The sequence below is a fragment of the Notolabrus celidotus genome, chromosome 16 (assembly GCF_009762535.1).
Source record: "Notolabrus celidotus isolate fNotCel1 chromosome 16, fNotCel1.pri, whole genome shotgun sequence".
Taxonomy (NCBI): Eukaryota; Metazoa; Chordata; class Actinopteri; order Labriformes; family Labridae; genus Notolabrus; species Notolabrus celidotus.
In genome coordinates, this window is record NC_048287.1 from 8482941 (window position 1) to 8555029 (window position 72089).

Genomic DNA, 72089 nt, shown 5'->3' on the forward strand with positions numbered 1-72089 from the left:
CACCAGCGTCATGTTGTGCTGGAAATCTATTGTGCCCTCACAGGTGGTAAAATATGTGTAAAAAGACATTTCATCTTAAATTAGTATTATTTAAACACCTGAAGACAAATGTATCCTCTCTGTGTTAAAACAGCTTAGCTGCTTTATAATAGAGGTATCTGACTCATATAGAGGACCGGATTTATTGCATCCTTATTGCATCATTTACATATTTTGCATAAACCTGTATGTAAATAAATCCTCAGAACAACTTGCACCGACAAAACCAGACTATAGACAGACCTGCAGATGTGCTTTGATATACAGTTATCACATGCCAAACACATGCACATTTACCCGACTTATTTGTGAACAGTGACACCTGTACCGTGCGCTTCACTGCAGGATGAAGTGTTATTTATGAGGACATTGTGACTGACGGGGCACACAGAGCTCACAGCAAACAGACATGACGTTCACTATCATCCATCTCCATCCGCACTGCTGTCACTGTTTGCCCTGTCTCAGGTCTTTGTCATGCACATGCGTGTTTATATAGCCGTAAGAAACCCCGTGTGACATGAATCAAGGCTACAAATGTGTCAACAGGGTTTCTTTTAACTACTGACAGCTCAGTGAAGGAAACCGGCTTTTTTCGGTTAAATAATTAACATGTAAATGTGTAAAAAGCCCGGTTATTTAACTGAATGTAAACGAACACATTGTTTCTTTAGCCCCACTGGAGTTAACATGGCTCTCCGTCCAGACACAGACAACAACATACTACCAGCCAATAAGACCGCTCTCTGCCTCCGCCGCGGAAATGACCGACCAATCAGCTGCCAGGGTGCTTTCCGAGTTAACAAACCAGCGGTGTGTCTGGGTCTTTTGGGGAAACCAAGAGCCAATCAGCTGCTAGTCTGGGCTTCACGGAGTCACAGCCTGACCAATCAGCGCTCTGTCTGGCTGCACCGAGGGGGCGACCGTCTGCCGAGGCCCAATCAGCGGCTCAGTGCTGCCTGCCGGTGCCGGGGACTGGTGGTGAGGAGCCCGCTGCAGCGCGTCAGGACCGGACCGTGAACCCGGAGACGGTACACACCGAGCCGAAAGGAGACACAGGTGAGCCCGGGGATGTGTGCGGGGCCTGGCTCCGGCGGGGTAACCGTAAAAGCCGGACGGATAGCGGGCTGTTGTGTCGTGTTTCTGCCGGTGGATCCGCTGACAGACAATAGAGCGGCTCTGTTCGCTGTTTATTGATGCGGGCTGACATGTTGGCGACCAGCAGACAACTGTTTAATATATTAAAACACCAGCAGAAGCGTCCACGTCTTTGTGAAGCCTCGGAGGGTGGATTTGATGATAACCGAGCTGTTAGAAGAGATGTTGTGATTTCATTGTGATGGAAAGGTTGAGAGCGGAAAGCCTCCAATCCGTTTCATTGTTTGATCCGGAGTCTCAGGGGGTTCAGTCAGACCGGAGAAAGAACCAGGCTCCTCTAAATACTCGGTCACGTTGATTTAAAGAGTACCGGGGCGCAGATTACACCTTAAAATGGTTTTATCGAGTTATATTGAGGCGAATCTGTGTGAAGAGGCGGATTAAAAGGCGCTAAGAGGAGGCCGGGGGGGCTGATGCCTCGCAGCAATTAGGAAGAAAAATTCGAAATGCATCAGCCATTTAGACTCAACTGGCTCCATATGCACCTAAATGGCTGCCTGGCGCCTGACAGCAGAAGCAGCATTTCACTGTAAGGGCTCGTGCAGGGGCGTGTCCAGACTTTTTGACTGGGGTGGCCCAACTGGGACACTGACTTTTACAATGATGGAATCAAGTATGTGTGCATACACATGAATGAATACCATTTATTTACCCTTCTTTCTGGCTCCACTCATCATACCTGTTTTGACAATCAGCATTCAAGCATCACACTGTTGTTTTAATCCTGTGTATGTTCATTTTTTAACATTACTTCCAGGCCTTTTCATGCCTTTAGTGGGAGGACAGAACAGTGGATAGAGTCAGAGACGGGTGAGAAAGAAGAAATGGCCAAGGGTGAGGATCGGACCGAGGGCTACTGCTCCAAGAACTTAGGCTAAGCCCTTCCTCAAGTGTACAATTTTAAACTTCCAAAAGTAGCACACATCAGAAAGGTAGCACACATCAGAAAGGCAGCACATACATGTCATAAACTTAAATTCTTAGAGACAAAAAGAGGATGTTTGTCCAAAGTCACAAATTAAGATACTCCTAAAATGTCTAGTACTACATATCTGTGCAGTGGAGTTTCCACGTCACTCTGTAATACGACGCCTGAACACTAGTTGGCAGTGCGATATCTATGCTAGCCGTATTGCCAGTTTCAGGTTCTGCTACATGCATACGTGCAAACATTCGTGCGATGGAAAATAAGCTGACTGAGTCCAATCACATTCAGTTAGAGTTAGAGCTGATACATGTTGAGCAGCAGCTGATTTTACTGTCATTATTGCAAAGAAGAAGAGAGGAAACGTCAGAGGAGAGAGAATGCACGCCAATAAAGAAATGTTGTAAATGCAGGAATTGCAATGCTTCACAGTGGACCAATACCAAAGCTTGTGGTCTGCATTGTTTCGATTTGTAGTTACATTTTTAAGAATGTGCACGACAGACTAGCATATGCAACGAAATAGATTTGAAGCAGAAGATAAATCAGGCTTAAGTGTCAAAAATACTTTAATGGGCAACATTTTGAAAGCTTGCAGTTTCTGATTGACTGATGTTTTTGATGCTATATGTAAGTAGCCTGAGCATGAGTCCTACCTCTCAAAATGCAAACAGCTGATCATATTTTAGGTGTTTTGGGTGACATGGGGGGTCTATGCTACCCCTGCACCCCCCCGACAAGCCTCTGTCAGTGTGATCCAGGCCGAGCGTCTGATTGTGTCCAGAGCGGAGGATTAACAGAGGAACATGTCCAGATGACGTTAGAGACCAACCAGGGATCAATATTTAATGTGTGCTGCCCATTATTCTGCAGTGTGCACGCGCTCATGTCGTGCCTGTTGGCCTGAGCTGGTGTCTGCTCTGCTGCTGCAAGATTTACATGAGTCACATGCAGATGCATGACTGCTACCACTGCCTGAGTGTGCAGTGTAGTCCCCATAGCCCCCGTATTTATGTGACAGTCCTGCTTTACAATAAAATAAAACACATTCACAGCCAAAGTTCCCATGAAGAGAAGCTGCAGTTTGTCGTTTGTGTGCACGGTCCTGTTTGGTGCTCTGACAGCAGGGAGAGGTGTTGTAATCTCTGACTTTGCAGCAGCTGTTTGTGTCTCCTTGTGCCGCTTGCTCCACGATCCTTCCACCTGAGCGTGTGCAGGTAAAGTGTCTGCACAGCCTTTTGGTTTGTGAGATAAAAGTTGGCAGACCTTGATACACTCAGCCCTCCACTCTCCCAGTGATAGTGGGTCTGTCTGTATGAATGAACGGTCCCTGCTGTTGAAGAGTGTGAATGAACCGTAGTATTCTCAATGATGGAGTCCTTCCTCTTCCTATTTCAGGCTCAGGGTCCCCCGGCAGCCCTGCTAGCATACAGATGAAGACACTGTACAGTTAGGACAGAGCTTTACAGTACCTTTACACTGCTGTCGTGTAGTATGGGATTAAAATATAACAATGTCATTATGGTTTTGGCCTCAATTAGTGGGACTTTATTGAAATACGATAGAAACCAACTTCTAATGCATGAATCTGTCAGGAATGATAATTTTGAGCACGTCTAAATACCTGCTATTAGATAATTCAGCTTTATTCAATCATTGCTTCCCAGTTTGGATGGATCAGAAGCTTCTGTTCTTTAAAATGTGACCCATACTGATACAGCATCTTTGATTTGATATCACCTTATTTAAAAACACACTGATCTCTTTTTAAAGGAACTCCTTAAATACAGTTATTAGTTATTTCCTGGAAAACATACAAAATGTTGATGACTCATGCTGCACTCGGCTTTGAACAATAGGGGTGGGACAAAATATCCATACAGTAATATATTGTTGTCCTGACTCATGCAAAACAATTAGTGTATCACTGCTGCCAAATATTGATATTTTAATTTAAAATAATAACACAGCTCCTTCCAGTTTCACTCACAGTGTCACTGCTACATGACTCCTCATGGTGGCGCTCATGGCACCTATCCTGCACTTGACCTTTCACAGGCTTTTTGTGTTAGTCATTGAACCATGATGTACTCTACTGGAGTTTTGCTGATATGCCAATATTTTCAACTCGTTTTGGCTCTTTTGTTCTCGAAGTCATCTCTTTAACAAACACTTAAAATAAGTCAGATTGGGGCGCTGGTGGCCAATTGGCCTAAGTGCCCCACATACAGAGGCTACAGTCCTCGTTGCAGGGGTCGCCTGTTCGATTCCCGGCCGTGACCATTTCCTGCATGTCTTCCCCTGATCTCTCCCCACATCTCACATTTCCTGTCTCTCTTCAGCTGTCCTGTGGAATAAAGGCAAAAAGGCCAAAAAATAAACTTTAAAAATAAAAAAATAAGTAAAATAAAATATAAAATAAAACAGGGCTGTGAGACTCAATAATTTGATATTTATCTTGATATGAAACGTTTTTCGTGATAACATCTTTTTTAATATTGCCCAGCTATACTAGCATTAGCACCTAGCTTCTCTATGTGACTTGAGACAAAGCTTTGCAGTTAAGGTGAGCTACATCCGAGAAGTAACACCAGCTAGACGTAACGTATTGAGGCTCCGTGTTCATCGTTAACCTGCAGAGGCACCCTCCACCATGCTGAGAGGCTGGTGACTGAGTGTCTTGTTCAGCTCCTTCACCTTTGGGTGGTCGCTACTTCGCGTCTTTGTGGAATGACTGAAGAAGCTGCTGACGGGTTTTTGCTGGCACTGACTGTTCAGAAACTCTTGGCACTGCTCAGGATGATGGATCTTTAGATGATTGGTCCCGTTGAGAGTTTTGCTCCTCTGGCTGGTTCTTGATGTGAATCAGTGGCATACACACAAATGCAAAGGTTACATCAAAAGCGATAGACACAAAGATGCGAAGACAAAACATTTGCAAACAGCCAATGGTAGAGCTTTTTTCAGATTGCTTTTTGCTTAAATTGACATGTAGCAGGTTGTTTATCTTTGGACTCGCGGTTTTACCGTTCCCCAAAAGACCAGCTGGGTTGAAGATTGTCTGCTCATGAACATCCCTGAAATGCGTTAAGAGATCTGAGAGTCTAAAGAGAGCCACAAGAGGGAGGGTTTTAATGAGGGTCTGTATGTAAAGCGATATTAGGCGACAAAGACCCCAAAGATGAAGACGTCAGTTGGAGATTTAGCCCCGTGGTGTGGTGGATGCAGCTCTGAAGAGACCGACGGCAGTCTCCATCTTTTTTTTTTAAATCACAGAAAAGATTTAAGGCGTGTACGATCAAACGGAGTTGTGAAACCGAGTACGAGTATGAAATGAATCTTAAATAAAGACGATGTTGAAGCTTGGATCGTAAAAGACTGGAAAAACAAAAATGTCAGAGTTTGGTTTTATGAAAGTTTGCTGTTTGGAAGTCAAACGATTATTAACGACTGAATACCATTTTTATCATTTTTAAATCTGTTTTTAAAGAAGAGGTGTTATGATGGGTGATTTATACCCAGACCCCTTCATGTTGATCGTGGATACTGCAAACCTCTGTTCCCCATCATGTCTAAAATATTGGGTCTTTGTTTAAAACTTTTTCATCTCTACGTATGTCTTTAATAATCCATTCATTGTTTATATAAAATATATAAGTTTATTTCAATAATTGCGATGTGTTAATTGCTGATACTGATATTGTGATAATGGTGAAAATTTGATTAATTCTGCAGCCCTAAAAATAACTGAATGTCATATCTAATATACACACTTAGATATTTGTTTATTTATAAGGCACATAATCATACTAGGAACTTTTTCTTATATTATTTACAACACTGACACTGTGTGCATCCCACATTGTTGTTTTAGAAGCTTTAATTTGGATGTTTACTCCCTTTTTTCTCAAATGATAGCAACGATGACTGCTCTAGCTCTTAAACTCCTGCAGCAGTGATAGAGTATGAACAGGAGTAGCAGACCTCTTCATACTGTAGCCATTTACTAAAGTCTTTTATTATTTTCTCCTAAGCCTAACTTTGGCCTCCTGATTCAGAATCTGGATTTATTTTACACTGTGGGGTGTAAATCCCCACTTTCATCCTGACACAATGTTTCATCGATGCTTTGGTCAACGATACAATATTTGCCGATATCGCAAACTCTGCCATGGTATGATTGTAGTGCAGTTCAGTCCACGGGCCAACAATCAATTTCAGACAATATAATGAACGCGTTTAACACTTTTCACCTGAAGAAAATAAAAAATATTTTGATATGTTTTAACATTTTATTTGTTAAACGTTTAAATGAAAACATCATCTCAAAAAGCACAAACACAGTTTCAGTGTAAAAAGAAACATTTTCATCATTTAACATTGAGGGCCCCTTTGTCGACTAAGCGATTAAACATCCTTGCTGGTTGGTTACTGAGTGTTTTATGTTTTTTATTATTGTAGGCTGGACCTGTCAGTCATATGTTGTCTAAGCTGTAGTTCAACCACCCACCTGTAGATGGGGCTGTGAGTGGTGAATGCCATAATGCTATGATGCTCTACTACCTGGATGTAAACAAGCACAGGTGACAGATGTCATCTGGTAGCATGGCGTGTTTTGTTGATCTGGTAAATGGAGATAAAGTTGTATGTAGGCCATGTGTGGTTAAACTGACTCAACCAGAGTAATGAGGAACCAACACAGGCATGTGGACGTTAACCTCCAAGGAGGACTGAAGGGTGGTGGTGCTAGCTCTGCTAGCTTTAGCCGCACTCAGCAAACCAGTTGGTCATTATTTACCTACAGTTTCTGTGATCCAGGTGCCCAGCCAGGTTTGCTGTGTTTCTTGCATCTGAAAGATGACGATGTAGCTCCATGTTTAGACTTTCAATGGATTTGATCAGATCATTGTTCAGCCGATACACAGATTGATCTGGATCATTACACTGGTACACCCCGGTGCATTACAGTACAAAGAGAAACAGAATAAATGTGAGGGGTGATTTTTTTTCTCTACTCATGTTTGTGTAAGGCTGAGAGTTTCTGGACTCTCACTGTCCTCAGAGTCTGTGTGAATGTTTGTGGGATTAAAACGTTGGCTGTAGACCTCGACCTGGCTTAGGCCTGGATTAATCCGGCTGATCGCACCTTAAAGAGGGTGTTCCTGACCTTGGTTGCCTGTTTGAAGTTTGACGTCGTTGTAGACTGTCGAAACGTCTCGTGAGCATCCAGTCATGTGAGCAGTTTGTTGTAGCTGCTGCTTCATCCCTGCAGCCTGCCCGACACTACACCGTGTTTAATAAGACTCTGTGCTCCTCCATAGTCCCCTCTCACAGCAGCCATTTTACCTTATCACAGCAGGAGAGTCACAGGTGTTACTAATAACATTAATGATGGCGTCACTCTGCTCCCTTTAGCTGCTCCATATGTTCCCCACATACATGCTGACTGTGGCTCTCCGTAGTTTAGTGCTGAGCTGGTCGACTGCAGTGAGTTTACAGCTCGAAGCGTCTTGAGCAAACTTTACTCAACTTTAAAGTTCACCCTCACATGTGATACAAGCTTCATTGTTATTAGCTGAAATCATTGCCTCTGTCAAATCACTGTTATTGTCCTCCGTGTGTGTTTCCCAGTTTGTCCAGATGAGTAAGCGTTTGGGTTCAAATGACAGACATCTCAGGCTGCAGGTCCAATCAGCTGACACCAATTAAGGTTAATTAGAGGGAGACTTAATGACAGAACAAGGCGAAGCTGCTGTCTCTGCAGCTGCTGTTTGTGCTGACGTGTCATTATAAGCAGAAGTTAATATGGGCACTGAGAGACTTGACCCCTGAAACATCGTCAGCAAGGAAGCACAAGCACCAAAAAACTCAAAATACAAATCCACATCAGGATGAGAACAGAGTTCACCGTCACCATACAAAGGTGTAATTAAAATTCCTAAGTATAGTTTAAAAAAAACAAACATTTATAGTCAGCTAAACAGCACAACAGGAACCGTCTGGTTGTTGCCTGAGCTGCTAGAGGACAATTGGTGGATGGTGTAAAGGTTGAGGTGCTCTGAAGCCCCACAGATCACTACAGTGTCAGATCAGTGCTTCAAAGGCTGTTTCTGAACCAGCCTGTAAAGATTTCATGTAAATAAAAGTTATGCTTGTCAGCTTGCACCTGCATCCCTAATGGGGTACTCTTACAAAAGTCTTCATGTTGAAATTGAAGAGGCAACATATGTTCTGGAAACATCACCTGATGAGAATTTAAGAGGCTGTTTACAGTTTTCTATAAAGTCCGTTTATTTTGCTGCGTTTTGACGTTCTTTTAACAGAGACAGTGTTTATGGTGCCTGAAAACACAAACATGTTGCAATGAAATCTTTTAAAAACTGGTTTTACGTGGATCCTGTGAAAACCATAGACTGTATAAATAATGGGCGTAGTATCCGTTACGTCACCCATCTGTTTCTGAAGCACTGTTTTGAAGCCAATCATCGGCAGGAGCCATATTGGAAATGCTGAACTCAACCTGACTGCTGTCGAGCTAGTGTGAGGTAAAGAGGCGGGGTTTGAGCCTCCTCGCCAACAGCTAGTGTGTTCCCGCCTGTCAGTCAAGTCAGTCATGTCCTTAAATGGGCAAAACTCGTAATCTTAATATATTCTGAAGTGTTACATTAGAAACCCCCCCCCCCCCCCCCCCCCGTACAGTATGTGCCGATAGAGAAATTTGATATTCAGGCGTAAACTGTTTTTTGAGCCAGGCTGTAAACATGTTTATTAATGTTGTAAAGATCGTCTTCTTTGAATAGGTATGTATGTGGTTTCCGGTGTTTCTGCAGCCAGCCTCAAGTGGACGCTCCATGAACTGCAGATTATAACACTTCCTTATGGTCTTCATATTTTGAGACCAGAGGTTGCCGCTTGGTGAAAACGTTGAACTCACAGCCCCGTTCACACGTGCTTGTTATGGTCCCAGTCGAATAGTTTGCACTTTCAGCTCTGTTGAAGAACTCCTTCATGTGCATGTTCTCCAGTGGTGTTTCATTACGAAGTTATACCGCCAACTGCTGGCCTGACATGCATACTCCAGTGTTTTCATCTGTTTTTGAGGAACAGTGTGCACGCTGACCGCTTTCATAACAGTGTCAAGACTTTTCTTTCTTATGGGGCCGTCCTCGTCCGAGATACAAGGCCTAAGTATCATGATCTGGTGTGTATCTCACCTGGCTGAGGGAGGTCAGATTCTTCACACTGTGTTTGAGAAATCTGCATGATCAGCTCCTCATTTAAACCAGATCCCTTTGCTGTGGACGAAGGTAAAACCTGTGAGGAGCCACCTATTGATCAGTCAGTGTGTACTCTGACGGAGCAGGTAGAGGTGGTGTAGTGGAGTGAGAGAGGAGGAGGTGGGTAACCAGCTGTATCTCTATTCTCAGAGTGCGATCCAGCAGTCAGAGGCTATGCAGCTGTGACTAATCCAGCCGGTGAATAAGCAGCAGTGTGCAGATCGCTGCTGCATTGCTGTGCTGCATTTAGCCAGGTGCTACACAAGGTCACAGCAGTCAACCTGTGTGGATGCAAACGTCCTCATGCTCACCGTCAGCTGAAGGGTGCAGCCAAGGCCGGGACTCTACTACAGAGATACAGATGCGACCCTGAAGAGACATGGAGGAGCTGTTCATGAGAGGTGTCTGTGCAGGTTTCAATCTGAGCAATATCAGAAGAAAGCTGCTAGCATACAGAGGATGTGCAGTAGTTTATCTGGACACCAGTGGATGGATGGATGGAAGGACTTCATTGATCCTAAACTGGAGGAATGTGCCACTGCAGCAGCATCAGAGAAATAAACACAGTAAAAAACAAAATTTACAAAGAAAAAAAAAAGGAGACCACTATTTTATTCATCATCGCTGTACTGTAACGCCAGTCTCATCCTATTGCACCACTTTTACTCTGTTTACATGCCTTAATGTGCTGTTTACACACCTGCACGGTGAATTCAGTCTGGCTTTAAAGGTATGATAAAATGAGCAGGTGTCATCAAATAGAAGCAGACACACTTCGCAGACAGATTAATAGTTTCTGCTCCTGAATTAATTACCTTGCTCACTAATGAATTGGTTCATGCTGTCAGTTTAATGAATTCATGCTCACAGGGTAGTGAATGCACCTTCGAGTCAGCAGGGACCGAAGCTGGACATTTTACTCTGCTGCGGTGTGTGAAACAAAAAGTACTTCTCTCATGCAGCCACTCCACTCTGAACCAGGTGGGTTCACTTCTACCTGAGGGCAGCTACCTGAGTTGTGTCTGCAAAAGATATTAAACATATCGTGTGTCTTCAAGAGACTTTAAAAAACATTAGTATTAGGGATGGGACATGCTTGTAATGCGAATATTTTCTTATTTTAAAAGTACATTTTTCATCGTTTTTACCGGTGCCTGGTTGTAATACGGTATTCCCGCCAGACGATGGCTACAGAGTGTCTTAAGATGTTTGCTAACTGCATTAAATAGCAAAAGAAGGAGTAAACATTAGGGACAGTCGCTGCAATTTCCTGTTTCTGAATCTCACGCCACTACGGACGTCTTTCCAGAGACTGAGCATGGCTGTAAAATGTAAACGCACACGCCACACTGCGTCACAGAAACACAGATATAAAGATCGAGACAGACGCTCAGTGCCCGCTACTAGCAGCACCTCGTCCTGCTGCCGGTTAATGCGTCTGCAACAAAAACGAATCCTGTGAATGAGGAGAGTTAACTGTGCAGAGGCTGTGACGGAGAGCAGAGCAGAAACACACAGCAGACAGGAAGAAGAGCGACTGCAGCAGTGATGAAACAACATCTGGCACCTTTCTGCCTGTTTGTGTGGAGGTGTTTAAAGGGTAACGCTGAGAAACATTCACAAAATAACTCTTCTACTCTCTTTCTGTGCTTAAGCTCTGTGTTGATCTGAAGTCGAACGTGACTACAAACATGGCAGACGACAAAAAGCTAAATGTTGCTAGCTGCTCAGTAACCTAATACATCCATTGAGGAAGTAACTTCTGCCCAGCTCCTCTCTTCATCAGTGTGATGTGGTTTACTGTAAGCACCATGGCTGTGTTTGTTGTGCTTCCTTCTTCAGTCAGCTGGCTTCCTCATTGGCTGTCATTTCGTACTACATGTGAGTGGATCCTGGCTGTCCTCGGGGTTCCCCATACACAAGATATTTTATTGTAAATATTCCACATGTGTAATGTTTAGGATGAGCTGATCGGGGGGGGGGGTAAAATCACTTTTAACATCCTTTTGTTCTGAGTGTCTGACAGCATCAGAGAAAGGATCCCGACAGAGACAGAGCTTTATGTTTAAAGAGGAAGAGTCTTTTTTAACCAGAGACAGAGGTCACATCGCTGTCTCACAGATCTTTGTGGTATTACGTGTTACAAAAGTAGTTGTAGTATCATAATAACCAAACATTTTTACACAAAGTTACAGAACTGCACAAACAAACGTATCAACCGAGGTGGCTGCAGATCAGCAACTCCTGTGTTCTGCATGTTCAATGTTTCTGTCAGAGAGGATCTTAATATTTTTGTTCTCTCTCTCTGTAATTTGGTGAATTTGCAACCAAAGGTTTCCATTGTAACCTGTTTTGCTGACATCAGCTGAACAAGGGACAACAAAGGACTTAAAAATAATAACAAAATGAAAACAAGAAGTTGATTCTACACTAAATCTGCTCAAAGAAAGAAGATACTTTTTTATAACGGTGTGAGCAGCACACTGAAAATGTCTGAGAGTAACTTATTCTCAGAGATTAGGATCCAGTTCAGCGTTCTCATAGTGACGTTTTGAGTCTAAAGTCTCAGGTCTGCTGTGTTTTTGGTGTAATGTGTCTAAAAATAGCTTCTGCAACATTTCCTCCAGATGTAAACAAACGGCAGCATCCAGCGTTGATGCATTAGCTCTTAAAATACCCAGAATGCAGTGTGCAGATGTAAGGTGGTGTTCAGTGTGAAGGATTAGTGTAGCTAATATCTCTCTGCTGATGATGAGTGTGTGATTGTGTGTGTGTGTGTGTGTGTGTGTGTGTGTGTGTGTGTGTGTGTGTGTGTGTGTGTGTGTGTGTGTGTGTGTGTGTGTGTGTGTGTGTGTGTGTGTGTGTGTGTGTGTGTGTGTGTGTGTGTGTGTGTGTGTGTGTGTGTGTGTGTGTGTGTGTATTGATACTCCTCCTGGCTGCCACGTTCGGCCCCATTTTAAGATGTCTACCTCGCCGTGCCTCGCTCTGACTAAACGTCTCGTGTTCCCGCTGCTTTTTTTCTTTCTTTCTTTTCCTCTGGTTGGGCTGGTGAAACAGCGTCTGCCCCACCCTGTGGTCTGAAGTTCTGCTCTCACTCTTTTCTTGTCAAAGTGCCAGCTCTTAAAGGAAGAGATTTTCCTCTTTCTGCTCTGAAAACACCGGGCCTCCTCCTCCTCCTCCTCTTCCTCCTCCTCCTCCTCCTCCTCCTCACCTCCTTCTCTCTCTCTGTGTCTCTCTCTCTCTGACTGTCTCACTGTTCGACGTCCTGACCGCTAACGGCTACACATTAAGAGATAATTCCATACCCTGAGGTTACAAACCGGCTCAGACTGGCTCAGTGCGTTTTTCACTGTCCTCTGTTCCCTGGGTGAAAATAAATAAATTAAAAAAAAAGAAAAAACAGAGAGAGAGAAAATTACGTCTTTGCCTTTTTTAAAGGAACACGACGTTCATTTGTAGCAGGAGCAGAACTGCAAGCAGGAACACTCACCTCTGTTGTCCACAAGAGGAAAAAATCGGTGACATTTCTCTGTAGATAGTTTTACCCCGAGCAGCAAAGTCAAAGCATTCATTCTTTTATGAGCAAGTTTTTCTAGGAAGGATCCTTCAACAGATGTCTGACTTTAGAGAGTAGGTCAGGGATCTTCAAACCTGGGACATATTTTGACATAGTTTGAACTCTAAATGACGAAGTAGAGCAACTCAAATCTTACTTCAAGCAGATAAAGGGTTATCACAATACCTGTAAGCAGTTTGTATTGAATCAGTATTGGTACCAGTTTGGAGACAACAGAAAAGGATGAACTACGTGGCACACAAATCTATAGTTTTCTGTTTTTTAATTACCAACCCATGTGTGGGCATGTTTGTTTCTCTGTTGTTAAGCTCTGAAAAACAAACAATCAGAAAATATCGTCTTCTTTTACAAATTCTCTGCTTTGTTTTCATTAGCAGCGCTCGCTCGCGTCACTTCCTCTCTACGTCCACTGCTGCTCTCGCTCGTTTTGTCACGTTAAAGTCTGCCTGAAGCAGTTTGGAGCTTGGATATGTTTAGATTGTGTTGTTGAACATGCGGGTTATTGATAAACTGGTTTACTTGGCGACTGGTCATCCAGCAGCAGTGAGACAGGCAGTAATGACTACAAGGTATCACTGGGGGGCTGAGGTGTGTTCTGCTGTTGGACCCATAGACTGTATAAAATATGGACGTAGTATCCGTGACGTCACCCATCTTGTTCCTGAGAGCTGTTTTGAAGACAATCGACAGCGGCAGCCATATTGGAAATGCTGAACTCAACCAGGCAGAGTGTGACGTAGTGTAAGCCTCCTAGCCATGTGTTCCCGACCGGGAGTCACGTCAGTCATGTCCTTATTTGGGTCAAACTCGTAATCTTAATATGTTCTGAACCGTCACGTTAGAAAAAAATTCACCCCCCGTACAGTGTGTGCCGATAGAGAGATTAGCTTCGTAGGGCTAAGCCGTTTTTTGAACCAGGCTGTAAACATGTTTATTAATGCTGCAAAGATTGTCTTTTTCCCATTCATGTCTATGTGATTACCGGTGTTTCTGCAGCCAGCCTCAAGTGGATTTTCGATGTATTGCAGTTTATAGCACTTCCGCATGGGCTTCATCGTTTGAGACCGAAGGTTGCCGCTTGGCTGGACCATAGACTGTCCAAAACATGGGCGTAGTCTCAGTGACGTCACACATTAGTTCCTGGAGACAGGTTTGAAGCCAAATGAAGGCGGAGCTGCTGACTCAACCTAACTTTGGATCATCTACAAACAGAAAGGCAAAGCTGAGACTGTGAGCATTTTTGCTGAAAACATCTGCCCTTTACCATGGGTGTTACCAGTGTTGATGGGATTACTTTGCTTTTACCGCCAGCCTCAAGTGGACATTTAAAGAACTGCAGTTTTATGCAATACTGCATCAGATTCATCTTTCAGCTCCTGAGGTTGAAGCGTTGTACACAGAGCATAGCATCATCACAGGCTGCAAACTTTACACAAAGGAGTCTCAATAAGGCTAAAAGCTAACTGATGTGAACTGAGGTCAGCTGGAGTCCACTCTGAGGAGTGCTTGGACACTCTGTGCTTTGGTGGTTACTGTTTGCTTAACCACTTTTAAACCATACACTGAAACAGCAACATTACAGCCTGCTGATCTGTTGATTGAAAAGCTTTATTTTATCCACCATTTACACCCGTTCAAAGAAAATCAGAAATGTACTTACATGTTCTATATCCCTTCTCCACCCTTATGCAAAAATCTCAATGTGACGACCTGATTAACCCTGTGTCACACCACCCAGAGGCAGCAAAGGTGACCCTTCTCTCGCCCTGCAAACCATCAGGTCCTTAAACATCATCGTCTGTCAGGATGAAGAAAGTGTCATTGAAAGCTTTGAAAGTTTTGAGTCCACTGATCAATAAAATTTGACTCTGGTGATCCCGACAGATGGTTTGAATCACTGCCACTGTGGGGGCAGCATAACAGCCTGGAGGACTCATCATTTTTTACATCCAATGTGCCCATAAATAAAGAGAGGAAATGACCATCACTTTCCATGTCTATAAATAGACCACAGTAGTTGGCAGGGTTTTTTTTTAGATTAATACTATTATAACAATAATTCAAGGAATGTCTCCGTTTAATCTCATGGATAGCCAGTGGTGCAATCCAAGGATTACACTGATCACTGCAAGTGGTATGATTTAGGGCCTGTGTCCACTGGGGTTGAAACAATACTGTCAGCCAATAGTTCAATAGGGACGGTTTCTGGTTTGGTTCTGTTCTGGCAGCCCGAGCCTTCAGGATTTTGTGGTAATCCATTTTCAGGCATGTTAGGTTGGGGTTAGTAGCATGGAAAGAGGCGCTACCAGCACAAAACCTCCTCAGTGGACACAGGCCCTAACACAGACTGACCAGATCTCTCATTTTATCACCAGCTGTCACTCAAAAGCAACAAAACTTAATATGAGTGTTTATTTATTTATGCCATTGGTTTATTTGTGTTTACTTGTTTTCCCCTCCTACCTCCCTCCTCTTTTACTGCGTCCTACATTTTGCTGTCAACGATGGAGCAATAAGTTTCACTGAAGAACATGTCTCAGAGCAGAAACAGCCAACAGGCTGACTATAACACCATCAGCTCGCTCCTGCAAGTGCAAAAAGACCAAGACTCATTTTGTATACCTGTAATCCCCACCAAGGATAGATACAAAAGTTCTAGACTGGGTCTCAGCATATACTCATAAATAAGGAGTCAGGGGATCCCTGATGGATTCTGTTAGTTTGACAAACATTAAACTCTTGTTGTCTGGTAAATGTTCCTTCTGCAGTAGGGTGTGTTTACTATTTAAAGTGTGATGTAAAGAAGCCTCTTTATCTGCATTAGCAATCTAGATTAATGTATCCTGAATTAGGAAATCAACAACCCTATCCACAGAGGCGGACAAACATCATCCACAGAGCACTCTGCTAATGTACCTCTCCTTGACTCTCAGTTTGACCCGTCACACAAGGTTTTTAAACTCTGGACTCACTAATATTCAAAGTATTATATATGTAGAGCTGGACGATATTGAAATGATGTTATCACAATAAAATATTTCATATCGGTCAAAATCGATAATTATCACGATCAATACCAAATCATTATTTCATTTAAATTTAAAGGCAGGTTTTTGCTCCTGAGTGAAAGTTAAAGAAACCAGACAGTTTGTTAGTTTGTATCTGGATTTAGTTTTCTGATCAGCTTCTTCATCCATAATTTTTGACGGTGTTAACAGGAAGCAGGTCTTTTGTGTAAGAGGAGATTTGTGTGAATTGTAGTTTGTAGATTCTTATTTTCCTCAGGTTGAGAACATTTGAATGATTTGATTTAAATGTACAACAAAGATCTATCAAATTGTGTACAGTGCATCAGTTTATAAAGCATTGTTTTGAGTTGTGCACTCCCCTTTAAGGTTACTAAGGGTTACGGGCCGAGTGATGACAGCCAGTGTGTGAAAATCTGAATCACTGAATTCACTTTTGGATGACATGATAAATCAGCACATAATCAAATAGAAATCACCTTAAATTGGATTGAGGACCACGTACTGAGATTCATTTCAAATGATGTTAGAGGCATCAACACCCCTGATAGTTTCACCTGTGATGATACCTGACCATCAGCTGGTGGTGTTGAAAGGTGCTAAGCTGGACGGAGAAATCTGTCAGTGCATTACTCCGTGTGGTCACCTGTGTGGTAAAGAATGAGGTCCAGAACTGTGAGTGTGTTTTCCTCCACATGTGAAGCAGGTGAATTGAATCTGCATATCAATACAATCAGTCATCTCACCTGACACGCGTGTGCAGGTCCACTTTGTATCTCATCACAGTTTGTTTTTAATTACATCTTAATTATCCTTTGTTAGTGTATCAGACTCCATTGTGACCAGATTCTTGTCCTTAACTGACCCAAAGACATCACACACAGAAGACTGTGACGTGGAAAAAACACAAAGTAAAGCCAACGTTCCCCACCTTCAACAGGCGCTGACATACTACTGAGTAAACACACGTTAACTTCACAATAAAGCGCCCCTTCAGGTTGGTCCAGCCCAACAGCAGAACAGATAGGCAGGTACCTCGTTCACTTTGTGGTCCCCATAGATTGTGTAAATAATGGACGTAGTATCTGTGAAATCGCACATCTACTTATGAAGCGCTATTTTGAAGCCAATTGTTGGCGGGAGCCATAATGGAAATGCTGAACTCAACATAACTGCTGTCGAGCTAGTGTGAGCCTCCTTGCGTAAACCCTTTATTGAACCAGGCTGTAAACATGTTTATTTCTGCTGTAAAGATCGTCCTCTTTGAATGGGTGTGTATGTGGTTTCCTGTGTTTCTGCAGCCAGCCTCAAGCGGACGCTCGATGAACTGCAGTTTATAGCACTTCCACATGGGCTTCATATTTTGAGACCAGAGGTTGCCGCTTGGTGGTCCCTAACGGTGATATGGAGAAGCCTCTAGGCCGGTCTAAAGCTGGTAATGAGCTGACACCTTGTTGGTGTGGTCATTGTCTGGTTTTGTGCTTTAAAAGCTGCAGTCACCTGCAGAGGCCTCGCTGCAGCTTGAAATACAGTCTAGCTGTACTGTTGCTTTCTTCCCCCTGGATTCATGAGTTACATTATGGATCACTGTTTACACTTTGATTATTTATTCATTTTTGTCTATGAAGTATCTGAAATAATTAGTCAGTGTTACCTGTGATGTTTTATTTTGTTAGAAGATACTCCAGAATTAAAGAAACAGTGTTCGGTAAATAAACGGTGTTTGCACGACGTGAACGGTTCACAAAGATTGATCGATAATCTGAGTGATCAGCTGATAATGTCTTGTGTCTGATTTATAATGGAGTGATGACAGGAGCAAGGATGAGAGTGATTTTTTCAGTTTTGAGGTATTGTGATGAGGACCTCAGTGTGTGTGTGTGTGTGTGTGTCGGAATGAGTCGAGTCTTTCTTTTTTCTTTCTCTCACTTCTTTAGCGATGCTCTTTGTCTCCTTGCTAACCCCCTCCTCCTCCTCCTCCTCCTCCTCCTCCTCTTCCTCTTCTTCCTCCCCCTCCTCCCCTTTGCCCCCTATCACTGCCCCCCCAAAACCCCTCCCATCAGTACCCTCCACCCTCACACACACATACACACGCACACACACACACACCCCCTCCCCTCAGGCGACAGCAGAACAGGAATTGATTAGTGGCACGGCTTAAAAATAGACGACTAGTTGTCATAGCAACGCCCACAATGAGCTGTTGTCTAGTTTAATAAAGAGCAGCGTTGTGTCTGAGGTTGAAGGTGTGTGTGTGAGCGTGTGTGTGTGTGTTGCTGTGCAGTCAGCAGGTGAATCTGTGTGTGTGTGATTACACTGCGGTCCTGCTGGATGTGACTTCTGTACCGATCAATTGAACCGACAACAAAAACACCACCCGCATCTTTCGCCGCGCTCCCATTGGCTCTGAGGCTGCATCCCGACGCCATCGACTCCTGAGCCGCTCCACGCAAACCAATTACATCCCTGTTGCTATGGGCGCTGTCCTGATTGGCCTCATTAGTGTCAAAAACTGGCCATATGCAAATCCTGGTCATATTCCCAGCAGCCCCGTCATCAGCATCCTTTACAGCCAGGCAGTGTGTGCATCTGTGTGTGTGTGTGTATGTGTGCGTGTGTGTCAGCTGGACCAGCAAGCTGAGCCCCGTTGGCACAGGGAGGGGTTTGTTGTTCCCGGACATCTCCCCATCTTTACTCGCTCTGGCTGAAGGAGGCTGTAGTATCTGCCTCGGGTTGTAGTTTCCTGCAGGACTGTTGGTATGAGGAGCCACACACACACACACACACACACACACACACACACACACACACACACACACACACACACACACACACACACACACACACACACACACACACACACACACACAAAGACACCCACCATTGCAGACCGGACCCTAGCCTTCACCCAGGTGTAGAAGCATCAATGAAATACGCATACAGGAGGAGTCTGTCATTGGACTTTGGGGATTCTGTCAGACATATTCAACTCTATAGAAGGACCAGACTTTGGTATGAAAAGTGTCCGTTTCCATCTGTGGTACTTTTGTAGTGTGACTAGTATTGACCAATCAGGTGTCAGCAGGCTTTGGCGACTGCAGGAGAAACAGTCTGTATGGAGAGCAAAAGCAGGAGGAACACAATCCAGCGTAATGACATCTTGTCTCGCATCGTTAATCGTAATCTGAGGAGGATTTATTACTCTCTCTGAACAGATATCTGAATGAACGGCAGCTAACAATCTGTTCTAGATCAGACAAGCTTACACACCTGGACCACCGGATGACTTGGAACCTCTTCTGCTCTCAAGTCTAGGCAAGAAGTTTCTCTGCTTTGTCCTTTGGTGCATTGAATCCAAGCGGCAACCTCCGGGTCTAAAAACATCCAATGCGGGAGTGTTAAAGCTGCAGTTCATCAAGCAGCCGCTTGAGGCTGGCTCTGGAAGTATCGGAAACCACATACACAACAATTCAAAGAAGACAATCTTTACAGCAGAAATAAACATGTTTACAGCCTGGTACAATACACGAGTGTAGTCTGGATTGCTCATTTCTTGATCGGCACACACTGTACAGGGGGTGAATTTTTTCATAACACTGCAATTTCAAAGATATTGAAATTACGAGTCTTCCAATAAGAGGCACAGCTGACTTGATTGACAGGTAGTAACACTGTAGCTGTTGGCGAGGAGGCTCAAAGCCCGCCTCTTTACGCCACCATCGCTCGACAGCAGCAATATGGCTGCCGCTGCTGCCTGGCCTCAAAACAGCGGTTCAGAAACAGATGGGTGACATCACAGATACTACGTCCATATTTTATACAGTCTATGATTGAATCGCCTTTATCTCTGTGAACTCCAGCTCACAGAGATGTCCGCTGTAAACGGCATGACATCGGCGCGGTTCGAATCAGTTGTATTGTAGTTAAGCTATATTTTTGTCTCTTTGAAGCCTGCAGACCTGAACAACTGAACAGTGCGCTGCAGGCAGAAGAACACGTCTTTGTTGTGTCTGCAAATAGTGCAAAAATAAATAGACTTTCTAAGTTAGGGATATATAAGTTATATTTGGGGTGTTTTTGTCTTAATTGACAGGACAGCTGAAGAGAGACGGGAAACGTAGGGAGCAGAGAGAGGGGGAAGACAAATGGTCAAACCAGGGACCTCTGCAACGAGAACTATAGCCTCTGTACATGGGGTGCACATAGACCGCCAGGCCACTGCTGCCTGATAAATAAGCTTTCTGATGGCAGCATTAAGTTAAAACAAAATTCTCAATAGTGCGCACACAGAAACGGAGATGAGTGTTTGGGTTGGAGTCACTTAAAATTCATTAAATACTGAAATATCCCTTTAAGATGTAGACATAGTTTAAACATGTTTTCAAGTTGTTTAAATGAAGTTTGGACCTTTAGGTCATTTCAATATTCAAGTTCATTCATAAGTTTTATAAAGTAAGTTGAGTTTTAATCATTAAGACACCTGGACTTGACTAAGGGGCCTTTTGGATTCAACATTGATTTACCTGGATGACTGTAAGGACAGTAAAACAAAAATAGGGTCTAAAATGAAAAAGTCTTCCTTCTCCTTGTTGTTGGTCATAATGGTACCTTGTACTCTAGCTCGACAAATGCCACCAGATCAGAGTTCTAGACCCCGTTACTATGATTGGAAGTTCAAATTCTCTTGCCTGGTTGTATTACAAGTTGTTTTCTAACACCACAAATAAACACTGCACATCAAATTCATTTACTTTGTTGAAATACTTCCAGACTTCAGTCTCATGCCCTCTGGATGTCATTCTGCCTGTCATGTTGGATTAAACTATGTCTGAGAACATTTCAAGTCATCATGGTAGATTTATTATGCTTGTTGTAGGATCCATGCAGATATTCTTGCATTGAAGTTGCATCACTTCGTCCCATCCAAAAATGGAAACTTTTCACAAAGATCCATGTCCGTGTATGATAATGTTAGCTTTTTTTAAGATGTGAATTACTGGTAGTCTATACGCTTAAAAATATCTATGCAGAGGGCTCCTTTATAACCAATCCAAGTACAGACTGCTGTGAACCGACAATGAAGGACCTCTTTTTAACAATCTCCATGTTAGAAACATTTGTATAAAACAGGAGCCTCACATTACCCAAATTAAGTTAATACCATTATTTAACTTAAAGAGGTGGTATTGTGCTTTATATATTTTATATTAAGTATTAAGTTAAAATGTTAGATGTCAATACTAAATGTGGGCAAAGTGAGGTAAATTTGTGTTGTTCAAAAAGTCACAGGAAAACTGAGCAAGAGGGCCACAAATGGAGAGATGACTGACGGTTGAATCTTCTTGAAGGAGAATAATACACTGACCCGACAGAGACGTCCTGCTCTGTTCTTTGTTGCTGGGTTTTTCGGGTCACATTCAGGGTCCAAAACACACGGCCATATTTAATAATTTCATAATTTCCTTTTAATGTTAAATAGAGAAACACAACATAGTAGCACGGCAGTGGAAAAGGAGGCTTCTGGAGTGCTCGGGTCTATTATGCTGCGGGGGCTTAAAGGGATGAAGCTGAAATGAACATTTCAGACAGAGGCCGAAATGGGGTTTCAAAGACACCAGCCTGAGATCAGTAAAGAGTGTTTGAGCTGTAAATAGTTTCAAGTTACTACAGAGCTTTCAGAGGAACGATGTGAACAAGCACGATACCTCCACATTAACGGTATCTCAATACCTGGCTGTATTAATTACTTGATCCTGATTGGTCAAAACCCCATAACAACAGTGAATTATTCTCAACAGCAAAACTGACATCAGGAGCAACCTGATCACATGCATCATATCAAATCAACCCACAGAAAGTAGTCTGTCTCTTTTCCCCTCTGCCTGTTGACACTGTGGTAAAAACTAGTGTGGTCTCAGGCTGGTCTTGAGAGTGGGGAAATCATGACAGTTACTGGGCGCAGATGTGAGAGCAGACTGAGGAGCTACTGGACCCCAACCATCTTTGATAGTTTAGGTCCCCTGCACATCGAGGTCCTGTTCACCCTCTCAGGATTCTCATTTGCATAATCACTCGTTCATGATCAAATACGTGTGCAGCTTTATTTTCATCTCTCTCTTTACACCGTCTCCGTCACACCGGCCTCTTGTAGGTCTCTTCTGTCTTTCTTATTAGAGAGTTGATGCAATTACACATGTGACGAATGTAAACAGCACACAGTCTACAGCAAGGACTGAGTGTAGAGCTCACTGCTGAGTCGTGGCTGCTGCTGTATCCATGTACAAGAGGTCTCAGGTGCAGCTCTGTCCTCCTCTGTGTCACACTCACCAGGTAACCTGCTTCTATTAAGATTTTAATATATCAATGATGTTTGATTCATTTGTTTCTACACATACACACAGGTTGCTGTCCTTTTTTGAAAGTGTATTTTGCCTCTTATTGAGAGGATGGGACAGCAGATGAAAAAGGAGAGAGAGTGTGGAATGACATGCAGCTAAGGGCCAAGGGTGGGATCAAAGCTGGGCTGCCCGGTCCCAGGACCGCAGCCTCAGTACAGAGGTTGTCAGACAGCAGCAACTCCTGTTCTCTGTGAGGGAATATCGCTGTTTTTTCAATATAGTCAGGTTGCTTTATTTACTTACACTTTGTATCTTTTTTTTTTTTTTTTTTGTAGAGGTCTGTCTCTGCAGGGATCCTGTCTTTAATGTCAGACACTTAAAAAGGAACTTAAGTTGATGGTCTTTGATTTTACGCATTGAGCATCTGAGGATCACATTGCAGTCATTACAGCCTGTGTTAGTCCTGCACATCTTTTTGTTGTTTGAACCTTAAATTATGTTAAAAACTGTCTCCTCCTTTTGATGGATCAGCCGCTGAAGAAGACAACGTGTGTGTGTGAACTACATGATGAATGCGTGTGATGCATGCTGCAGTGCAGTCAGATGCTGAGTAGGTTTTCTGTGATGTGACTGAGTACACAGCGTCCTGCTGCTCACCCTGTATGACCCTCTACACACAGCGCCCCCCCCCCCCCCCCCACAGCCTACAGCTCAGCACTGCCACAGTTAACATGACCTATATGCCAGCAGTGAGAGCCGCTCTCGTGCTCCTCTATACGCTGCTGCTGGCTGTTAATGCTCACTGCAGGCATCATGCATCTTAGGGGATCTTTCAGGGATCGTCCACGGCGGCCATTTTGTTCACATCTCGCATGCAAACTTTAAATCTGCATGTGTGTGCGTGTGTGTGTGTGTGTGTGTGTGTGTGTGAGGCTGAAGCAGTGAAACAGAACAAAGGTGAAGCCTTTTGATTATGTTTTCTGAGTGAGCTTTCCTCCTCTCTCTATGAATGAACGTCAGTCTGCTGATGAGTTGTGTGTTTATGTTTGTGGAGAATTGTAAATCACAAACTGTTCTGACAGAAGTTAAACGCTCAGCCGGACTGATGGGGGGGGTTGTTGGCTGCAGGATAGCGATGCTGAATAGCTGAGTGGTTAAGAGATGAAGTCACACCGTGGGTCCTTCATTTGTGGAAGTTGCTGATGCCCTTTCAAAAAATTTCTTATTTACATACCATAACCTCATATCTATAAGTGTTTGAGGCTGTCACTATAAAGTTCATCACATCACTTTGAATCCATGCCCACAGCGGTCTGATGGTCCTTCCTGATGAATCCCTGTCTGCCTGTGAGAGCGCAGCTGATTGTCACAAAGTTTGGAGTTAAATGTAAGATGATGGTCAAACCTCAGAGGAGCTGGAAAGCATCTTTTTGGACAGTTAACAGTGGTCTTTAAAAAAGCAGCCATTTAACTGATGTAAATCAAGGCTTTGTTTTAAATCAGACAATCAGACATTAGCCCTGAATACCCTCATATGCTCTTAACCTTCATTTATCAGCAATAAAACACTGAACACTGCCCAACAAGTTACATTTAAGTGTCTAAAGGGATTCATTTAGCATTAGCATTCAGTTCCCGCTAGGGATGGGTACCTTTCACATTTGAACTGATACGGTATCGATACCCGGTACCTGGGAATCGGTACCGGTACTCAACGGTACCAATTTTCGGTACTTTTGTGTGTTTATATGGTAATAAATGTTAATTAAAAAAATAAATGAAATCTCAAATTAGTTTAATTTAACATATTTATTTAATTTAACATGAAATGAACAGAAACAGGATTATATAAGTGGTTAGATATATTAGCTGACACGTGCTCGTGGCGTCTAATTGCTCTTTCGGGAGTTTATCAATGAACACATGAATGCATGCGGACGTGAAAAAGTCAGGCCTCCGTCTCTTTATAATAACAGGACACACAACTTACTTGTTGGGCATTCACGCACACAGGAACGGTTATAAACAGGGCAGGTAGTCAGAGCGAGAGAGTCACTCTCAACCATAGACTGTAGAAAATAAACTTAATCCTCATGAAGTTCTGTCTCGCGGTGAGTGTGCGCGCCCGTCAGCTGCAGGCTCTGTTTGGCACGCTCCGGCGCAGATGCAGAGAGCAGAGACGTCCACCCGGTCAGTCTCTGACTTTATTACAGAGCGAAAGTATGGAAAATCACCTCCTCTTCCACTCCCTCACAGTCACAGGGTACCGAAACATGGGACCGTTTGATTTTACGTGAATCGGTACTCGGTAGTACCGACGGAATTCGGTCGGTACCTATAAAAGTACCAAATTTGGTACCCATCCCTAGTTCCCGCTGTTCTCTGTGCTCCACTGTGCAGGGGCGTGTCCAGACCTTTAGAACGGGGTGGCACAGCTAGGGCACTGATAAAGGTGGGGGGGGGGGGGGGGGGGGGGCATGACTCATTTACCTTCTCTGTCTTCTCTATCTGCTTTACAGATGTTATATTCCAGAGTATGATTTTAGTATAAAAATACATTCATCAGCAGTCTAATGACGTAACTACGGCCCTACAGCTGTCTGTTGTAAGGTAGGTGCTTCCCTTATTTACAGCACACCTGTCCATGTGTGTGTGTAAGATAGAGAGAGCTGAAGCACGAGTCATCCTGACTGATGCAGGATCTTCGTCCTGTACACAACCATGCAAACATTTCCAATGTGTCATACGAGGTCATTTTAAAAACACATTTTAAATATGAGCTGGATCTTCCCTCATCAGAAGTGACAGACTTGGGGAAATTGAATATTTTGTGCGGCGTAATCTGTAATCCCACTCAGAAACTCAGACCCTGTAAATTTGTTCTTGCAGTTAAGTTTCACCATCATCGTCATCATCATCATCATCATTTGTCCAACTGCTTCTCTGCTGGATCTGGAGGGCGGTTCCTCTCATGTCCTGCAGGTCGCTGGCTCGATGTAAACTCTGATAAGAAATCTCTCCTTTTAAAGTCACAGTTGGTCTACAGTTTGGTTTCCAATCCAAAGATGGCCTCATGATTAAACAGCTGATCGTAGAACAGACTGTTTTGATAGAGGTCCAGGTGTTTAATTGTCACTCTCTGCAGATGCATGCAAACAAAGACCACCCTCAAGCTTGGTTTCGTTTCTGTCTGCGTCTGTTGGTAACTCAAATGGCCTCAGATCTGTCCACAGTTGGATGTGAGTGAAGCGAAAACAATGTTCACATTAATTTAAGTAACAAACAAGGACAGCATCCCCTTCTCATGAATGAGCATCCGTTAAAACTCTGATGTCTACAACCAGTAAGACCACCATGTGTGTGTTAAATACATAGACAGTATAATAAATGGACGTAGTATCCGTGACGTCACCCATCTGTTTCAAGAGAGCTGTTTTGAAGCCAATCGTCAGCGGGTGCCATATTGGAAACGCTGAACACAAACACAACCTAACCTCTGTCGAGCTAGTGTGAGGTAAAGAGGCGGGCCTTTATCCTTTTCGCTAACAGCTCCAGGATGCCCGCCTGTCAATCAAGTCAGGTATGCCCTTATTTGGGCAAAACTCGTAAGTTTAATATCTTTGACAATAATGAGTTATAAAAAAAGTCTCCCCCTCCCCTTCAGTGTGTTCAGATAGAGAAATTAGCTATCTAGACCTAAACCATTTTTTGAACCAGACTGTAAACATGATTATTATTGCTGTAAAGATCGTCTTCTTTGAATGGGTGTGTATGTGGTTTCCGGTGTTTCTGCAGCCAGCCTCAAGTGGACGCTCCATGAACTGCAGTTTTTAACACTTCCTTATGGGCTTCATATTCTAAGACCGGAAGTTGCCGCTTCGTTAAACAGCCCAAAGGACACCGGTCTGGCTCCATCCATCGAGCGGCTCCTCAAACAGAGAGGAAGAATCCTCAACTGACCTGCAACCATGAGGTTCATGTCCCCTTCCCTCTGTCCTGTCCTCGTGTCCCATCTCTCAACAACACTACTTAAGATAACTTTAAGAAATAAAACCTAGCCGTTGTGTGATATTTGTTGTCTATGCGTCCTGATGATAGATGGCGTTGTTGTGACGGTCCAAGATGACGATTGTTTTTGTACCTGCATCATTAGCGATCGTTCTGATTACTGCTCTCACACTGAGTAGAATGATCAGAGTAAGACGTGTGTGTACACGCATCAAACATCCAATCTGAACATGTTGACATGAGCAGGGTTGTCCCGCCGTCTGTCAAACACTGCAGAAGAAGTGGACAAGTTTTCACAGTCTCGTTGTTTCTGTTCGTTCCACTGATAACAACAACAGAAAGTGGTGGTGTCAGGTGGAGCGGACATGCTTAGTGAGAATGATTTCACCCCAACCAGGAAGTAACAGATCAGATCAAGTGTTTACATGGAGACGGATCAGAACAACAACGTCACACTCCACCCATTCAGAGCCGGATGATGTTTCTGAGCCGGACCGGACCAGTTCCTTCTGATTGAAGTGTTCACATCAACCTCTATTATTGGTGGTCCATGTAAACAGAGCTCTTGTACACAGCAGCATGTCAGGCTGTAAACTACGTCTCAAACAAACTGATGGAGGCAGAGGGCAGCAGGTGATGGGGCAGAGATGATCCAACGCTCTCTGCCCGTTTGCTGTGGATTAAACCGCATTTCAACACGTCACCAGCGACCTGCTCTGCAGCCGGCTGAAAGACTCTGCAAGATCTCATAACTGAATGTGAGCAGGATGCACTTTAACATCTTCAAATCTGATGTTCTGACCACAGAGCTGATAAAGAAAGCTGATTAACATGTCAAGCATATCATTCAAATGCAGTTCCTCCCATGCAGACGCTCCAGATCACAGCTTCTCTGTGATCTAGTGTGAGAAAGTGCAGGATGCATGAAAGTCAGAAACGTCTCCTCTGTGAGCTTTGACCTTCTGCCATGTGGTCTGAATTCAAACAGGACATGAGGTCATGAGCCGTTTAAACTCAAGGAAACATGAAATCATAGGTTTATTAAACAATGTCTCCACTTTGAGCAGCAGGGATTTGAATCATCTCAGTATCCTGTAAGCGTTCATTCCCTCCCTCCACCCAGAGCCTTTCTTCTGTAAACGTACATGTTATTGATTCGGGTTCAGGGTCCTGCCAGTTTTGTGCCACAGCCGCCATTTTGCACCCATCACCACCATTTTGACGGAGGGATTAATGCCACAGACGGAGGCGGGTTGTTGATTTGCAGCACCGGATCAGTAGTTGCACATTTTTTTTTCCCTTTTTTTGTCTTAGATGGGAAGTGAGGGCTGACACATCTGTCTGCTGCTCCTCAGCGATAAGCCCCACATCCACCGATGAATCAAACTGTTGAGAAATGAAACACAGAACGCTCCCCTGCCTCCCCGCTCGTGTGTGTAAAAACTAAAGAAGGTGGAGGTGGTGGTGCAGAGACAGAAGGCGGACTGGGAGGAGTGGAGTTGCATCAGCCAAATGAATTGTCATGATGCAGATCATGCGTGAAATGAGCAGCAGATTCCTCAGTGCTGTTTGCAAATGGCCTTATTACCATTACACCCAGTCAGCTGACAGCGAGCCTGCAAACAGTGTTAACCGGACCAGGATGGACCGGGATGGACCTGGATGGACCGGGATGGACCGGACCGGGACCGGGACGGGGACCAGGAGAGACTGGGAAAGACTCATCGAGACCCGGACAGGCTGTAGTTCCTGGGTCTGTTAGTGTTCGATGTCACTTTCCACACAGAAATCGGTACCAGCAGGTTTCTTTTATAGGTGGTCCCTCTGCATTCATTTAGAGACATCCTAGGATACCCTAGACCAGGACAGACCAGGAATGACTAAGACAATCTGGACCAGGACAGACAGGAACACACCGGGACGTGGACCAGGAGTGTAAAAAAGTCGTCTGGTTCAATTCTGAGGAGGACATTTTAGCAGCAGCCATCTGATCGACAGCTCTGTGCATAAAGAACATTGTGTGTGTGTGTGTGTGTGTGTGTGTGTGTGTGTGTGTGTGTGTGTGTGTGTGTGTGTGTGTGTGTGTGTGTGTGTGTGTGTGTGTGTGTGTGTGTGTGTGTGTGTGTGTGTGTGTGTGTGTGTGTGTGTGTGTGTGTGTGTGCTTGTTTTATGTGTGTGTGTGTGTTGGGGGATGGGAGGAGGGAATTAAGAGTTGGCATTATGTCAGGAGAGAGCTGCCATCTCTGCCTCCTTCCTCGCCCTGCGCGCACACACACACACACACACACACACACACACACACACACTCACAGTTTTAACACATGCACACATTCTGCACACACGCAGCTTGCAAACACACACACACACACACACACACACACACCCATGCAGCCTACACACAAAGACTTGTGCGAGGATGGCGCAAGATGCAGAAAAAAAATCACTCTGCTCTGTGTGTATCCTGGCTGTGTCACTCCTTTATTACCCCCCATACACACACACACACACACACACACACACACAGAAACATGCACACATACCTACACACACACATGCACGCACACACACACACACACATGCCCGCTCCTGATTGGCTGCTGTAATATGAACAAATGAAGCCCTCTCAGCTCGGGCTGCATTTAAGGGGGCCCCCTGAAAGTAAGCATGTGTTTATTTTTACAGTGAGCGAGGGGGAGGAAAAGAAAGACGGAGGGTTTTGAGGAATTGGGGGAGGGTAGAAGAGGAGGAGGAGGAGGAGGGGGGAGGAGGAGGGAGGGGTTTTTCTTTGTGGTACTGTACAGCTGGATCAGGAGAGGGGGGGAACAAAATCCTGCCTTCTGCTGGAATGCTGAACGTGGACGTCTGGGCACCGTCTAGTTGCTGGTTCGTGACCGAGTGAGGAAGAAGAGGGAGACTTCTCTGGTTGCAGAGAGCGAGAGAGCCGCTGTCAGGTGTTTGATGAAGATGTCTACCTGTCCAAGTTTGACCAGGTGTTGCATCTGAGAGAAGCAGAGGTGTAGTTTTGGCTCCAGGTGGAGCGACATTCTCCGTCTCGTTCTACCTCTCTCCCTCGCCATGTCTTTTCTTTCTCCTTTATTGCGCTGGCCTGGCACGGTGCCCAAAGCTGAAGGGGTGGGGTAGGGTGGGAGGAGGTGGGAGGGATTATGGAGGGGTGATGAGGGGGAGGGGGGAGGGTTTGGTTGAGGAGAAAGAGAGGGAGAAAGAGAGTGTGTGGCGGCTTGTGTAGCAGCTGACTGAAACAGTCATTATATTATGTAAAGGCAGTCGGCGGCGGCGGCGGTGGCCGGGAGGAGGTGGAGGAGGTGGAGGAGGAAGAGGAGGAGGAGTGGGGGAAGGGGAAGGGTGTGGGGTGCCAGTTACTGACGCGCAGCACAAGTCCGGCCCTGATTGGTTCATCAGCGGCGTTCTCAGCGGTGCTCTCTGGCTCATTAAAGGTGGAGGCTCGGCCGAGAGGTTGCTCGTGTTTCTCTCTCAGCAAATGGAGGCGACGGCTCGGCTCTGCAGCTGCGTCACAAATTAATTAGAGAAGAAGAAGGAGAAGAAGAAGTGTTGGGGAGGGCCGATCATTAAGGCTCCTCCCTGTAGATGAGAGCAGGATAACAGAGACGTTAGAGGAGGACAGAGCGAGCAGATTAGAGCTCCATGATACAATAGATGAGGAGAGACGATAGGACGACACCAGCAGGAATAATTTGCTAATAGGAAGCTGATTAAGTGATAACAAGCCAATTAAATCTGTCTGAATTACAGTCACCCACACTCCAGCGTACATGACAGTCATGTAAAACACAGTGCAGGTTCAGGTGATACTAATGCAGCGATGCAGTGCTGCAAACGAGAGCATCCATTTGCATGTTGTCTGCTCATGGAGGAGACGCTGCAGCAGAGAGCGGGGAGTGTTGTGACTCTCATTCTGTCAATAATTTAACCTCAGATTAATTTTAAGTTCACATTGTTCTGTGTAAATGTAAGAGATATCACGCAGTGTGGAGGGAATAGATGAAAGTCTGCGATTTGCACGCGAGTCGGCAGTTATTTAAATTATTTACGATCGGCTGAAAACGGCATCAAACCTGCTCAATCACCGTCCACTGCTGTTTGATTAGCCCTGCAACAAACCTCACCTGAGACCTAAGAGAGCTGCGGCAGGGCATCAGTAAGTGATCCAACCTCATGTTGGCACACCAACTGGTTCATTTGACAGAAAAAACATTCCAAAATGTAAATATACTTCAAGTTTCTCTCCTCTTTATGAGATACATTTTTTCTTTCTGGTCTTTGGAAACAATCATTTTGGGTTTTAGGAAACACACGAGTCATTTTCATTTTCTCAAACACATCAGGCTTTATGTTGGAGTTGGTGTATTTTACGTTAACTGTGTAATAATTGAACCATCTTCAGTAAATAGTCACAGTTTCAGAGCCATGCAGCTGAAAAGTATTGCAGGTTTCTTCCAGGCGATGTGCAGTCAGTTATAAACTTTACTTGATGCACACCTGTGGAGGAGAACGTCTGACATGTGAGAGCAAAGGATCCTGTATGAGTTTCAGTCCTTCAAAGATACTCCTCTTTATTGAAGCTCATTCAAAACCACACGTTATCAAATGCATGTTGGACATCATGTCTGCAGGTATCTGAATCAGAAAGACTTTATTTATCCTGGGGGGAAATTCAGTTATTACAGAATTCTCCTGTAAACAGTATGTAAGAAAGTCCATCCATCCATTATCTTGACCGCCCGTTAGGGGTCACGGGGGGCTGGAGCCTATCCCAGCTGGCTTCGGGCAGACGGCAGGGTACACCCTGGACAGGTCGCCAACCTATCACAGGGCATGTAAGAAAGTCAAAATATTAATAGAAAGAAGGATAAAATAAGATATAAATATAAATTAAAATGAAATAAGATAAAATAAAGTGAATGAAATTAGATAAAATAAAATAAAGAAGATAAAAATGAATAAATGAGATACAATAAAAGAATAATGTATACAGAAGCGCAGAATAGTTCAAGTTAGCTATGTACAAATGCTCTGGGAATGAAGGAGATGTATACAAGGATGTTAAAGTGGTATGGATATTGCACAGTGTACAGGTTAGTTTTCAGTGATCAGAGGGAGGAGTTGTACAGTCTGACGGACAAGAATGACTTCCTATGGCGTTCTATGATGCGTTCGGGGGGATGAGTCTTGCTCTGAATGTGTTCCTGTGTTGAAGCAGCACGTTGTAGGTATTATGCATATATGTAATGCCAAAACATCACTGTGGCTCTGAGGGGCAAACCAGCTCGTAGCCTCTCTGTGTCCCTGCATGGTGTTCAATGCAACCTGCTGATCCTTATTGAGCACAGTCAAGATTATCTTTGCTTGTCATAAAGGTTTTTAAGATACCAAAGAGGAAGTGACAGACTTTGATGTATCCATCAGATCAGGTCCTGGTGTGGCCCTGACTCGTCCTCTCTCTCATGAGGCATGCAGCAGCAGACGAAAGTGTGCTCTCAGCGACTTGGTTCGGTTTAAAAGATGGGAGGTGGCAGAAGAGTGTGCAAAGAAGGGCTCAATAGTGATTATGAGTGCGTCTGTGTTGATATCAGTGCAGCATGTATTTATATTGAACTGCGTTGTAAACAGAGTGGGGAGCACTGCACTGATAGGAGAGGAGATCCATTGAACTATTTCATAGGTTCACTCTGAGCACTCACAACTTTGCAGCCCTGCTGTTTGTACCTGATATAATCTGTCATCGCTAATACCATAGTGGTCTGAACATTAGACGACCTTGATTATAACATGACCCCCCCTTCTCTTTTTTTAATAAAGAAAACTGATTTAGTCAGCCATATAAACTGTATGATTTAAATAAAACAAATTATGATCACCTGTGCAGATGAAGCACTTAAGGTATCAGCGTTTAAATACCGTATGTTACAATAACCTGAAGGCTAGTAGATGCTGTGTATGCCCAGCCTGGATAACCAGGCGAACCAGAGGAGTTCCTGGTGAGCCGCCCAACAAAATCAAGAGGCGGTGCGATGGATGGACCGGGTAAAAGACCAAAGGTGGAGCCATAGAAAACTGATTTTTTAAAAAGTTTCAGAGGCGGATGCAACAAACACAAGTCAACATGTTTTTATTAAATCAAACTCACAAAACACAAAACATAACATAAACAACCCTTTTGAGGTACCAGGAACTTCTCAAGGAACTAAATGGTTCCTGTGGCCCATTGTGTTCTGCTCCAGGAATTAAGATATTCAAGTTACAACTTTTGTAGAATTAAGGCTGTGGCTAACTTGATTGACAGGCAGGCACACTGCAGCTGTTAAGGCTGATTTATACTTCTGCGTCTCCCCTACGCAGCAGGGGCTGACGCGGACATGAGCCCCACATACTTGTGCGTCGGTGTGTCCGTGTCGCGCAGCAATTCTCCACCGAAACACTAGAGGGCAGTGCCGTCTCTCTGATAGCCGGTCGCCTGCTTCCGGCCCCGCTACGATCTCTGTTTACTTTTCCACAGAGTTTCAGAGCGTGTTCTGTTAATCTACAGCTGATACATGTTGCTGTTTATCATACAGACATGATTAGATGAAGAATAGAGAGGAGGAGATGAAATACACAGCCGATGTGCGGCCGATGTCCGGGATCCCGGAAGTGTTGTAAATGCGGGCAATACAAAGCCCGCCGAGCGGACCAATCACAGGGCTTGAGGTCCGCGTCGGCTCTACGGGGAGTTACATTTTGGAGGAGGTGCACGTCAGCTACGTGTGTAGGCCTCGGCCTAGGTACGGGAGCTACGCCGACCCCCGGCGTAGGGTACGCCGTTGATTCAACACAGAAGTATAAATCAGCCCGCATTAACTCCACCTCTGTCTCATGTTAGCTCAACCAAAAGTTAGGTTAAGTCAGCATTTCTGACTTCAAATCTCTGCTTCAGAAACAGATGGGTGACGACATGGAGACTACGTCACGTATCATACAGACGATGAATAAAAATTAAATAAATTAATATTGAACATGTTTTATTTAATTAGAATGTAAAGTGGAGACACAGACCAACACAGCTGGACTGACTTTTAGAACCGCTTATATTGAATCATTAAGAGGGAAGGAGCATCACAACACCAGAAACACTCTGATCAGTCTGTCTTCATTGAGAGTAGTGTAGCAGTAAAATCCACAGAGAAGTCATGGTGACTTCTGATGACCTTAGCTGCCTCTACAAACGTCATATCTGACATTTAGGTGACAAAAGTCAGAGTTAGAAACGCTTTACTGCTCTGTTTGTCCGCTTCATACAGTTCCTTCAAGGAGTGATATGTTAGGACCACATCCTGGAGCTGTTGTTTTATGTGACTGTAGTGTATTCTAGCTCTGACTCATGCTGTAGCTATGTGCTGCGTGTGGTCACAACTGTTTAAAAATGACTGAGTATCCAAGACCAAAAACCTTTTTACTTAACAGTTTGCACATTTGGAGTCAGAACTGATCTCAGGACTCTTCTTCTAACCATTACCCACTTCTATCTTGTTGCTAAAGCATCGTCGCTCCCTCAGGTGGGTCCAGTCCACAGCAGAACCGGATCTTGAGTGGGTTTCAAACAGACAGTTATCGAAAGTTCAAAGACTCCTGTGTTAGTGTTTGTTTCCTCTCACCGTTCCTCCTCTACTCTGATAATCTGGTGCACACAGCGCTGCAGGAGCCTCATTGGTCAACAGAGCTGTCAATCATGGTATCACATCCCCTCTTTTTAAAATTAAAGAACTAGTTCAAAATAAATAAGTCAGAAAAATTAACACTATGACATAAACCAGCATGAGACTCAACTATGATCACAGAAACCATGTTTTAAAGATTTTATACTTTGACTCGTGTTCCATCTGTTAACATGGAGGAGGCGGGGCTTGTTGTCTTGACTGCAGCCAGTCACTAGGAAGATCGTCAACTAATTTGGCCTGACTTTGATGCAGCTGTCATGTCGTTCATGTTTGTATACGGTGTGTGGTTGCTCCTAGCAGTGTCCCTATCTGAACAGTAACTATGGAGAAACCAAGCAGACACTGTTACAGAGAGAATCTGCAGTCATCTTTAAACACAGTGTTGCACTTGAACGCAGCCCTGCAGGAAGTGTTTCTGCTCTGTCACGTCCTCGTCCAGCCCGGCTTCTCCTGAGTCCTGATTGGTTAGCTCAGTCACATGACTCAGCTAATGAGCTCATAAGACTGGGATTGTTGTCGTCCGTACAAAAGTCTTCCTTACTGGTATGAATCACATGCCAACACACACACACACACACACACACACAGGCACATGCACACAGAGACACACACGGCTGTAATGCATTTGTCACTGTGAAGTACAGATCCAGGCTATTCATAGTCTTTAACCCACTTCCATCTGAACGAGTTAACCATCAGCTGATCATTTATTTATCCCTGATGCATCCTAACGAGTCACTGCACTGATCTCAGGTCAGCGAGGTCGTCCGGGTTAGTCACCGCCTCATTTCACTCTGCGGGTCGCCCTCTCTCACGACAGAGGAGTCTGACCGTGGTGGTCCGTCCCGGTTTCAGAGATCCCACTGATGATCCAACAGAACCTGTGTCTGAGCTGGACCGAGCACAGGATGGATACAGCTGATGTTTGTAATGGAGGTCATGTGACTGTGGCTTCTCTTTCTCTCCTCTAGAGTTCTTATGAATATCATTACTGATGTTATGTTTGCTCCCTTCTTAACTTGTAACAACAGCTACTATTATCATGAATTCAACAGGTCATGAATAAGCTACAGAGCTCATAAAAAGTGTTGCAAAGAAAAGAGATACAGCAGAAATACTTCTAATAAGTATAGTAATAACACAAATTCATGAAAGGTGAGCACAGAAAAAATCTGCATAAACCGATCCATTATACACATTTCTTTAACGTGCAACTTACAAACATTGAGCCATAATCTGTAGCACAGCCACCACCCAGCTGAACAAACATTTAGCTCACATCCTAATACATCAGAATGATTCTTAAATCTCAGGTGACCTGGAGGTTCAGCCCCAAACTCCTCATTATTATCAATCAATCAATCAAGCTTTATTTATATAGCACCTTTTCATACAAGTCAAATGCAACCCAAAGTGCTTTGCAGCGATTGAAAACAAGAAACAAACAGAAATAAAATAATGGCAAAACATATAAAAAAACAAAAGTGGATTTTAAATTAGGGACTAAAATAGAGACTAATGCACACCAACAACAACAAAATCTGTGTAATTAAAATAAGTTCAAGCATCAGATTCATATTAAGAATATAGATAGTTAAAATAAATAAATTAAAAAGGGTAAAGATAAGAGTTGGAAATACAATTAATGCTAAAAATATCAATAAAACTGAGTAGATAAATTAAAAATAAATGAATAGAAATAAAATAAACAATATAAAATGACGTGTGATAAAATAATAAAACAACATTAAAATTAATATAACAGTAAAAAGTAAGTAATACAAATTTTAAACCCTACATAAAAGCCAGAAAAAAGTCTCAATATCCTCTTCACTCCTCTGCATGATTATTAGCCGGCTCTGATCACCTACGGCTCCTCTTTGGTCCTCACCTGTGAGTCCTGCTCAGCCTACTCACACTTCAGTCCCTCCTGATTGGCTGCCTCACACCTATTATAAACACTTGCATAATTTGTGCGGATAACTTGTGCACTCCATTCATGTGTACCCAAAGACACAAATAAGAGGGGAAGGGTTCTCTTCGAAAGCCACTCCAGTGTGTTGTCATCAAACAAGGTTGAGCTCACCTACATTGAATGGGGAAGCCGGTGATGCCAATTGGGGCAAGGCTAACTTCCTAGTACAACGGATGGCTGGAATCAAGTGACAGACAAAGGTTTTCACAACTCACCAGATCATCTGACCTCACTTTCCTCACAGCATGCTCCGGTTTGTTCCTGTTCCCATATAGAATATGTAGAGTCACAAAGTTCAGGGAAGCAACACAATCAATTTGTTCTATTTATGCCAGATGAATGAACCTCCTCCGGTCCGTTCGTCACATCATACGTCACCAGAGGATCTGCACACTGATTGGCCATTGCAGCGCGAATAATGAAGTACAGATTTTCCAACTTTCTGAAATAAGTGAATGAAGCGTGCAGCAGCTAAAGTCTATCAGCGAGGGGCTTAGACATGATTACAGTGCTGATTGACTGATAACAGTTTACATTTTCACACTATGACGGGTTACGTTGTCTGTACCTGCTGTGTGATTAGGTTCATCGTGCTTGGGCGGGCTTCCTTTTCAAACAGCACAACAGGAAGTCCAAACTGGGCATTTACAGTGAGACTCTTAACTCTGTCAGGTCAAGGTGGGATCTTTATGCCTCAATATGAATGTCACAGAGGCGTATTGAGGGACTTCATTGTCCCAGCCCTGTGCTGCCATTGGAGGTAGCAGCAGAGGTGTTACAGGAGCGAGACAGGATCACTGTGAAGCTCTTAAACTGGTTGGGCAAACAGCGCCAAGTGTGTGTTTATCTCTGAGTATGTGTGTGTGTGTGAAGCTCCTGCTCTTTGTTTACACATCGTGCTTCTGCAGCGCCATGAAGCACCGGGATATCTAACCATGGGACATCCAGCATTATGTCTGCAGATTCCCTGTGGACGGTGGGATGGGCGGGCTGGAGTCAGTGAGAGGTGGTGCGCTGGGTCTCAGTGTTAGTTTTTAAATCTATTAGGCAGTGTCGGACCCAGACCCCCTACGTGATCTGACATCAGAGAGATGTGTGTGTGTCTGACACAAGCTCCTTTAGCTGCGTGTAAACTCTGGCTGCAAAGATTCTCACTTATTTGTTATTGCAGAACAAACATCTATATTAATGCATTGCAAATCTGACTGAGATGAAGCTAAGCTAGCTATCAGCTACCCTCAGACTGACTGATGCATGTTTAGAGGTAAAAAGGAGACGTGTTGTATCCACAGGTATAGTTTAAAACATGAAGGACAGCAGGTAGAAACTAAGTCAGAGCTAATAAGCTAAGCGCTCTTTCTTCTTCTTGTTGATTCCTTCTGCACATCTCATATGTCCCTCGTATATTTGTGTGTTTGAGATCCTGGTGTTTAATGTGTCTCTCCCCACCCTCCTGTCTCCTGCAGGATGGAGCGGATGTCTGAGGAGGCGCTGAGGCTCAACCTGCTGAAGCGAGGTCTGGAGTCGCCCAGCGAGAGAGAGGAGGCGCTCGCCAAACGCCTGAAGATGGAGGGCCACGAGGCCATGGAGCGCCTCAAGATGCTGGCTCTGCTCAAACGCAAAGACCTGGCTGACCTGGCAGCGCTGGACGTGGCGGGGCCCCTGGGAGACGGAAAGGGCCCCGGAGCCAGCTCCCTCCACCACCAGAGCCTCATGGGAGCCGCGTACGAGGAGAAGATGAACGGGAGTCTGAGGCTGGGGGGCCACGGCGGCCATGTTGGACCAAGTAAGAACGGGAAGGAGAACATGATGGACGAGCCGGTGGACATGAGCGCCGGGAGGAGATGGTGAGGATGAAATATTTACACATCAGGACCAGAGAGGGATAGGGTGGGAACAGTGTAGGATGAACCTCTGGAGTAGGTGGTGCTACATTGCAGAGAAACACAACAACATTATGTATAAGCCTTTAAAACATGTTGATCATATATTAAGATGAATATTTTGAATTTCTGTTATCTCCTGATTTCACATATTTACCCGAAACCCATTCTGATATGTCCGAGGCCTCATTTCTAAAACCAGACATCCAAAAGAAAAGTTTTGACTTCACACAAAAGACCACAAAAAAGAATCTGATTCATGTGATTCACTCCCTTAGCACTTTTCTTTCTTTCGATTATTCACATATGATCTACGTATTGTTACCATGGAAAATAGCAGAAGTGTGACGGACACTAAAATAGATCATATTTCCCGACTGTCAGCTCATCAAACATAAATGTTGCGGTCAGACCCGGAGGTGGACCCAGCAGGGGGGGGGGGTTCACTGAGAATAGATTTCTACTGTTAGTAGCGCCAAGAACTGTGGATCATTTGTCCCTCTCCTTCTCCGTCTTAAGGTCCAGCTCACTCAGCAAACTGTCCTGTGATAACCAGCTGCATGAAGGTCTGCAGCTCTGTGTAGTTTGCTCTTGTTTTGCGTCTCACTGTGAAGATGAGCTGTCAGCATCCCTCTGCTGCACAGAGCTGCGAGCTCTCATCCTCACAGAGCTCACATCCTGTCTGCGCCTGACCTCATTCACACAGAATAAACATGTGCATGATGGCAGTGTCTACGTTAACAGGGCTGAGTCACAAACAGCCACTACCTGATGGATTAATCTCCTGATTTTAACAATAAAGGGAAAGTCAAAGAGACTTCCTGGAAAGATAAATCATTTTCAGGTCGTGCAGAGGGTGAGTTGTTGTCATGAAAACTAAAAGTTTGAGTGTGACGTATCAGTTATCATCAGTTCTGAGCACGCAGTAAGGCTTCCACTCTAACCGTGTGTGGCTGCTTGCAAACTTAAAGCTCATTTGCATAGAAAGGGAACCCTTTCGCCCCAAATTAATGCATTACGACTTATTTAAAGACATGCAAACAGCAGCAGAGCACAGATACATTAATTGCTGTTAGTCTCATTGAAACAGGTTTAGTGGGCTCAAAAGCCACGTGATGCTGTTGTGAATCAGGCCCTCAGAGTTTGGACTCTGCAGCTCACTTTGTGGTGTTTGTTCACTGTCTGTAAACACATGCATGGAAGAACTATAACCCCTCAGTACAGCGTGCAGGTGTTTCTTCAGATGGTGAAGAGATGTAGGTTGTGGTGTTTGGAGAAAGCAGAGAGAGAGAGAACGAACAGCTGGAGAAGCGTCTACATTTCTCTGTGTTTTTTCTTTTGTTGTTGCAAGTTTTCACTGAGGCCACAGAAACTTAACCTGTCTTCACAGTGCTCCTTAACTCTGATGTGAGAACTGATGCACCCTCAGATTTCTGTAACTGAGGAAGATAATTCAATCACTGAGTGAGTGTGCGGTTCAAGTGAACATGAACTGGAATGTTGAGGGTCAATCAAAGTCCAGACCACATAGTCTACCCTCTCCTATATCTAGTTTAACTAAGTAAGAGATAATGTGTAGTGAGTGGGCGGTCTACAAAGCTCTCTCCAGCTCTGTTGCCGTTGTCTGGATCACAGGACAGGATGTTGCTCCACTTTTCCCTCTCAGAGATGTTTGGGGTCCAGTAGCTCCTCAGGCTGCTCTCACATCTGTTCCCGCTAACTATCTTTATCCCCACTCTCAAGACCAGCCTGAGACCACACTGACGTTTTTACCACAGTGTCAACAGGCAGAGTGGAAATGAGCCAAACTACTTTATCTGGATTGATTGGTTTTGAGGAATGTGATCAGGATTTCCTAGTGTTGCTTTTGCCGTTGAGAGTTTCTGCAGTCTCAGAGTTTTGGGCTGCTTATTTTTCCCGGTGCTAACTTTAGCCTCTACTATGTTTGTGTGCCATGAAATTAAAATGTAGCCAAAGACAACAGAAGCAGAATCAGAGAACAGGTCATGACGGTGGTTTACTTCACAATGAAGCTTTTGATTCACTGGAGGGATGTAACACACCTGAGCAGGTGAAACCATCAGACCTGAGTGGAGTGTTACAAGACTCTAACCCCTCTCACATCAGCTTTTCAAACCTACACCTTAGAGCTGCAGCTAACCACTATTCTGATCATCAGTTCGTCGTCAATTATCAAATTTCAAACTCAAAACATGTCGTTAAAAATGTTAATTCACCCCAATGTGTCTCATCTTCAAACGTAACTGGTTTTAATCTACGCTGGATGTTTTAGTTTGAATGTGGTGGGGTTCTTCTACTTATATGGTCAGAGGAGGAGAGAAAAAGATTCTAATATGATAAAGTTTCAGATGAGGGACTGAACGTGACGCTCACACAGCTTGGCTCTGACTTTGGACCGTTAGGCTGAATGTCACAGTCAATGCTTAAAACATAGAAGGTCTTCATGCCTCCACATTACCCTCATGCTGTCATGATACGCTCTGCTTTCAGACATTAGCAGGCCGCTCTTTTCTTTGCCAAGTTGAGGCTGTAATGTTTGTGGACTTTTAGTTCTCAGGTGTTGCATCGACCGACGCCATTTTGCCGTTTGGTTTACCTGTCACTTCCTGGTATATGCACAACTCTCAGCAGAGATAGTAAGGATGCATGATGGCTCACTCCTCTGCAACTCCTCTCTGGAGAACGATGCAGGATGTCATAACCAACAGCTACTGACAATTAAATCCCCCTTTCACCGCTACATGTGTGTTAGCATCTTTTTCTCTCAGCTATGAGGTCTGACCTGTGATCTGTCAGTGACATGGTAGTCTCAGTGAATCCACTCTGAATGCAGCCCTAACAGAGCTGAAGAGATGTGTTTTTATTCTGTCAGGTTTAGTCATTACTCTCAGATGTCTCATTGTGACTGATCATCTTGCTTGTCCCGTCTTCCCTCATAGTGACACGGATCACGACAGACGGACCCCGTCTCCAGACGTCATCATCCTGTCAGACAACGAGGCGTCCAGTCCCAGAACGACACCTCGACCCGAGGAGCGCCTGCACCAGGCCAACCTGGACATGTTCAAGGTACAATGAGCGCTCGCTGCACAGCCTTGCACAACAGGGCTTCTTATGTGCACAAGTCTCCACAGGGGAGTCATAAAGCTTTCACATGAAATCAGTGATAGAATATGACAAATGTATCCTCACTTACAGGAGTGAATGAGAGAGTAACAGTGTTCAGAGAGTAAGCTTGACCTTCCATACAAACAGCTGAAGAGATGAATTAGACTTGTTGCATTACTAAACTACAGACAGAGGTTCAGTGATTTACTGAACTTTACTGTGAGTGACACAAATCTGGATATTAAAGCGTCATCCATAATGTGGTTGCTTTCTTCTTCGACACATCATAGTCCAGTAAATAATGACCTGTTTTTGATTTACTGGAATCTTGATTTTGATTGATGGAGGGGTCAAGATGAAGTTTTAATGTCAGACAGAGTGTCCACATAAACACAGTGACCTGCTCACACCCGCCTGTGTGCACACTGAACGAGGAGAGAGAATGAGCGGACTGAGATACTGTGAAAAGATGCACCTGAGGTCCCGACCACATCATTCCTTTTCTGCACTCCTCTGACGATCTTCACCAGCAGCACGTTTCATAAAGTCAGCCAAACAACACGACTCCTGTTTCACAGCAGGTGAGCCTCGCAGAGGGAGGTTTAATATCATGACGCTGCAAAACTAAGAGAGTACAGAGTAACATCAGGAGCAACAAGCTGCACACAACAACTAAAACTACAGTTCACAGAGGGTTCATGTTCACCACATCACACTGCAATCCAGCATTTAAAGAGACAACAACTACATGGAATACATTATGTTAGCTTAGCATTACGCATTACCACCCTCTAATAGTGACACAGTTGCTGTGACCCAGAAATACACTCAGATAATTCACTAACACAACCAGTTAGAGAGGCTTCCCAGCTCAGTGTAAGGCTAGATAAAGACAGGGAGCCACAGTAGGAAGTCAGACCAGGGTCAGAGTTTGATACTTTGGTTTGTTGAGTCTGTTTGGTACAGATGCTGGAAGTGGACTCAAGGAGAAAAGATGCAGATGTACAGCTGTACATTTTCAGTTTGTGACCTCTGCGCAAAGAATATGAAAAGTAATTTTGTTAAACCATAGGACAAGTGATTTAGGAAGTTCACATCAAACCCTGATACATGGTCAGGAAATGCATCCAACAAGCTATTTGGCTCGAAGGTGTGTGACAAGTCTCCTAAAATTTGCTCTGTGTGTGTGTGTTCAGGGGAAGACAGGGGAGGAGCGGCAGCAGATGATCAAAGCTCTGAGGGAGGAGCTGCGTCTGGAGGAGGCTCGTCTGGTTCTCCTCAAGAAGCTGCGACAGAGTCAGATGCAGAAGGAGAACGTGGTGCAGAAGGTCAGTGATGATGATGATGACGGTGATGATGCTCACACCACAACAGTCGTGGTTGACAGAAATACACTGCATGACATAAGCTTTCACCCAGCTTTAATTTATGAATGTTTTGTCACCTTAAGTCTGCAAACTGAAATGAATACTCGTGGGTCTAGATTTTCAGTATTAGTGTTCTAGTTCCTGTCTGTAGTCTGAGTAGTATAAACCAATCAGGTGTCAGTAGGCTTTGGTGTCTGCAGGAAAAACAGTCTGTATGGAGAACAAAAGCAGGTGTTATAGAATTCTAAGAAAAAGGCAACATTGTGTGAGGAAGATCAGACCTAGAAACAAACATCAGCTGTAATCTTATTTCATAGACCTCCATTTGACAGGTTGTTTTCTTCTCCTTGAGGACAGACCTCACAAAGCTTGACTTTTGTATCTGCATCATGATGTTGTTATTTCAGCAAACTTAAGACCCGTTAATTACGGGAAAATCACAAGAAATCATTTTATTTTTCGGGTTCATACCACTGAAGTAAGCCAGAGTGAAGCCTCTGTGGAGTTTACTGTTTACAGTGAAACTGAGACTCAGCACAAACAGATGAAAGGAGCTCCTCTGGGGGATGTGATGAACCAAGAAATCTGGAGAGCTGGATTTCTCTTTTTATCTGTTTGGGCTGGAAGTTATTTATCGCCAATAACCGGCTTCACCTAAAGGCTCACTAAGTTGACCATCGCTCTGAGATGATTCAGGTTGTACTTTATGGACAGACCTGAAAAAATACTTTGAAGTAGGGAGGCGGGAGTGTTACACAATATCCAGAGTTATTTATTCATAAAGAATGTGGATTTACTCTGACACATCAAGCTACAGTCAGGTTCAACCCGTCTTCGCCATCCATCGGATGTCTGCTTTGATTCCAGATTATAACCCGGTCTAATATAAAAGCAGAAGTCTCAGGGTGTGTTCTTACGTAACACACTCTGCATTAACTCCAGTACTGTACATGTTTAAAGCGAGTGTTTCTACTTTCTGCTGTTTTATACTTAAACTCTGCGGTGTTCCAGAAGAGAAGGTTTCACTATTTAATCCTCTGAAAGCTGCAATTTACTCACATTCAGATCATGAATACAATCAAGATGAAGACACCGAGCCGTAGAGATGCAACATTGGACTATTAGATTATTGCATCACTGTTTTGATGATTATTTTGGGTTATATTTTTAGTGATGAGTATTTACTGTGAATGAAGCAGCTTTAACGTGATGTTTTCTGCTGTATTTCCTCATGAAGCCATTTATATTTTCCAGCCGAGATTTCATTAGCGTGCCAAGTTAAGGTTGCAGATGTAAGCATTTTGGCTTCTTTTTGTTCCTCCTGCTTTTGCTCTCCATACAGAAGTTTTTCCGCAGACACCAAAGCCTGCTGACACCTGATTTTTCAATACTAATACAGAAAACCAGATCACCTCTGATACTAAATTCCAGACCCCTGACTACAGACTGCATCGTCCTAGTTTTCTAGTTTGTCCAAAAAGCGATGACTAAGTTCATCAATCAGACACAACACTCTGAATTTATGACTCTAATCGCCTCCTTTGACGTTCATAGTCATAAATTCTTTGAAGGTTGATACCGGTACGTTTCTGCGTGTTAGCACAGGAATAATATGTCATCACAACAATGTGATGAGGGTGAAACCTACTGATGTAAAGTTGTCTGAGTTGTTCTCATTGTAATAAAACTGACTGATATTCTCTAAGCTGTGATGAATGATGGAAAGTAAACATGCTGACATCAAATAAGTGTTCCCCTGTTTAACCCTGTGTTCTTGAACGCCTCTTGCAGGTCCCGGTGGTCCAGAACGCGGCGTCCTCTGTGCAGCCCCCTCCCCTCCACAGCTCCTCTGGATTGGGGAAGCTCCCTGTGAGGCCAGGCCTGCACAACCCAGAGCCCCAGAACCTCCGCACCGCACAGGTCAGTGTGTCTCCGTGTGTGTTTGTGTGTGTGTGAGTCCTTTGATATGACAGTAACGTCCTCTTTACGTGTCAGTGTGAGAGATGTGATTCCTCTTCTCTTCAGCAGAGATAAAAGAAGTTTGAGGTGAGATTGTTTAAATCAGCAGATCCACCATGCACTGACTCTCACCTGGCTGAGAGAGGAGCAGCAGAGTAAGAGCGGGAGTGGGGCTCCGTTACATAAGAACATTTTATTTTAAAGTTTGATACTTCACTTACATTGTCCATCGTGTTCTCCTCTCAGCTCATGGTTAGAGCTGCTCTCTGAGGTGTTAAGAGAGAATCAGGAGTTTATCAGGAAGAGAAAGATGCCGTCCCTTTAGATTGTGGGAGATATAGGATCCTGGGAGCAGGGTCAACCACCGATCGAAAGATTGGCGTTTCGATCCCGGACTCCTCCTCCCGTATCTGTTAATGAGGAGGAGGTTGGATCGTGGCGTGCAGGTTGGCTTTACGTGTTGAAACTCGTTGCACAGAACAATCTTCGTTCTTGGTCCGTGTCCTCTGACTCACTTAAAACTCTGAGTGAAGAAACAACAAACAGTCCCTGATCCTACCTGGTTTAGGACCCTTATTTTTGACAGTCTCTTGGCTGCTCAGTCCACTTTGGACTGTACTTGATCTTGCACTTGGTCTGGACTTATGTGGTCTTTATTGAAACCCTGAGCTCTCTGTGGAGGACTGTAAACAGGAAACCATGATCAATCTGCAGCTTCAGGTCCTCAAAGGCCTCGGCAGTCCAGCTTCAAAGATGTCTTCCTGTGTGTGTGTGTGTGTGTGTGTGTGTGTGTGTGTGTGTGTGTGTGTGTGTGTGTGTGTGTGTGTGTGTGTGTGTGTGTGTGTGTGTGTGTGTGTGTGTGTGTGTGTGTGTGTGTGTGTGTGTGTGTGTGTGTGTGTGTGTGTGTGTGTGTGTGTGTGTGGGGTACGGTTTTATTTAGAGGAAAGTGTTTATTGAAATCTCTGACTGCGAGGCAGCCTCTTTGTTCCTGCGTGACGTAGCTCTGCTCCTCCATTACATGTTGAGCTGCTATTAAATATTCAGCAGATCTGTGTGTGTGTGTGTGTGTGTGTTCTCTTATCAGCTTGTTTTGTATGGATGGAGATGTTCTGCCTGGTTTGTTTTCACCTTCCTCACTGATCAGATGCTGCCCCCTGCTGACCAGTCTGTGAACTGTCATCATGATAGTTCTTTCAGTCTGAACGCTACACTCTGTACCTGTGTACCTCTTTAATATGGAGGCTCTGTGAAGCTGAAACAGTTAAACCAACGTACTTTTAATGTCAGAAAAAGATTCAGACTCCGACGATGAGGTTCAGCTGTCAGAAGAAAACAAAAAGGGACTTTAGTCCTGCAAGAAACTTTAACTCCATGAGGCTTCAAAGTAAACATTAAAACTGTGCAGATATGTCTGCACTGTATATATCTAAGGATAATTTTTTCACATTGTACATTTTAAAAGGACAGTTTAGTTGTTTGGAAGTGTGGTTGTATGAGGTTCTTGTCAACAGTAAGTGTATAACCCACAGGGGATCTCGTTCAGCTCGGCCCCTTTGTTCAGAAACCAGAACAGAAGCTGAATTATCAACCTCTGCAGACGGGGTCAGCTCCAGAACCTCATTCAGATCATTTTAACAAACTCCAACAAACCCAAGCTCTTTTCTTGTTGTGAATGTTCGCTCTATTTAGGGAATCTTGCCATCTCAAAGCCATTTTTTTGCACTTTTTGCTGACACAACACATACCTTTCCTTCGCCTGCACATCAGCCAATCAGATCTATGATGTGAGTCACTGATATATTTGGGAGTTTTCGATATTTCTTCATCACCATTTACGTTTTCTAGCGCTGGTTTCGTTTATGGTTAAAAAGCGATTTATGAAGCCAGAATGGAGTTTAAGCTGTGAGAAGCATTAAAAGAGCAGATTATAAGCTGCTAGTCGGATTTAGAGATGATGTTTGTTGCACCCATAAGCAGGTACTTGTTCAGAGGGGTACTGAGAAGCTACATAGTTCTTTGGTGACAGCTGATTGGTTACAGGATTGCATTTCAGCCATGCATCACACCCAACCTGGCTCTCCACACTCACTGTTTATCTGCATATAAACCAAAATCTGTTAAAACTACTACCAGGGCAACAAACGTAGACACCTGAATGCTTCCTTCTGGACACCGATTTCATCCCCAGTCTTGATTACCGACTCTGAACACCCCTCTGATATGAGCTGCTGTGTCACTGACACCGTCACATGAAGCCTTTAACTCTGAGGGTTGCTTTGTTGTGGTTTCTGGTCTGTGCAGTGATTGGTGTTCTCACAAGAACAGGTTTTTTAGCTGTGTTTCAGATGCAGAATCTGTTGTAAAAAAACCAAAAGCATCGGCTACCTGTTGTTGACTATGAAGAAATCCACCAAGCCCTTTTCATGATAATGTTAGTCTTCTTATTGACTACCTGTGGCTGAATCCGGTTAAAATAATGAGTCAGAGCGTGACCTAGATTCAGGTTTAGTCGATGAAGAAGCTCCTCAGATAAAGTTGCACATGAAATTAAAGGAGAAATCCCAGAGCCCCTCCCTTTTAACTTTTAAAGAAGTATTAGCATGAACAGTAACTAGTCTTTTTAGTTTTTAAAGTTTTTATCATTTGATCCTCTTTCCCCAGCTTCATGTTGAGAGGTCTCTCTGCATGCCTTCACTAAAACACGCTACTATCAAAGATTCAAACGCTGCCTGAAGAGCAGAATCAAACTGGCCGAGTCGCTCTGAGCACAGACCTGCAGGCTGACAGATGACTCATGTTTGTGTTGTTGGTTTGCAGAAGTCCACTCACCACTGAGGAATGCTGTTACCAAGCAGAGTTTCCAAAAAAATAAAAACAGTCTGTGGTTGATGACGGACACCAGCAGAGAAGAGTCAAACAAAAGCACCAAAAAAGGACCTAGACTTCCTCTTTTTTTTTTTTTTACTTTAGAGGCTACGTTCAATAAATTAGTGTTTTCCCATTATCAACACCCTAACTACAACCACAACTGTAAGAAATAAGTCAGGATGCTGTGTAAAACGTTGATAAGAAACCAATTTTGATGATTTGCAAATTATTCAAAGCCTATATTCAACTGAAAGTGGTTCAAAGAAAATATAACAAATGTTGAAACTGAAACATTTTAATGTTTAAAAGTATGTGCTCGTTTTAAATTTGATGCAGCAACACGGTTCAAAGAGTCGGGACAGAGACGACATGTCAGTGAAAAAGTTGTGTAGTGCTTAAAAAACAGCTTGAGGAACATCTCCCAACTAATGAGGTTAATTATCAACAGGTTAGTCACATGACTGGGTCTAAGAAGGACACTCCAGAGAGACTGAGTGAGCAAATAGTTCAACAAATAATGTTCCTAAATTACAAAACTCTGTAGTGGAAATCACTGCATGGGCTCAAAATAACTTTGAAAAGGATTGTCTGTGAACACAGTTCATCACTGCATCCAATGCAGGTTTAAACTGAACCATGCAAACAAGAAACCATATAGAAACAGGATCTAAAAACACTGGAGACTTCTCTGGACCTGAGCTCATTTAAGATGGAATCATGTGAAGTGGAAAACTGTCCTGTGGTCTGATGAATCAAAATCTGACATTCATTTGGAAATCATGGACGCTGTTTCCTCCGCTCTAAAATGCAACTTATGCTTCCATCGAGACTATAACTTTGTCAGAGCAGCCTTATGGAGCAATATCTTTACCACAACCATCTTCTTCTTGTTGGCTCCATTGGACAACAAAGGAAAATTCATCATTACGTTGTTTAATAATTATCTATTTGCACTGAAATAAGATTGTACTTAATTGCGTTGTACTTGTGACACTGACAATAACGATATTCTGTTCTATTCCATTCTGTTACAGAACAAGTTAAACTTGTCTAAGTAGGAACAAACTCCTGTCAACTCAAAGTGTATGTCTCTTTCTCTGTCTCCTCTCTGCAGGGTCACACAGTCATCAGGTCAGCTGCCAACGCCAACCTGCCGCCAATGCTGATGTCACAGCGTGTGATTGCCCCAAACCCCGCCCAGCTGCAGGGTCAGAGAATGTCCTCCAAATCTGTGATGTCCCGCTCCAGCAGCATGGCCAACGCCGTCAGTTACCAACAGGTACAGAGTCCTACCAGCTCCAAAGTCTGCACTGCTGTCAGAAACATCCTCCACTTGTAAAGTGTGTTTTTAACCCTCTTGTGTCTCTGTGCAGGCCAGCCAGCAGGTCGCGGCCTCCCAGCGCTCAGGCTCCAGTGCCATGTACATGAACCTGGCCCATATGCAGGCTGCAGCAGCAGCAGGGGCAGGTGGGGTAGGCGGACTGGGCGGAGCCTCAGCAGTGAGCCCGTCCACCATGTCCGGTTCAGCCAGCGGAGGCGTGGGCTCGATGACAGACCAGGCGAGCAGCCAGGCGGCTGCCAAGCTGGCCCTGAGGAAGCAGCTGGAGAAGACCCTGCTGGAGATCCCTCCACCCAAACCCCCTGCACCCCTGCTTCACTTCTTGCCCTCCGCCGCCAACAGCGAGTTCATCTACATGGTGGGCCTGGAGGAGGTGGTGCAGAGCGTGCTCGACAGTCAGGGTAAGCAGCTTGACGCTCGTTTTCTAAAATTATGCAAGATCGAGCTGAAGGGTAAACAAACAAGCCACGTTAAAGGGTCACTGCTATTTTCAAACCTCAGTCCTGATGTTTGGGGTTTGAGGTTTGATCATGTAACAGATACTACAAGTTTTTGAATCCAGTACATTTCTTCATCCTGCAGCAGGTAAACAGGCTGTAATGTCTGCAACATAATCCTTGATGGATCAAAGTGTGTCCACTAACAGTTCTAGTTTTTGTCCCTCACAGACTCAGGTTGTTATTCTACGTGTCTGACAACATCAAAGAAAGAATCCCTTCATAGATTTAAGAGGAAGACGTTTTTTTACCACAAACAGCTGTTACATCACTCTCTACACACACCACTGGAGTTTAACTTCACAGAGTTCAGGAGTTGTTGGTCTACCTCTGCCTTAATCTGTTAGTTTGTTCGTATTGTTATATGTACAAAAAGATTGTGTTGGATCCAAAAAAACAATTGAAAGTCCGAGTGACACGATGGTACAAACCAAACTGAGGTGACAGCAGAGTAGCAACTCCTGTTTGCTGAGATTTAGGACTTCTGTGTTTGAAAATGGAGTCAGGTGAGTGTGAGGAGAGTGATGTTACAGATGTTTGTGGTTAAAATCATCTTCCTCTTTAACATAAAGCTACATCTTGGCGCTAAATCTATCCTTTTCTGTAATGTTGTCAGAGGCTTAGAATAACAGTCTGAGACAACGTACTAAACAAACTTTACAAACAGCACTCAGGAATAAAAACAGCAGAATTACCCTTTAACGTGTGCAGAAAACGCTTGCTTTTGAATCACAGCCTGAAGGGGGACGTTGCACTGCTTCTTGTTTCCTTCCCTGAGTGGAAGGATGTGAAAACACTTCTAGATAAAAGCTGTCTCAGTGACTGATAACAACCTGTCCCTGTTGTTGTTCCTGCAGGTAAACTCAGAGGGGCGCTGCCTCGCATGGAGCCTTTCTTCTGCGCCCAGTGCAAAACTGACTTCACCCCCCACTGGAAGCAGGAGAAGAGTGGGCGGATCCTGTGCGAGCAGTGCATGACGTCCAATCAGAAGAAGGCTCTGAAGGCGGAGCACACCAACCGGCTGAAGAACGCCTTTGTGAAGGCTCTGCAGCAGGAGCAGGTCAGACAGACGTCATGTTCATGTGCTCTCTGCGTTTAGTCGGCTTGTTTTTAAGAATTTGGAGGAATACAAAATTTGTTCTATTCAGGTTGTTTCATAGAAACAGTCTCTGTCTCTGAATTCTTGAATTTGTGTTTGTACGTTTCAGGAGATCGAACAGAGGCTTCAGCAACAGGCGGCCCTCTCCCCGAGCTCGGCCCCTACCGGCCCCAACGCCTCCAAGACCGACTCTATGATCCGGCATCATGCCCTCCGCCAGGTACACCGGCTCTCATCCGGGGTCAACGACAGAGATCTGAACTCTTATCTGGTTTATGTGAGGCTAACATTTACAGTTAAACATGTTTGATTTATTATTGTCACTGGAGAGGTCTTGAGGTGTCTGTTAAAGTCTCTCTTTGTAAGGAGCCTGAAGAGCGTAAACAGAAACACAGAGTTAACCTCTTAACCTCTGTGTTTATCTGTTCCTCTGTGGTCTCTGTGTGTCCTGGATGTTGACGCTAACGCACTGTCCATCCCGTCCCCAGGCCCCCCAGCCTCAGGCGTCCCTGCAGCGCGGCTTGTCTAACTCCGCGCGGGGCGTGCTGTCTAACTTCGCTCAGGCCTCCCAGCTTTCGGTGCCGAGCAGCCTGATGGGGATGACCAGCTCTAAGCACTGCGGCAGCGGAGGAAGCAGCAGCAACCGACTGCAGCATGACAGCCGCCGCCAGATCTACAATATCCCAGGTAACTGACGTGCAGAGGAGTCCAGGGTTCAAGAGTTTCCTCCTATCTGCGATAACTTTAGGATTTAAGTTTTTTCAGAGTTTGAATTATTGACATCGATAAAAGGTGAGCTGGGAGAGTGGATGTTGATCATCCAGCGAGGAGTACGAGGTCTCGCACTGTCTGAGATTTTAGATCTTAAACACTCAATGCTTCCCTCGCTAACATGGCTGTGCAGTCATAGTACAAACAGTAGCCGGTGGAGGATGGTGCAGTTAACTGAAGAGTGATTTGAGCCAGGTGAGATACACCAGACTAAAACTGGATCAGCATTGACAGTTTTCAAAACAAAAGCGGTTCGTACAGCTGAGCCTCCTCAGGACTAACTGGGTTAACTTCAGACTCTACATCCTGGTTATTCAGTGACGATCAGGTATAGTGAACAGGTGCTTAAGCAAATCAGAATCCTCACAGGATCATAACAAAGACAGATCCTGCTCACTCTGTCGGGAATCCAATTAACAAGACCACCACCCACTATACATCAGCCTGCCTTGATTCAAAGATTAGTTATTTATACAGGTCAAAAGTAGTCCCTCTGATTCCATGGTTGGTAACAGGTTCTTCTCAGACTCCTTGTTGGATGAAAAAAAATCCAACTGAACATTTTACTTCAGGGTCCAGTTCAAACCGGATCTTGCTTATTTGTTGTATTCACGTTAAAGAGAACATTTCAGCTAAAGAAACGTTCGACTAGAATTAATCATCTAGAATAAATCACTGTTGTTATTTAACTTTGATCAATGGGAAGCGTTCTATTCTGGTCTAGTCTATTCTATTCTGTTGCAGTCTGTTCTACTCTGCACTATTCTATACTGCTCTGTTACATTCTGTTCTGTTCAATCAATCTTTATTTGTATTGCGCCAAATCACAACAAACATTATCTCAAGACACTTTTACAAACATAGCAGTTATAGACTGTACTCTATGTTAAATTATTAACAGAGACCCAACACCAAGACAGGATAAGACTCAGTCTTACCCCACCTTAATCCACCATGATCATTGCACCTCACAGCATTTAACTAGTTACAGCAGCAAGGAAAAACTTCCTTTTAACAGGCAGAAACCTCGAGCAGAACCAGACTCATGTTAGACACACATCTGCTGAGACTGAGTTGGGAAAGAGAGATAGAGGAGAATAAGGGAGAGAGAGAGCTGTTCTGTTCTATTCTGTTCTGTTCTGTTCTGTCTGTCTGTTCTGTTCTGTTCTGTTCTGTTCTATTCTATTCTATTCTGTTCTGTTCTGTTCTGTTCTGTTCTGTTCTGTTCTATTCTATTCTATTCTATTCTATTCTATTCTATTCTATTCTGTTCTGTCTGTTCTGTTCTGTTCTGTTCTGTTCTATGCTGTCTGTTCTATGCTGTCTGTTCTATGCTGTCTGTTCTATTCTGTTCTATTCTGTTCTATTCTGTTCTATTCTGTTCTATTCTGTACTGTTCTATTCTGTTCTGTTCTATTCTGTTCTGTTCTGTTTGTGCTGTCTGTTCTATGCTGTCTGTTCTATTCTGTTCTATTCTGTTCTGTTCTATTCTATTCTATTCTGTTCTGTTCTATTTTGTTCCATTCTATTCTGTCTGTTCTGTTCTATTCTGTTCAGTTTTGTTCTGTTCTGTTCTATTCTGTTCTATTTTGTTCTATTCGATTCTGTTCTAGTCTGTTCTGTTCTATTCTGTTCTATTCTGTTCTGGTCTATTCTGGTCTGTTCTAGTCTGTTCTGTTCTGTTCTGTTCTGTTCTATTCTATTCTGTTCTATTCTGGTCTGTTCAGTTCTGTTCTGTTCTAGTCCGGTCCAGTCCGGTCTGATCTGGTTGTCCCTGGTGTAGGTTCTGATTGGTAGCAGGTAATAACATATAAAAACATCCAGATATCCACTTGAAACTGGGACTGTTGATATGTCTCTCAGCATCAGCACATTGATGTGTACACATGCTAAAGTGAAACTGAAGGACGGTGTTGGTTCTGTGTGAGTAATATAAGAAACACAGACCTTATGATTCTGTGAAGTCACCTGAGATAGTATTTAGTATAGAGGTGTAAATAAAGCTCCACCACGCTGCACCTTTAGCAGATAGATATGAACCGGGTTTTCCACAACCAACAAGAGAAGTGTGGAGGAGACGTCTTGAGGTCAAATACAAGTTAGTTTAGAGGTAAACTAAGACTGTCAACATGTTTATGTATCTCACATTGTTTCTCTCTCTCTCTTTCCTCAGGGTTAAACATCGCCTACCTGAACCCGGCGGCGGTCGGGGCCCATAAGAGCTCCAGCTTAGCAGACCGGCAGAGAGAGTACCTGTTGGACATGATCCCACCTCGATCCATATCGCAGTCCATCACCGGACAGAAATGAGCCCCGTTCACCCACCCCTCCTCCTGAAGCCCCCGCCCACCTGCCCTCCTACCCTCAAACTGAAGCACTCCCAGATCAAACCCCCGACCCACCCCACCCACCCCACTCCCCCATCGCATGCAGTGCCTGTCCGTGTGCCTACCTGAACCCATGAGACCCACCGAGTCGGACAAAGACACTAAACTGTCAGTGCATCTCAAACGTTCTTATTATAGTCCAAATCTTCTTCGTCAGCGTTGTTAAACAATTATAATTCCCATTATTATCGCTGTTGGTAGCACTACTATTATTATTATTATTATTATTATTATTATTATTATTATTATTATTATTATTGTTCTACCTGAAATCATTCTGCTTCAGTTCTTTTTGAATTTTTCTTTTTTTCTTTTGAAGTGTTTGCTCGTTTTTCGTTTCTCTGCCGTCTCTCCTGGAGCGTCGGCAGGTCGTGGTAGAGCCTTTAGGCCTCAATCATCCAGGATTAGTTTCTCCTCTGATCAGAGAGCTCACATGTGAACATTGCTAGTAACAGAAGATCAACAGGGTGCATTCTGGTTGCTATGCAACATAAAGTTTACCAAGTTTGAAGCTTTGTAAAAAGTGTTAGCACGCTAACTTGAAGAGACAAAGTGGAAAATTTAGACGACAGAAACAGAAGACGGAACGGCTCTGCTCGCTCTTGAAAAGAGGACGAGGAGTCTTTCATCGGGGGGCACACACGTGTTTCATCTCATCGAGGAGGGTCAATAAACCCGCTTAAATCAGAGCCAATCAACTGGAAAAGACTGACAGACGATGCAGAGAGAACCCTGCGCCATCATCCAGCATCATCTTCATCGTTTTCTTCATTTCAGCCGCTCCTGTTTCAGGACGTTAGCGGACGTAAGCGATGGATGTACGCGGGACAATCTGTGATAATCAGGACTGACAGAAAGGTCCCGACTGCACGCCACGACTCCGGCTCAGAGGAGCTGACGGGCCGGAGGACGATCCAGTATTCACAGAGGAAGAAACAAATGTATTCTCCCTCCATCTCATCTCACCTCCTCCCCCTGACTCCCCCCTCCCTCCCCTCTCTCCCTTTGGTCCTCCAGTATGCACAGACTGAATCCTTCGGCTCCTCTCGGCATCACGTTCTTTGAGAAAGTGGAAAGAACTTAAATCTGAAGGTGGAGGCACTTTTTGTGCGTCCAAACCGCAGATGATGTACCTAAACACCCAGAGAATCTGGGCTCCTTTTCTTGTTATACTTTAGATTGTTTTCTGATCGTCCCCCTCTCCCTCCTCCTCCCCTCTTTGCTTTCTTTCTTTTTGGTTTGTTCATTTCTTTGTGTTTTTTGCGGCGTCTCCAGATGAATGGGGGGCATACCTGAGAGGTGTCAGCCCCCGGAGACGATAATAATCAACATAGCTAAAAACAGAAACTATTGAAATATCTGTATGGATTATGTATAGGTACCTAGCTTCAGAGGAGAAAAAAAGGATGTGGATTTTATCTTTTTATAGGAGAGACACGGATCAATCATGGTGTGCATGCTCTGCACACACCTCGCCTCACTCCAGAGGAGCACTTTGCATCTTTACGATCGGAAAACATTTTTTAAAAAGAAGAAAAGATTGTTTCACCGAGAGCGGCTCAGGTCTGGAGGATGTTGTGGACAATGAACGGTTAAACCTCTGCTCGTGTTGGTCTCTGTCAGTGCTGGACCTCAAATGTAGTGTAGACTCCATATGGACTAAGCTGCTGACGGTCCAGGAACTCTGCAGCATTGTGATCATTCAGAGAGAAACACCTGCAGGATCAGTCTGTCTCCTTTTCAACGCTGTCCCGCCTCGTGTCCATGAAGTCTAATGGTAGAGCTCTTTAGACCAGAGCAAATCCACCGTCAGATCCAGAGTCACTAAAGCAGGAACATCCCCCAGGGGAACCTTTTGATGATCCTGCATGTTTTACAGGTAAACCAGTATTGTATTTTAGTTTCAGGGTTCTTATTTCACTTCTTTAAAAAGTTCCCGCTCATGAGGAGTAAGTTCTATAAATACAGGAACTTCAGTGGTGAAGCTTTAAGCACTAAACATCGCTGCTGTTAAGAGTACTATAACCTGCAGACGTGAACCCACACTTCATCTTCTGGGTCATTGTTTTAACCCAAATTGAAGCAATCTAAATTAAATCCAGAGTCCAGGTCCTGTTCTTCAAATTTTGTGATCATATCATTTAAAAGTTGTTGTAAAAACAGCTGTGTTCACACGTGCACAAAGTTTCAGGCTGAGCTGCGTGTGTGAACGCAAACAGCCTGAAGTTACTGCCAGCCTCCTCCAAACATGTTCACTAAAGGTCAGGGTGAGCCAACGTGAGGACGCAGCAGGATCTATTCCAAGTTCACCGCAAGCGTTTACATCATGTGACTAATGCAGACCTGGAACAGCAACGCAACACAGGATGATTATAAACATGAGGTTAAAGAGGGAGAATCATTTTAAAGACGAGAAGAGAGAAGATCTCTGCATATCTGTTTACAGGAAGAGTTGATAGGAATGTAAAAGTAGATCTCTGCTGCTTCGTCCTCCATCAAGTTGAAAACCTCACACTGTGGCTTTACCACCCTGATTTTAAGGTCCTGACACCTAAGACCTGTCTACCCCTCATTGGACACGCTGTGAGGGACGTGTGAACATGCAACTCTGGAAAATTTCAGAGACAAAGGTCCTGGAAGTGTCTTGAAAAATGTACAAAAGAGGCGAATAAGTCAGCTGTATTTTTAGCCTCATACTTAATGACTCAGTGGAGAAACAATGACCCTTAAAGGAACATTCCAGTCCCCTGAAAAGTAGCTACCAGGACTAAAAGTTCCTGGTACACTGAAGCAGGACTTTATCTTTGTTGACAACATCTAACAGAGGAGATCCAGACTGTGATGAGACTTCACAGGTCCATCACTGACATCAGACCAACACTGCTGCAGAGCGTTACAGGTGATCTAACACACTTTCTGGCAGCCATGTTAGATTTCTTCAGTGTTTGTGCATCAGCTGGTGTCTGTAAATGTTCGTCCTCAGTGTTCGCTCGTCACCTCTCAGTCACTCACACGTTAACTTCTCATCATCTTTGAAGGATCCATTCATCAGCACCAGGGCTTTGTTTGGTGTTAACTGAAAAATGCTAGCATGCTAACATGCAATCAGGTAGATATGACACCTGCCTCTCTTTTCTAAAAGTTTGAACTTTTGAAATGACAGTGAATGAGTTTAAGCCTTATGCCAACAGTGAAGCTAAAGCACTTCTTATGAAAGACTGTGGATTAGCTCGTCAGCTAACAAGCTAAGCTAGTTCACAAAGCAGCACTTGTGTCTTTAAAGCACTTGTTTTCATTGCTGTGTTACTTCTGATGGAGAGGCTTGTCTAAAGTGAACTCTGCATCATCACTCATAACACATACTTGAATATTGATTTTCATATTCACAGGTTTTAAAGGTCATACAGTCGAAGTCAAAGAGCGCCCTCTGCTGTTCAGGATTCATTCTTCACCTCAGCGAGTTGAGTTGTCTCTTATTTGTCTTGTTTTGTACTGTCCCCTGAGGTGTCGTTACATCCCCCTCAGCTTGTTTAGCTAGATAAACTCTTCAGCTAAGGCTAACGGAGGCTATTAGAGCTAGCATAGCAAGATCCAGTACTCTGGTTCTCTTTCTCAAATGACGTGAAGACAGCTCCACCAGTGACCCGATTAACCTGACCCTGACCACAGTCTGTGTCTAAGACAGCACAGTCATCATGGCGTTAATTAACCTTTAAGAACCCAGAAGTGACCACAGTTGGTCTCTGTGACTCTAAATGGGACCATCATTTACTAAATGAACAGCATGCTGTGTTTGAAGAAGACTTAGAACTAGAGATTGAGACCATGAACTCATTAGGAGAATGATTACTGGGGGAGTAAATCAGATGAGAAATAACACCATTTTCTCATAGACTCTGAACAGAGAAGTCGCCCCCTGCTGGCCAGAAGAGTATAACAGGTCTGGGCTGACTTCTGATAAACAGTCCTTGGTCCCAGATCTCCCTCCAACAGTCATTTCAGGTGTCTCTGATTCTTCAGGCTGAACTTTTAAAGCCTCTCCTCTTCACGTCTCCGTCATCGTTCTTGTTTGTAATCTGTGTGGTATTTTCATTCTTCCTGTGTTTGTGACTGTCAGATGAGCGTGTTCTGGTTTATCACATTACAATGCAAATAAGAATCCAGACCTGCCGTCACCTCAGATAAACTTTGAAAACTACCTAGGATAAAGAAACCAGATGGTAAAAACATCATGCTTTTATTTTGTAAGATTTCCCTTCTTTTAAACGGTTTAAATCGGACGTACGACTATTTTCATGTTTTTAACGTCAAGGCTGAATTTTGACGCCTCTCATGACTTGATTCGAGCAGGTTTTTCCTCATGAATCCCCTCTCCGCAGCCAAGCTGAATTTCAAAATAAAAGGCTCCTGTCTCTCTGAACCTTTGCAGATGCATCCACACACCTTTGGACCGCAGAGTCTTTTCAAATTTCAATTTTTAGATTTCCAAAAGTCGTTCTTTTACTCTGACGTCTGGATTGAGTTCTGTTTTCTTTCTATTGCAGTTTTAAAAAAATAAACAAATGTATTGATAATGAAATAAATGACACAATATTTGCTAGGTTTGAAGTAATAATGACTTATTGTACATAAGCATTTTTTCCTCCCTTGTACTGAAAAAAGAAATTAAATGGTTGTATATTGTGTAGAAAAGCAAACAAAAAGCCATGAATATTGTGAAGCTTGTCATTTCGTTTTGTGATCACTGTGTATTATTGTGTAACAAATGTGCAAAATGTTTGGGATTCTTTTTTTTCCCTCCTCCTCTGGTTCTTGAACGCTCCCTGGATTATTTGGCTTTGGTTGAGGATGAGTTTGTGTTTGCAGGAAAGTCTCACTGAGTCAGATCTGTAGAGTCTGCTGTCTGTTACACACCCCAACATTTCCTCTGTTTCTGTCTCGGACCTGTGAGAGCAGAACTATGAGTGGTTACCTGAGTCTGCTCTGGATTAAAGCACTTAAATGTGTCACTGTTGGATTACATGGAAAGAGCTGGATTATGGTTTGATCCCGGGTGAACTCTGGTGTGTTCGACAAATCTCCTCCTCCCTACAACTCTGCTATCTACTCTCTATGACCCGTGTAGACTTTTACATTTGCTGGATTAAAAGTTTTATACGATAACATTTTGTAAAAATGTCCCTGTTGTTCTGACAAAGTCCTCCACAGGAAGGTTCTGAAAAATGATCAAAGTTTGAGGACTGGCTTTTTTTTATTTTCAAATTCTCACTTTTTATTCTATTTTTTTCTTAGAGATGAGGACCAACTTCTAACTCTTAGACTTTGGAGAAATATTTAGAATTAAGACTTCTGACTTTAATCTCAGAATTCTATTTTTTTCTCAGACTCTTGAGAGAACAAATTCTAATTCCACCTTTAATCTCAGAATTCCTTAAAAAAAGAATTCTAACTCTTTAGATTCTGAGAACAGAGACGAAAGATGGAATCCTGAAATGAAATCTAAATCCTCGCAAAACTGTTAATTTTGCTCAGAATTCTCAGAGTTAAAATTTGCACTTAATCTTAGTAAAAAAGTAAAACCTCAAGAAGAATTCTGAGAAAAAGTCCTTATCCTCTTTAGAGAGTAAACACGGCGAGACCAAACTAAAAGTGTATTACACTTGAAAGTAATTTCTCCAACTGAATTCTCAGATTTCTAATTTCACTTGAGGGGGAAAAAATTCTCAGTTAAAAAATGAAACCCTTGCTTGACTTCTAAAATGGCGATTCTAAAGTCTGGATGCTTTTTAAACCAGATGATCCTGAATGAATCCTCATTCTTCTGACTCTATTCTCAGAATCTTGACTTTAGACTCAGAGATCTGTATTTTTTCTTTCTGTTACAAAGAAATCTGTTTCATTTTTTCTTCTGTCAGAGTTTAGATTTATCTCCATACTCGACCAGGTTGTCCTTTTTTTGTTTGACCCTCATGCCTCTTCTGTATTCGACCGTTAATTGAGTAAAAATAGATTTTGCTCATCATACATTTTGGTTTTGGGGATAAAATGTTGCTGTTTCTGTTTTTGCCACCATAAACATCATGGACATTTAAAACCTAAACAAATGTGACTAAACTAAAATGATTTGTACCTAGGCAGAGGTGTCTCCGGGATTTTGGCTCCATGGAGAAATATGGGCCGCACCACTTCACCACCACTACATGTGTTTTGACATTTACATGGCCCCTGTCAGTCATGGGCCCTTCAACTCTTCCCCTCCAGTATGACGCCTCTGCTGTTAGGGTTACATCTGAAGACGTTGCATAACTTTGGTGAACCAGATTTAAATCTGTCTGTCCACAAAAAGCAAGCAGAGCTCACACTAGAAGTGTTCCAATCACACGGTCACGTTTGTAGAAAAAGGCTAATAAAAGTCTTCACATGTTTTTTCTTAGAGGCTCTCTGACAAAGTCTCACATGGTTTTCTTACGTCTCTCAGTTTTGGACAGAAGTGCAGCATCCATGTTGAAACCTGTTCTGACGTTATGTTTTTTAACTGACCCTGAATCAGCGATCTCTTTCTGCAAACATCCAGCCCTCCCTGTCCTGCTTTCTCTTCTCTCAGCCGTCGCTCACACAGAGACACATTTAACTGCAGAGCCATCTTTTTAAACTCACCTGTAGAAGCGTTTCTTTTTGCATATAAGATGTTGACAAAGTTAGATCCAGCTCCGGGGAGGCAGAAACAGACGATGATGAAATCGAGCGCAGACTAACTGAAGTCCATTTTTGTTTTGCTTACATCAATCCTGACCTTTTGCACATACTTGATATTTAACGGTCTTCAAAAAAGTCAAAAGAAAATAATGCTGTTTGAATACTGCCAGTTGATTGACAATTATGCATTGATTGAAAAAATAAGCTAATTTTGGAGGAAATAACTTTGTAATATTTATCTCTTGCAAGCTATGTTTAATAAAGGTTGAAACAATTTGCTTCCAAGTGTGAATTTATTAACTCTTTATCCTGTGTCTGTCTCAGTACACTGTTCAGTCCTTCAGATGTCCTTGTTCTTCTTATTACTGATCTAACTCCTCCTGATTATAAACTAGCTTCATCCTGATGCAACAACTTCACCACAAGCTCAAGAAACAAAGGGAGAAGTTTCTTGGATTAAAAAGCAAGTCAGGCTTCACAGAGTGATACTGGATAATCATGTCAGGATCATTGACTATAATAATGGACGTAGTATCCGTGAAGTCACCCATCTGTTCCTGAGCGCTGCACTGAAGCCAATCGTCGGTGGGGGCCATATTGGTTATGCTAAACTCAACCAAGCTTGGTGTGAGGTAAAGAGGCGGGGTTTGAGCCTCCTAGCCAACAGCTATGTGTTCCCGCCTGTCGGTCAAGTCAGTCATGTCCTTATTTGAGAAAAACTCAACTAACATTGCGTTAGCAAAAAATCCTCATGGCACAACATCTAACCAAGGTGAAGCCAAAAAATCTGGAGCTCCCCCTGGGGACTGTTTGCAGGAAAGGTAGTAAGCCCCGCCTCCTCCATGTTAGCAGATGGGACATGAGTCAAACTCTAAAATCTTCTTCTGTCATTACAATTCTTAACATGCTGATTTATGTCAGTGTTCATGTTTCTGACTAGTATACTTTGAATTAGCTATTTGATGCTATAAAAAGGGATATATAACATCATGATTGACAGCTCTGTTGACCAAAGAGGCTCCTGCAGTGCTGTGTGCACCGATTTATTAGAGTACAGGAGGAACTGTGAGAGGAAAAGTAACAAACACTAACACAAGAGTCATTGAACTTTCCACAACTGTAAGTGTCTGCTTCAAACCCACACAAGACTCTGTTCTACTGTGGACTGGACCCACCTGAGGACTAGGCCCACCTGAGGGAGTGACGATGCTTTATTGATGAGTTAAATGTGGATTTGGGTTGGAAGAACAGGTTGTGTCATGTGTGTACTTGTGGTTTGCAGAAGTAATGTGATGTCAGTCCCATGGCTCCACCAGCACAAAATGTCAGCACCTGTGGAGGAGGTATTTTGGCTTCACTTTTTAAAACAGGAGGAGACAGAGGCATGTTGTCCATTTTGATAAACAGTCATTGATTGGTTACAACATTCACACTTTAACTACATAGAAGATTTAAAAGCATCTCACAACTTTATTTTTCTGCTTTTTTCCGACTTCTGCAGGAGCTGCACTGTTGAACTATCTCCCACTGATCCCTGTGGTATCTGGAATAATTATTGCCTCAGATTGGGAATTAAAAACACTTTTTACAGAAAAGTGAGTAACAAGCTGAAGTTTGGTTTAAAGGAGCAGGTACACGCAGGGTTCAATGATGGTGGTTGCATCATGGAAATGGCTGGGTGGAGCGTTTTCTGCTGCTTTAATCACACTAGTTAGTACTTAAAGTCTGAGCCAACCCTCCTGAGATTGACCAAATACCTGTTTGGCATTTGTGGTTCCTATAACAGCCACTAGGTGGCAGCCTGAGGCAATAATACTTTTATTAAAAAGGGAATTTCAGCTTTGTGAATGTGTGAGGGAGCATGACGCCTCAGTCCAATCAGGACTGGATTAATTAATGAGGCTTTGATTCAAAGACCTTGACTCTGACGTTGTTCTGATGTAAAATCTTACAGGTGTTTTCTTTGTGGACAGATTACAGTGGCACATGTTTACACTTTAAACTCTGCCTGCATACATCGACCCGTCGTGTCTGTGCCGTCATTTCATGTTTGGAGCATAACACAATTACAGTCATGCTTTTTGTTCACCCTGAGGGCTGAAGGTGTGTGTGGGAGTGTTACAACATGGTGTTTAGACAAACAGCTACAGTCTTTGTTGGAGATGAAAACAGCAGTGGTAACACTATGAAGTAACATTAAATCAGAAAGTGAGTGAAAGCAGTACGGGTGAAACAAAGATTATTTTTTCTATTAACATCTTCTTATGTTGTTTTATGTGCAGAAACCAGACCAGAGCCACCCTAATACTAAAAATAAAAGATCATGTCCTTTAGATAAATTAAAAAAAGAAGGTTAAGCAGAAGTTTCTCACAGGATAGACACATTCCTAAGAAAAACAAAGACCAGCATCATCAGGTAGTCTCACCTGTGCAGCTAACCTCCAGGTTTTTGAGATGAAATCCACCTGTTGACCTCCTGCTTTAAGGAAATATCATATTTACATGATACAACACTTAAAGCTACTGTGTGGAACTCTTCTTTTTGTCCATTTAGGCAACGATGTGCTGGTCTTGTCCTGCTCATGCCTAGGTTGTACTCCCTGACCAAGACCTCATCCCGCTTTCTCTGGACACCCAGACGTGTCCCTCATAAAGGAAGGCTGTTTCTGCATCCTGCTGTCAAACATCCAGCCTCCCAGCGACTTCACACATTACAAATGAGAATAAAGAAATGATAGCTGGAGGTTTTGTTGGCATCTGTAGGTCATAAAGAGGCGATCAGAATTAATATCAGTCTGTTTCAAGACCAGTTAAAAACCCTTACAGGGGCTTCAATGTTAAAAACACACCACAAATCTACACGATGTGAGACAATACTAAACAATCTGATGCATTATGATACAGAAAGATAGGATCAGATACCTGAGGACACAATATAACAATATGATACAAAACAATCTGATAAGGTATTCGAGGCAGGATAGGAAACAAAACAACGATGCCAGCAGATACGATCTGAAACAATACGACACGATACAACACTACACTTAATGATATACAACATAAAACCACAGTGATACATCATTTCATATGAAAAGATACAATCTGAAACAAACATCATGATATGCACTGATATGAGATGTATGACACGGGGCATTAAACTGTCCTCAGGAAATTCATGGGGTCAAGTTTCGCACTTATCTAACACCTCTGCTGTAATTTTAATAAATAAAAAACGACAACAAACAACAAGCCAATATTCAATCAATTAAGCTTTATTGATATAGCACTTTCCATTCAAATCAAATGCAATTCAAAGAGCTCTACAGCGACTGAGGGAAACAGATACATAGGATGATGACAAGATATTCCATGAAAACACAACAGAGGAGAAAAAGATAAAACACCACGATGCTCTCTACACTTGTTAGCAGCTGTTAGAATCCAAGTCTTAATATCACAGCCTCGATAACACTCAGCTATCTCCAAAACACACACACAAACATGGTCACAAAACGTGATTACATCTACAGCAGATACCAACTGGATTACCAAAGAGCTGAAAGCAGCACTTCCTCTCCTGAGGTTAACCTCCCACTGAAGTTGTTGCACACGGACAACATGTCAGAGTTAAGATGAGGAGCAGGTAGTTTGCTTTGATTGTTACAGGTTTGCAGCTAACATCCTGAGAGGTGCTAACAGTCAAGTCCACGTACAGTAAAGTAGGTCAAAAATATTTAGCAACACCCACTCCATAAGAGTCAGGACTCTAACATGTTGATAAAACAGAATTTGATGCAGGCAGGTCAGTTTAGCACCTGGACTCTTCTACTACAGAGCCATGCTGTTGTAACACGTGCAGAATGTGGTTTGGCGTTGTCTTGCTGAAATATGTAAGGTCATCCTGAAGAAGTCATTGTCTGGATGGCAGCATATGTTGCTCCAAAACCTATATTACATTGTTCAGCATTAATGGAGCCTTCACAGATGTGTAAACTACCCATGCCATGGACTATTATGATCCACATACCATCAGGGATGCTGGTTTGAACTGTGAGCTGATAACAAGCTGGGTGGTCTCTGTCCTCTTTAAAGCGGAGGACACAGCGTCCATGATTTCTAAAAAGAATGCCAGATTTTGATTCATCCGACCACAGGACACTTTTCCACTTCACCTCAGTCTATCTTAAACGGGCTCAGGTCCAGAGAAGTCTGCAGTGTTTCTAGATCATGTGTATATCTTGTTTCCTTTTGGCATGGTTCAGTTTTTCTGCATTTGTGGATGCAGTGACAAAATGAAGTTCACAGTCAATAGTTGGAAGTGATTTTAAGCCCATGCAGTGATTTTCACTACAGAGTCATGTCTGTTTTTAATTCAGTGCTGTCTCAGGGCCTGAAGATCACGTCCATCCAGTCTTGGTTTTGGTCCTTGTCCCTTTTGTACAGAGGTGTCTCCAGACTCTGAATCTTTTAATGATATTATGTACTGTAGATGATGAAATCCACTCATTCTTTGTCATGTTACTCTGAGGAACATTATTCTCAAACTGTTGAACTATTTGCAGTCTCTCACAGAGTGGTGAACCTCTTCCTAGCTTTCCTTCAGAGAGACTCAGCCTCTCTGGAGTGCCCTTATTATACCAGTCATGTGACTAACCTGTTGATCATTAACCTCATTAGTTGAGATAAAGGTGTGATTTTTTTTGCATTACACAACTTTTTCACTGTTATGTTGTCTCTTGTCCCAACTGTTTGAAACGTTTCATAAAACTATAAATGTTTCAGTTTCAACATTTGTTAAGTTGTCTTAGCACTGTTTTCAATAAATATAGACTTTCAATGATCTGCAAACCATCAAATTCTCTTTTTGTAACATTTTGCACATCAGCCTGTTGTTGAATTGGTGTTGTTGATAAAATATGAATTGTTCAAAATGTCTCAGGAAAGGCAAAAACTTTGTCTGTAGGCTGCAGATGCTGTAATCAAGCTTTCTTCAGAAAGTTTCATTTTTGTGGAGTTTCCCTGGGTTTTCACTTGGAATCATGAAGACCGTCTCTGTCCTCTTCATGACGATCTTCATGTTTATCAGAAGTTGACACAACAGAGAAACTTATTTTTTAGGTTTTCATCTTCTAAGAAAACAATGTCATCGTCTGTGATTTCCTGATTTTCTGGATGAAATCACTGTGGATAAATATCCTTATGATGACAGTGAAGTCAGTGAGGCTCTGTGCAGAGAGGGTCATGTGACCGCTGTGTCAGATGAGCTTCCTGCAAAGAGGCCTCAACTGTACCCTCAGAGATTCTCAGAAAAACAGGAAGAAATTTCCAAATCCTGCTTTACAACATCATTCACTATCATTTTCTACCTTCTGCTTTTTGAGGTTTCCAGGTGGATTAGAGTGCAAGGCTGAGAGATCTGTAACAGCCCAGATGATCTTCATCAGGAGATACATGCTGCAAATTAAAACACAAGGCAGTGTCATTAACACTAGCAAAAGTCAACAACAAATGCAGCGTGCTGCAAAAAGACAAAACATCTGCATTAACACCAATCACACAAATATGTGAACAGATCCTGTAACGCACAAATACAGCAACACATGCATATGAAAAATGAAAAATGCTGCAGATCCAGACGTCATAACACAAAGACTTCTCAATGTAACAGCTCATTAAATATTCTCATTAACTGTAGAGAGTGAAAGACAAGGCAGTGAACTGAAAACAACAGACACTGCCTGAGCAGAGTGTGTGAGGCATAAACACAACTTCACAACACAAACTAAACCCATACGACACACAGTCATTTCTTAAGGACAGCTAGCTACACTGGCGTTACCGCCTCTAAGTGAAGCTCAGGTTAACCATGCAGCTAGCGGTCTTGATAGCCGACTTTGCTAGCTGTCAAGCTCTGAAGTGAGTGTTAGCGATAGAGCTAAATTATCTCTGCAGCTACTTTACCTTAAACGTCACCTCAGGACGTTACTACACTACTTTCTCATTTCAACAATAAATTCGGTTTTCAGTCGCCAATAAACTGTTCCACTGAGCGCCCCCTGCAGGCCTGAAGCACTTCCATTGCCCTACATCTGTTTGCAGCGTTTTTCTTGTGCATGTGTTTTCTGTATAAATGTGATTTTGGATTTGGTTTGTGTATTATATTTACTGCTTGCTTGCTGTCAGTGCAGATGTTTTGTCTTTTTGCAGCAGGTTCTTTCATAATCAACTGGTTCCTGCTAGTGTTTCTGAAGTAGCAGCATGTTTCTCTGTTGGTTGCTGAACACTTAGATGTATTGAAATGTTAGTTCTTTAATGCACATCATCCCTCAGGGTTATGTTGTGGTGAATGTGACTTTTCTGTGTTTTCAGTCAAACATGTCAAAGTTTTTGCCAAAACACGGGCAGCTGCAGCTCCGGCTCTGCTGCAGGAAAACACATTGTACAACACAAAGGCTGTCATGTGAGCTTCGAGCTGTAAACAGGACGTCTCAGGTGTATCTGTTCAACAAAGGGGGCGTGGCCTGTCCTCAGTCGAACAATGCTCATTGAGAGGAACATAAAGTCCTGAGTGGTTATCTGCAGAGTCACCTCACACGTCACACCTTCACACATTATTTGGTCCTGCAGTTGAGCATAACCTGCAGGATGCTGTTTTTCAAACCGATATATATATTTAATTTTCACTCTCAAACAGGAGTGTGTATGTGTGTGTGTGTGTGTGTGTGTGTGTGTGTGTGTGTGCGTGTGCGTGTGTGTGTGAGTGTGTGTGTGTGTGTGCGTGTGTGTGTGTGTGTTTATTATGCAACGCTGTGTGACCTTCCTGAAGCATTCCAAGAAACACGACTTCCCTGAACCTTTACACAACAGCTTGAGGGCCAGCGAGCAGCAGCATGCAGCTGTCACTGCTGACCTTGTTTGTGCAAAACACAGGAGGAGAAGGTATACACAGCACTGCCTTCAGTAAAAGTACTGTTACTACAGTGGAGCATCAGGTCCACATTACAGAAATAATCAGAGATTTCAAGAATAAGGTCATGAGGAAATGAAGTCATGGTTTTAAGAGAAACATAAACAACAGAATTGTCTGTTGGACTTCTGCAGAAACGTATCTTACACAAATTTCTCCAGAGTTCAGGCTTTTGTGTAACCTTTACAGGAGTCAAACTGCTCAAGATGCTCCATGTTCCTCATTTTCTTTCTTTCTTTCTTTCTTTCTTTCTTTCTTTCTTTCTTTCTTCTGCCCTCAAAGTTTGATGTGTTGTGTTTAAAAATCTGGAAAATGTTCCTAAACTATTACAAGTGAAAGTTCTTGATGCAGTCATCTTAAACTGTGGAGAGAAGAAGCTTCCTACATCATCACAGACTCATCTTCTCCTACACACTTTCACCTTAAAGTCATCCACTCAGGAAGTCTGCAGGCTTGCTTGAGGACTGAAAGGCCACATACCACGACATACCCAATCCCAAACTCTCAGACTCTTGGACTCTTGAACTCATGGACTCACGAAATTACGAACTCACGAAATCTCAAACTCTCGGACTCACAGACTCACTGTGCTGACCCACTAACATTGTCACGTGTGTGAGTTCTCTAGAGTGGATATTACAACACCAAATTACTCTCAACTACTTCACTGATGGACATACTCAGAGTTTATTCAGTAGAGTACCTAACATATCTGTTCTTTTTTCCTTTGAACTAATGTTTTAATCTTTTACTTGCACAAAAACTCCTCTAGGGCGAGGTTTGCAAACTAGCATCCGCTGTAAACACCATGATACTTGCATTGGATGGCTGTTTTCAGTTTGTCTGTGTACACTGTATCGATCCCTAATAAACAAACCAAATGAATAGATCCCTTGCACACACAAGTCCTACTATAATGCATAAACACATGTGTACATGTAGCATTTGTTTATGTGTGTGATGGATAGGATGCATGTCTGTGCAAATGTGCATAAGTGTGATCTTGGTAACAAGATGCTATTCATATCCCCCCAAAGTTTACAACACTGAGTCAAGAGAATAAGGAACTGTTGATTCAGAGACTTAATTCACCACAGAAGTTGACTTTTACAGTTCTGGGAAAATTATCTTCAGGAAAAAATTTCATGCAGAAAAAGCAGAAATTTCTGCTTATATTTCTCAGAATGATCACATTTATCTCTGAAATTTGGAGTCTAGCAGACAGGTGCAATGATGCACAGAGAACTGCAAGGTAAAAAAAAAAAAGTAATCCAGACTGTATGAAACATCTTCTCTAACTTTATTAACCTGATAATGACCTCAATGAAACGCTGATGGAGGGAGGAACAGGATCTTAGGTCTCGTGGCGAAACATGTTTTTCCGTTTGGTTTGCAGAAGGTGCAGCAAGACATTCCTCACTGCTGCTGCTGTTTACACACTCCTCTGTGTCTGACGCGCTCTCTCAGACCCTTATACACACCTCAATAACACACACACACATACATGCAAAACACACACATGCACATAAGATCTGCACAATCCTCATCCAACCGAAGCTTGGTTGCATCAATTTCTGATTCTGTTTATGCAGAGGCGCACGTCTCCAAAGCATGTTCAGTCTAGTTTTCTTTGTTTGAATGTGAGGGTGGAGACTCTGTGTGCAGGTAAAAAGAGGTGAGTGCAGGCAGGGTGTGTTTGTGGGGTTTTTTCAGTCTGGGCATGCTCAGTGTGTCCTCCACAGCAGACAGAGCAAACTGTTGATGTTTTTGTCTCTGAAAGAGAGAAGTGGCTCGAGGCTATGGATACCAGGAACGTCTAAATACACTAATCTCTCCCTCACACACACACTCACACATAAACACACACAAGCAAACACACAGCCTGACTGACTGTGGTTTACTTTCTACATCTCCTCTACAGAGCGTCATGTGTTTCTTTAAACAAGTGAAGGGGTGTTTCAGACTGTATTTGTTGATGATACTTTTTAAAATTATGTTGTATAAATTTTTGTTTTGCATAGAGTTTATTTCTTAGTGTTACCCTGAACCTCTTCAGAGCAATGTTCCTTCATTGCAAACATCCAGTGGCCTACAAACCGGACTCATTGGCCCCTGATCTTCTTGCCCAGGGTGGAAAAGTGCAACTTGTTGTGAGATCTGCTTTTTTAAGACTCTCTGACAGGAAATGTGTCACCTACATTGTTTCATCATCTTGCATTCGAATGAGTCAAACCTTTGATTCAGCATTTATTGAGCTTACAAGTAACAATTTTTCACCACGACTCACAAAAGATGCAGGAGTGCTCGCAGAACCATGAGGATGGGGATCGGTAGGGCTCCCTGGTGGCCTTGTCTGACATGAGAGAAGATAAAACACACATTAACAGGGACATTAACCCAAAACTGTACTTTGTGAGGGAAGGCTACAAGTTGCATAATCCTGGTTAAATTTAATTTGAATAGAGAACTCTGGTGGCTAGCACATTCATCCTTTTTGCACCGTGAAGCTGAGGCGAGCATGTTCTTCTTCATCCTGTTGAACACCTGTAAATGATGTTATTCGATTACATTTAAAATGCATAAAAATGATGACAATAAAGGGAGATTGCACTGTGTTCATAAATATAAAAGCTTCAGCATAACTTTTGAAAAGTATATCACCTTGAATTTGCTTCAGTTTGGGCATTTGTAACATTTAAAGACAAAAAAGAGTGTTCAGAATAAAAGTGAGGAGAAATTCAGCCCTCTAGATTCGTCTGCAAAATAAAGTCTGTCATTTCTTGGTTCATTACATCCCCCAAAGGAGAGCCTGTCCATCTGTTTGTGGTGAGTCTCAGTTTCACTGTAAACAGTAGGGCACACAGAGGCTTCACTCAGGTTTACTTCAGCAGTATGAACCTGAAAAATAAACGGATGTTCTTGTGATTAACTCGTCTTAAGTTTGCTGAAATAACAACATCATGATGCAGATTATTCAAGAGTCAAGGCCTGCTGATACCCAATTGATTGGTACTACTTGGACTACAGAGAGACCAGAACACTTCTCAGACTGAAATAGAGTCCAAATCTTGCTCCGACAACCGACTTCAAGCAGGACATGATTCAAGCGGGACCCTTTTTAACATAATCTGATCTCAGACTTGATAACTTCGTTTTTTAGATGTAAATCAAACTTTGCCCTCCTTTACTCCCCTGAGCTCAACCTTATGTCCTCAAACAGAGACCTGCTGCTCTAACTTGATTAATGACCTTCATGGCGTCTCTTGTGTTTGGAGAGGGATGGTGTTATTTCAGTTAAAGGGCAGCAGCCTGAAACACTCTGTTCTGTAGACATTTACTCTTTCAGAGCAAACTCAAATGTTCTAGTGAGTCTGCAGAGAAAACAGAGGGAGTGAATGTAGCGCTGAGACGGATGTGATGTGAATGTTTTGGATTTTGCAGGAATCTCAGTCGCTCCAAAAAGTGAGAGTATTTCAGTGAGAAAAAAGTCTCTCCTCTGTGCAGCCAGCTCAGCAATGTGGAAAAAACACACCTCTCTCTCTGCATGCTCCCTGCATGATCAAAGCCTTTAGCCAATCACAGAACGCGTGGCAGTATACCTCAGCCAATAAGAGCGCAGCTTCAGGAGAATCATGAAGAGGAGTTTGTTTTTCTGAGCGGAGAGAAAGAGGCGCAGGGAAACCTGAAAAACTCCTGGGAGTGTTTACTCAAAGAAGTAGAACATCACGTTTCCTTCATCTGTTTTCTAAGAAATCATTTCATCATTTGTTCTTTATTCCCACATGTCATTCTCTCACCATCCACCGTGAGCAGCAGAAAGTCACATCCACATCCAAAACCAACCAAAGTCTCCTTCCAGGCTCCTCAGAGTCTCAAGACAAAAATAATGTGACTGAAATCTGATTTGTGACCTGTAGAGATTGTAACCCCACGCTCTCTCTGTCAAGGGTTATGTTTTGTTATGACTGTAAACAGTGTCACTCAGAGGAACTGTATCCGACATCACTGACACAGTTTGGTCGTAATAAATAACAGAGGTGTCAAAAATGTGTCTTTTGTTCCAAGTTACAGGTATAAAGATATTTAGACAACAAGGCATGAATGGCAAGCACACGTCTCAAATACGGAGTTCATATCCAGCGCGTGGCCACTCCACTGCTTGCAAAACCAGTCTGATTGTAGAAGAACATCTCACCTGATTTATACCCTCAGTAAACATTTTCCTGATGTGTTTCTGGTCTCATACTCTAGTTACAAATCCTCTTTAATACAGAATGATGGGCATTTAGTAAATGATGGTCTCATTTAGAGTCACAGAGAGCAGGAAGCAGGGGAGGAGTTAGACAGGGGACACCTGGGACTGTCAGCTTTCTATTATGGGTACATTAAAAATGCCTTATTCAGCGTTCAGTTGTTCCAAAAGACACTTTTAGGTTAAGTTGTTCTTATTTTAAGTTTAAAGAATTTTTAACTCACCTCCATAAGACTTAGGATGCTGTGTAAAATATTGATAAAACACAATTAAATTGTTTTTACATTATTTAAAGTCTAGATTTAATGAAAACAGTGCAAAGAAAACATATCAAATGTTGAAACTAAAAATTGTATTGTTTTGTGAAAAGTAAATGCTTATTTTAAATTGAATGCCAGCAACACGGACATGTGTCATATCAGCTCTTCTTTTCACAACACGGTAAACATTTGAGAATCCAGGAGACCAGTTTCTAGAGTTTGGAAAGTGAAATGTTGTTATAGGATTTCTGAAAAAGGCATTGTCTGGATGGCAGCATATGTTGCTCCAAAACCTATATTACATTGTTCAGCATTAATGGAGCCTTCACAGGTGTGTAAGCTACCCATGCCATGGACTCTTATGATCCCTATACCATCAGGAATGCTTGTCTTTAAACTGTGCTTTGACAACAAGTTGAGTAGTCCCTCTCAACTTTAGAAATCCACAAATTCTTTCTCATTTTAATCTGAGGAACATTATTCTGAAACTGTTTGCTCACACAGTCTCTAACAGAGTGGTGAGACTGATGATACACAGTCAGTAGTTTCTCTTAGT

The 72089-nt window shown here is 43.2% G+C and overlaps 1 protein-coding gene across 2 annotated transcripts; it reads left to right on the forward strand.

Moving 5' to 3' along the window:
* The first annotated feature begins 965 nt into the window (after window positions 1-965).
* Window positions 966-60325, forward strand: gatad2b (GATA zinc finger domain containing 2B). 2 transcript variants are annotated; one of them, XM_034704664.1, is made up of 11 exons: window positions 966-1098; window positions 37523-37903; window positions 40900-41029; window positions 42265-42396; window positions 44227-44355; window positions 48377-48541; window positions 48636-49002; window positions 49956-50158; window positions 50307-50474; window positions 50686-50884; window positions 53142-60325. In XM_034704664.1, the coding sequence occupies exons 2-11, from the start codon at window positions 37524-37526 to the stop codon at window positions 53276-53278; spliced, it is 2010 nt and encodes a 669-aa protein (XP_034560555.1). In that variant the 5' UTR covers window positions 966-1098; window position 37523; the 3' UTR covers window positions 53279-60325. The 2 variants fall into 2 exon arrangements, with proteins under 2 accessions (XP_034560555.1, XP_034560556.1); XM_034704665.1 differs by having other exon boundaries at window positions 967-1098; window positions 50307-50417.
* Window positions 60326-72089: the final 11764 nt, after the last annotated feature.

Excerpts from the sequence above, each read along its gene's own strand:
- gatad2b (XM_034704664.1), top strand. The coding sequence starts at position 37,524 with ATGGAGCGGATGTCTGAGGAGGCGCTGAGGCTCAACCTGCTGAAGCGA. Across the intron at positions 42,397-44,226 it reads AGGAGAACGTGGTGCAGAAG|GTCCCGGTGGTCCAGAACGC; the intron begins GTCAGTGATGAT and ends CGCCTCTTGCAG. Across the intron at positions 49,003-49,955 it reads GAGCGTGCTCGACAGTCAGG|GTAAACTCAGAGGGGCGCTG; the intron begins GTAAGCAGCTTG and ends TTGTTCCTGCAG.